This window comes from Camellia sinensis, chromosome 7, assembly GCF_055761805.1.
Source record: "Camellia sinensis isolate YWXY chromosome 7, ASM5576180v1, whole genome shotgun sequence".
Taxonomy (NCBI): domain Eukaryota; kingdom Viridiplantae; phylum Streptophyta; class Magnoliopsida; order Ericales; family Theaceae; genus Camellia; species Camellia sinensis.
This window is the reverse complement of record NC_138967.1, coordinates 121,120,858-121,192,946: the sequence shown is the minus strand read 5'-3', so window position 1 is coordinate 121,192,946 and position 72,089 is coordinate 121,120,858. Positions and strand designations below refer to the sequence as shown.

General features: G+C 34.8%; 2 protein-coding genes and 1 non-coding gene across 4 annotated transcripts; 2 read left to right on the top strand and 1 right to left on the bottom strand.

Annotated features, from left to right (window-relative positions):
- Positions 1-23,410: 23,410 nt before the first annotated feature.
- On the bottom strand, positions 23,411-28,045 carry LOC114311802 (uncharacterized). Of its 2 annotated transcripts, XR_014335930.1 has the most exons (8): positions 27,575-28,045; positions 27,343-27,415; positions 27,178-27,245; positions 25,845-25,974; positions 25,184-25,358; positions 24,843-24,900; positions 24,208-24,274; positions 23,411-23,662 (listed from the first exon to the last, which is right to left on the bottom strand). It is a non-coding gene; the product is annotated as an uncharacterized LOC114311802 (transcript). The 2 variants fall into 2 exon arrangements; XR_014335931.1 differs by lacking the exon at positions 24,208-24,274 and having other exon boundaries at positions 27,575-28,044.
- Positions 28,046-37,290: 9,245 nt separating this feature from the next.
- Positions 37,291-54,720, top strand: BAM5 (beta-amylase 5). Its single transcript, XM_082879200.1, has 8 exons — positions 37,291-37,694; positions 40,581-40,649; positions 40,746-41,144; positions 53,016-53,180; positions 53,293-53,556; positions 53,634-53,843; positions 53,945-54,184; positions 54,294-54,720. The coding sequence occupies exons 1-8, from the start codon at positions 37,467-37,469 to the stop codon at positions 54,498-54,500; spliced, it is 1,782 nt and encodes a 593-aa protein (XP_082735326.1). The 5' UTR covers positions 37,291-37,466; the 3' UTR covers positions 54,501-54,720.
- Positions 54,721-56,436: 1,716 nt separating this feature from the next.
- On the top strand, positions 56,437-65,154 carry LOC114295331 (formin-like protein 3). The gene is made up of 7 exons (XM_082879199.1): positions 56,437-56,899; positions 59,093-59,810; positions 59,894-60,350; positions 60,450-60,649; positions 61,874-62,109; positions 62,516-63,395; positions 64,693-65,154. The coding sequence occupies exons 1-6, from the start codon at positions 56,762-56,764 to the stop codon at positions 63,368-63,370; spliced, it is 2,604 nt and encodes an 867-aa protein (XP_082735325.1). The 5' UTR covers positions 56,437-56,761; the 3' UTR covers positions 63,371-63,395; positions 64,693-65,154.
- Positions 65,155-72,089: the final 6,935 nt, after the last annotated feature.

Below are 72,089 nucleotides of genomic sequence, written 5' to 3'. Positions count from 1 at the left end.
CTTTGATTCTCATTGTGCTCACACATACACATTTCATCAGCTCATTTTGAGCACACCACCGACTAGAGAGAGGGAGGTAGGGAGTTAGAGTGAATTCACCTTGAATTCCTTGGAAACTTGAAGAATTGCTTGGTAATTGAAGTGTATTTGCATATTTGAGCTCCTCACTCCTAATTCTACAAGACTAAGGTAGGACATCCATCTTCTTGTTGTTGTTCTTGAGTTCATTCTTGCATGACTCATGTTAATTTGTAGAGCTAAGTTATGATTTGGTTCACTAATGATGGATTGAAGATCATTTCTTGCATGCATGTTGGTATTGTTGCATTTTGAGGTTGATTACATGGACATTAGTGCATGCATGCTCATATTGTTGTTATAGACCATGTTTCCAACTGATTTGAAAAGAAATGAGCTCATTTGAACAAGCTGTGAAGCTTTGATTTGGTCTAAATCCATGCATGTTTGCATGTTCTTCATATTTTTGAAAATGGGTTTGAATGAGGCTTTAATTGACTCACCTTTGGGGCTTGAATTCATAAATTGAGCTTTGAAACTTGTTATACATTGAATTTAATGATGTTTTCCAGAATTTGGGCCCAAGAGGTCGAGTTTGGAGTGGTTGAATGCTTGGTTTGAGCTTGGGAGGCAGATCTGGAAATTCCAGATTTGGCTTCCTCGCTCGAGCGAAGGATTCCCCGCTCGAGCGAGCGCCTTTGTCCAGGGCTCCGCTCGAGCGACCATCGAGCGACGATCGCGCGTAAAATTTCAGCATCCAGTACTTTTACTGTTTTGCAGACCGCTCGAGCGAAGGATTCCTCACTCGAGCGAAGCCTTTGATTTTGGACTTACGCTCGAGCGTAGAAAGTCTCGCTCGAGCGAGGCTCCTATTTTCAGCAAACTTTGCGAAATATTTTCCAAGTGTATTTTTGCATCCTCATCCCATCCTAGGCATTCTTAGGCCTAGTTTAAGGCATCTTGATGAGGATATCATTGTAGAACACACCAAGGCAAATTAGGGATTAAGTTATGAGATTTCCCAACTGTGTAGCTTAGTGTGTTCAATCTATGAACTGTGTAGGGTTGGCAACTGGGGAGATACGCTCTAGCATACTGTAGCCCAGAACTCTGTGAGTAACAATTGTGTAAAGATATGTTCAACTGATATCTTTTGAATACTGAACTGAACTGTTTACTGAACTGGTATTATTTACTGAATGAATGTATGTCCTTTATTTCTGAACTGTACTGTGGCATCCTTAGTACTTACTGTTTACTGTTACTGTTACTGCGACAGAATTCTCTGTCGGTTCCCTCGTGGAACCACTACTGTTTACTGACTGATGGCCATCATTACTGTTCGGTCTTTCAAGACCTACTGTTACTGTTATGCTAATGGATGTACCACATATGACTGTTTACTGTACTGAACAACTGAAATACTGATTGAATTGAACTGTTTTCATTACTGTAAGGACATTCATTCTAAACCCCTTTACGCTTTATGTTATTCACTGGGCTTTAGCTCACTGCTCATATATATATGTAGGTGTACAGGCACCAGACCGCAGCTAGAGGCGTCAGGGTTACTCCAGTTTTGTCAAGCCAGCCTTTGTGCCTCACTGCGAGGTTCCGAGTTGCCATGCTATGGCTTGGGGGTGTTTTGTCCGTTTTTCCCCCTTCTGTACTGTTTTACTGTTTTGTATAGACCGTGCTGTTTTGTACAGACGGAATGTTTTCTGTACTGTTCTGTAGGGTTGAGTCCCTAGTTGAATGATTGTAAATATTGTGTATACTGTTCTGCACTGTTTATGTATAAATGTGTGAAAAGTCCTTTTGCATACAGAATGTCACAGCTCAATGGACACTATTTATTTACTGTATTGGCTTCCGCCAGGCCCTGTACTCTGTTTTACTGTATTTCTGTTAAGCAGGCCTTCGGTAATCTCGGATTACTGGCCGGTTACGGTGCTAAACCCATAGGGCCGGGTTTGGGTCGTGACAAAATAGCATTTACACATTTTGTTAGAATAGCCATTTCAATGTATAGAATGACTATTTTTACTTAAATAAGACATACCAAATAAGGAAAATGAAATGCAAAGTTGGAATAGACATTTCATTACAGTCCATTCTATTGTACCAAACATGCTCTTAGAAACTGAACTCTCTCTACTATGTGGATTGAACTGGAGGGTCGAGTCTAGTCCATTGGCTTGTCATGTTTCACTTTGATGATTTGTTATCCATTAAACAAAAACTATTTAACAACCGTAACACACGATTTTATTATTCTTAGTGTTCAAAAAAATGAATAGTTTATTTTTAAAGTCATACATGTTGTTCTATTTTTTAAAATTAAAGATAATAAAATGGTGTGACTAAATTTATCGAATCAATTAAATTTTTTTTATTAATGATATACTCACCATGACACAAAAACTTGAATGGAATAAATAATCAAAGCGAGATTCCTAGCAAGCTCGATGGGTTAAGCTTGGATGCTTGAATGATTATTTTCAAAAATAGAACAAATCTTTCAAATAACAATATTTCTCAATTTTTCTTGAGATCATTTTTAAAGTGAGTTAGTTTCTTAGGTCTGTTTCAGATCTTAAAGATATTTATAAGTCTTTCAAAATTAAAAATATTTACAAATTTATAAATATATATTATTCCAATGACTTCACAAAAAAAGAAAATTGCATTTAATTACAATTTTAATTGTAAAACTATAAGATTGATAGTCTTAAGCATCCCCAATTTTAAAAGTGTAACATTTTTTAGTTTTGCCAAGTATTGATGAAAACATGATATGGGATGATTTTATATCAATTTATCTAGTCACATATCTTATTGATTATATTTTTTAATTAATTATATACATTGAATAAATATATCTAATGATATATTTTTGTGATATTTTTACATTGTGTTGATAAAAATTGATATTATATTTTACATATTCATTACAATTTTTTTCCTTATATATACATTCGTCCCTTTCGGATTAAAATCATATCTTCGATCTTAATGTGGGGCAGTGAAAGAAAGGAATAAAATAATGTTATATGTACTAATTAGTGTATTAACTAGTGTAGCAATTAATAATGTGACATAATTTAAGAGGTTTTTGATATTTGTAATTTGTATAATAAGTGAGATCAATAATAATGTCATAACTAGTATTGGTACACTAGTTAGTATATTAATTTGTGCATGTAGTACCATCGAAATAAATAACAAGTGGATATAATGAGCTGCTAAGCATTAATAATAGTGTTATTGATTATGATTTGTTTTGCGATGAGCTGTGAAAAAAGTTGCAAAATTATTTTGAGATAAGATTTGCCTAAAGCAGGTAGATAATAATAGAAAACTATTTTCTCTCTAATTATCTAAAAGTTATTACATTAAAATTTGACACTCAAATATTTATATATATGTATATATTTTTTGGGTTCAATGGTAAACACTCAAATCTCAGCCTTTGTACAATGAAAAATGCTTGGGAGCACTAATTAGTGCTCCCACTAATTAGGTGGCAGTGGGTCTCGTCATTAATGATGTGGTGTTTTGATTTTGGAGTTGTATTTTTTTTATTTTTTTTTACTTTTTTAATGCATTAGTGCTATTAGTGGTCATAGTTTTAGTGGGATGAATCATTGTTGTTGTACAATTATAGCCAAATAGAACCTTGATAAGGAAAATTATTTTAGGAAAGATACCAAATTGGTGTTTTGTAAAATTAATTATAAATTAATGATAAACATTATAAATATTAATATTAAAATTATAAATTATAAATTTTTACATTATATATGTAATTGCCTCATTTTTTTATTATTATGAATACTAGACAAGATGACAACTTATCTAAAAATAAATGAAAATAGAAACCCATTATCATCATCCATCCTCATTATATGTTGCATACTTAGGCCTCGTTTGGCAAATGTCTATTTTAGTCAAAAAGTTAAAAAGTTATTAAAAAAATTAAAAAGCCAACAATTCATACCAAAAAGTCAAAGATTCTCTTTTCCTTCTACTTTTTGCACATATTTTCGTAAAAAGTTAAAAAGTTGTCACAAACATACTAGTTTTTTTTACACCACATTTTAGCAAAAAAGCCAAAAAGTTACTAAAAAATCTTGTTCCCAAACGAGGCCTAAGGCCCGTTCGTTTTCAGAAGTAGAATGGAGGGGATTCATAGTGAGGAGATTAATAGTGAGCAGATTGTTAGTGAGGGGATTAAGTAAAATTGTGTTTATTTTAATAATAGTTGTTAGTGTAGGAATTATTAAATTATTTTTATATAAAATAATAAAACAAATAAAAAAATATAAAAAATTAAACATTAATGTTTTAAAAAAAAAATTCCAAATATGTAAAAAATAAAAAATAAATTCTAATCCCCTCACTATTTTTCTAATACCACCTCCACCTCCACCTCCACCTCCACCTCCTCCATCCCAATCCCCTTTCCAACCTCCATCTTAATCCCCTCATCCATCCTAATCACTTCCCCAACTTTATAAACAAGCACAATACAAAATAACCCCACCTCTATCCTAATCCCCTCCCATCTATTACACCCCAAAACAAACGAGGCTTAAGAAATAATATTGGTCCATATTTAGGGGGGGGGGAATTTTATACACCTTCCGTCTCAAAGTATTAGTTCCTTTTAGAACCTAACTTTTTTTTGATAATACAATTATTATACTTAAAAAATATTAACTTTTCAAAACTACCCTTTGATAGTTCAATTTTATATTTCAAATCAATGTTTTGAAGACCGGACCGGTAAGCAAACCGAAAAAGTAACTGAGTGGATGGATCACTGATTCAATCGCAAGTGAACCAAAATTGAACCGTGATGTCATAATTATGTCATAAATATATTAAAATTTATAAGTATAAAAAATATAGATATTAAAATTACAAAAATTAATAAATAATAAACATTTACAAAAAAAATATTTATTAAAATTTATTTTACCCTTTTTATACATTGATTTTTAGTAAAAATAATTAAGATAATATTGAATATAGTATATATGCTTATTTCATTGTCAACAATTGTGTTGATGGCTTCATAGCTTGAGTGCTTACTTTTTATGCACTTGGTTCCATGTTCAAGCCCTCTCCGCAACATATTTTTGGAAGAAATTTTAATTCTTCATACTCAACCAGTTCTATGTTGACTCGTGACCGGTTGAATTGGCAGTTGTTCTGATTTTCAAATTCTAAATCGATTTTGAGCATAGTCTGGATTTGGAAGGTCATCCGGATTGAAATTAGGTCTGGCCACCGGTCTAACCAGCCGGTCCGGTTCGAATTTGAAAACATTGCTTCAAATATTGTTAATGAATTCAAATGAAGGGCAAAATAGAAAATTCATATAATTTTAGTCTTTAATTTTTGAAAAAAAAAATTAATATTTTGAAATAATAAAAAATTAATATTTGAAACAGAGAGAAGTATCAAAATTTAATTTGCAAATTAAATTTATTTTAAGTGTATCACCCACCACTCCCATCAAATTGAATATATAATATATATTTTATTTTTAGATGTTTTCAGCATCATTTTACAAATTATATAATGAACAATATTACATTCACATAATTTTTTTTAAAAAAAATTCCTTTCAAATGTGTCATTGAGAGGCAAGAATGTCATTTTTTTTCCTGTCAAAAACATATTCGGAAATCAGGTGAGAAAATTTGTGTGAATTTATATATTTGATTACACATTGACCGGAAATTACTCACTTCTTTCGAGTAGACAATGTGGTCAGTGGGTCAGATGAATTAAGTGGTTAAAGCAATTATGGGTCGGACATGGAAAAGTAGCAAGGGAAAGAAAATCCGCCTTAGATTGGATAAACCATGAATAACAAACAAACAACATCTGGATCTGATCTCCCTCTCCCTATACAATGTACAAGCCCATCAAAGAATTCATTCAAACATTCCAAAACAGACACAACAAAACCAATATGAATCAACAACAAAAAATTGAAACAACTTTTTTTGATCTAGCTAAGCAACTAAGACTGCACTGGACTTGGAGAAACAAATGGACTTGGAGACACAAATGGGCTCGGAGGACTGAATGTCGGAGTTGGAGCTGCTGTCTCCACCACCGCCGGCGGAGGTGGAGGAAGGGGAGGTTGGTTGAACATGGAACTCGGATTCGGATTCGGATTCGGATTTGGGTTGGGACTGGGAAAAGACATCTGAGACTGGTGGCAGGAGGAGGAGGGGTCGCCGGAGCATTTGTGGGAGTAGCCAATGCCGTGACGAAGCAGCCCGAAACCCAAGAGAAGTCCAGTCACCACAAGCACTGTCACTATGAAGATGAAGATCTTCGTTGCTTTCCCCACATAACACATTTTTTCTTTCGTTTTCTTTTCTTTTCTTTTCTTTTCTTTTCTCTCTGTTGGTTATGTTAATTAGTGGAGTGGCCTAATCAGAGATAAAAGAGATGGTGTGAGATGGGTTTGTTTTGTTTCGTTTGGTGGTTGGGTGAGTGGGTGCCATTTTTTCTGTTGGAAGAGATGTGTCTACTAATGTGGGTTGTTTGGTTGGTTGGTTAGTTGTCTTGTTCTTCTTCTTTTCATGGTTTTGAGGTTTTGTTTGTTTTTTGAGGCTTTTGGTTGAATTAGCTAGAGAGTAAAGTGCAGTATGTTAGAAATAGTAGTATAAAAGTGCTTCAATTAATCAATACAAATGAATATATAATAAATCCAAACGAATAAAAAACAATGAATATAAATAATAGAGGAAAATATCTTATCAAATTTCAATCCAGGTGCGGAACTAAATCCACTATCCTTGAAAGTGATTTCGCCCCCACTTAATTGTTTCTTTGAAGCAAATAGGCTCTTGGCAGTCACTCTCCAGGATTCAACAGCAGAACAATTTGTGTGCACTCACAAGCAATCATTTGAACTTGTGACAATGGATGTCCAATAATATAAAAGAAACGAGAAAGAGAAGAATTTTTTTTTTTCTTTCTATATACCTATTATGCAAATCTGACCCATAATATATAAAAGGTAGGGAGGATAAAAAAGGAAGTAAATATTTATTTTATAGAATATGGGGTTGGTGCCTATTAAGAGAGTGAAAAAAAAGTTTTCAAATTTGAAAGATTTTGAATTAAGAAGTCCAATCATGTGATTAAAATCAAAATTTTGGAAATAAAAATACATATACCTATGTTACTCACACATATTTGAAGCATTCCAACAATCCCCCCATGATCAAAATTTTAAAACAGAGAAAGAGAGAGAATATATATCGCTAGGCACGAAGTTAGATATATAATGTTAATATCTTGTGGACTTAAATCACCGCTTAGTGTTCTCAATTTGGAATTTACCGAAGTTAGGTGAATTGTGTCTTGAACCTGTCGACTTTTATATAAATTCTCATACTTGGACACATACCTCGACTCCAATCCATACAAGTTCTCGTTTTAGCGCTTTTTGGCCGTGCACTTCACTTAGTATAGACATCCCATTTTGACCGCCCTTAAGACTTGGGCGTTTCACTCTGAACACTCAATGATGAAATGTTACGCAATGCAATCTTTCGAATCTTCAGTAAAAGAATTCAGTTTTGAGCTTCGAACCTAAACCTTGCACCCCATTTGGACCGAAACCTGTTTTTCTAGCCTAACCACTCAAAGAACAACAAGACCAAAAGTTAACCAACAGGCCACTTTTTTGGGTCGGTTGTACAATTGATTGGCCGACTGGCCATGTTCAATGCAGCAGATATTTTGCAACAAGAAGTTGCTCCCATGCACGGGATTTGGCCAGCTGCTCTCTTTTGAAGATATTTCCGTTGGAAGGCGATGGAAAATCTATAAATACAACACCTCCTTTTAGAATTTAGGATTAGAAAAATTGCTAAAGGCTTAAAAGCTTGTCCAACACACTTCTCCACCCCCTTGAATATAGATACTATAGATATACCATTGAAGCTTAAACTTGAAGCTTTTTGCTAAAGTTTCAAGCTATTTTTTAGATACTCAAGGGTGTTTAGTTTGGAGTTTGTTAATTAAGATCTTCCTCTCTTTCAAGAGGTGAGCTTTGAACATTTTTCATTTTTTTTGCTCTCTCTTTTTCTTGTCTTTACATACTGTTTTTCAGGATATTTTGGGGCAGAAATATGTGATTTAAGGTTACAAAAAAGTGGAGGGGTTAGCCACCCTTCCTTAGGCTTGCTTGCTAGATGTAACCTCTTGGTTTTCTTCAATTTTTGCTCATATTTTTCACCTCTTAAAACTAATTTTCAACACTGTTTTGTGTTGTTTGTGGGCTGTTTAATGTGTTAATTTATACTTTGAATGCTAGAGTTGTGTTATTGTAAGTCCTCACGGATTTGGTGCGTTTAGGATATAGCAACCAATCCGTTGAGTTGATTGTTTTACTTTGATTTTCATAGCTTTTCATAGTATATTTGGACCCTTGTGATCATGGGGGGGTTTAAAGCTTAGCCACCCTAACACAAGTTTGATTAACTAGTTGTCTATCTTGCTTATTATTGTGTGTTATCTTCTTCAAAAGTTGTTGTGATCTCTCTTCTAGTTCCATTTTTGAAGCATGGAAATGGATGTCTCATCCATATTCCATGAGTAGTAAGAAGAGTTTACAATAATTTTTGAGTTGTTATTTCTTTATCTTAGACGCTTCTATGATCATCACATACTAACTTGTGATGTTTGATGATTTATGAAGTGTGTCCATCTCTTCCTTGAAGTAACTTCATGATAGGAAAGAAGTAGGTAGAATAGTCTTGTTTTTCTGTTTAGTAAAGCCTTTTTCTATTGCTTCTAAGATCATCATGCAATAACTTTGCGATAGTTGATGATTTGAGAAACAAATCTACCTCTCCCTTGAATATCTTCATGATAGGGAAGGACATAAGGGATAAGCATCCTTTGGAAATCCTTTGTCTTGCTCTGTTCCAGTTTTGTTGCAGCAGGTTTCCTCTAGAAATAGGGGCTGGCGAGCCACCATCTTGTATGGCTGACCATCTCATAAGGCTAGCCGACCACTTTGTTTATATGGCAGTGGTGGTTTTATAGCAAAACAAAGTAGATCCTGAGGTTCAAAACAGAACTATTTTATGACTGTAAATAGGGCAGTTTCTGGCAATAAGCAGAGAAGGTTTCCGGAGGATGTTCTTGTTTATGCGCACATGATCCCCCACCTCTCATTCAATTCCTTAAATTAATCGCTTTGAAATTTGTGTTTTGTAATAATTAGTTAATTTATTTGTGTTTTGTAATAATTAGTTGATTAGGCCATTCGAACCCTCTGAGGGCAAGTTTGTAACACTTGATGTATGTCTTCCAACCCCTATTTGTTTCTCCTTTTTATTTAAATGGTTACCATAGTTGTATAGTATCATATTTTCTTTTAATCACTACCATGATTTGTATTCATTTTTACATGCATTAAGGTTCGGATCATCATACTTGATATCATTGATCATTTCTTACTTGATTATGTGCACGATCACATGCTTTGAGTTGATTCATATGTCATGTTAATAATTGAATCCAGTAATAGCGTTTTGTGTGTGTTGCATTAGTCATGTGCATATTAGGATCATACATTTTTTTCTAACTAGCTTATTTTCTTTGACTTGCCTCGGTTGAGTACTAGATGAGCATTTTTTGCTTTAGCATACTGCATGTGTGTCTTTGTTACCATGTCAAGCATACTACCGTAAGGCTACTCACTTACTTGAAATATCTCTATAAATGCCACTAGATAGAGGCTTAGATTAGAATGACTTTGATTATTGTACATATGAACTCGCTTTTCTTTTGAGTTGTACATATTCGAAAACTCTTTAAAAATCGCATAAAATCAAAGTATTTCAAAGTAAGTGACGTGCTCTAAACTTGTTTTCTTCACATAGTAATGTTAGGCCTCGTTTGGTAACCTTCTATTTTAGCCAAAAAGCCAAAAAGTCACTATAAATTATCACAATACTCTCTCTATTTTTCTGCACATCTTTTTGTAAAAAGCCAAGAAGTTATCAAAATAGCATGTTCCCAAACGAGGCCTTAATATATTAATAATCAAAACATGAGCATATAATGTCTATAAAATTCACATAATGATTTAGTAGAGGCCGATCTTTGATCGGGTGAGTAAGGTGCTCAATTCATGACCTTCCCTTCTCATACCTAAGTTCTCGAGCCGAGGTTATGACAGACAAGTGACCTTTGGCATAAGTCGCTGGTTTATTAAATTTTCTAAAAATATTTAGATGACGACTTTGAAATCTAGCAATGTAGTATATTTTTTGCATCTTTGGTAATTAATGGATTTTCTAAGATTTGCTGAATCTGGACTCTCATTCGTTTTTATGTTTCACATTGCACTTGTGAAACCAGATTAAGAACCACGGGAGTCCAAACTGTAGGAAATCACATCCGAGGAGGCTAAATCCCTCTGAAGAGCGCGAAAAACCAGCTACACCTGGATATTCATGAGTTCTGTAGAGAGTTTGCCATACTCTCATAGGGAAGCGACCCCACTTCCGCACCCATATAGGTGAACTCATCAAGTGTGTACTATTGCACACCACCAATAATGGTTATGAGTTCATTAAGAGTTCATGACTCACCATTTTCCTTATTTGATAGTAGCACTATCTACACCATAGGGAGGGACAATTAATGATAGTGCAAATAGAATCTCTCCATGACTTGTTCTTACCCATTGAACCTACTTTACGGGATCTCCAATCACATAGGTTAGGTTCCCATCATTGGAGATTCACATGATTGGCTTCAGTCCCATCTCCCTCAATGTATCATATACTAGCTTTTTGTTTAGTCCTTTTGGCAAAGGATCAGCTAAGTTTTTTTTTTTTTTACTTTACAAACTCCATGGTTATCACACCATTGCTCATGAGTTGTTTGACAATGTTGTGTCTTAATCTTATGTCTCGACTCTTTCTATTGTATATATTGTTCTTTGCTCAAGCTATTATTACTTGTGAATCACAATGTGTAGAAATCAAAGCTACTGGTTTCCCCTACAATGAAATATCAGACAAGATACTTCTCATCCTGTCACGACCCCATTCTGCCCCTAGTAGAATGGTGCCGTGATGGCCAGTAATCCGAGATTACCAAAGGTCAACTTACAAGGATTCACACACAATCAGAGTATACATATGGGGCTTACATGTACGGAAGCAATAAATTTCAATCTAATTAGTCCATAAGAGCTGTGCATAGATTAAATGAAATGACATACATCTTAACATGGTCTTACAACTTGGATACAAATAAAATAAAGTACATATTACATCTTGATCAAAAGGCTTCTCAAGCCGACATATACAAGATACATGAAATACAAAGCTAAGAAGCATAATCTTCAAGATACTAGCAAAATGAATCCGAATACAATTTGCAAAACACGTCTAGGCGTCACCGCCCTCTTGCTCGACACCTACATAAATATAAGGAGAGGGTGAGCTTGGATACTCAGTGAATGGTATAAGTAATAAAGGTTTGAATGAATGATATCCGAAATCTTTTCCAAAACAATACATATCATAACTTTACAAATCAAAGGGATGAACCAAGTTCATCTATCAAATCTTTCAAAGCTTCTTGGATGTTAATAACATCTGCATAATACCAAACGATGACATTCCGGACAAACAAACCCACGCGAAAAACTGTCAGTGGCAAAACAAAAGAAGATATCTCAAACAAGGGTGCAGTTGCATTATAGTCCCCTGGCACTAAGGACTTTCAAAACAATGGTGCAGTTGTATTATAGTCCCCTGGCACTAAGGGCTTACCCAGAATGTTATCAAAACAAATATAATACGTGATACAAAACTAAGGACAATCATTCATGCTTGATCAAATACTTTTCCAAAACGAAGCAAAGCTTTATCAAAACTTTATAACATAGCTTTATTAAAAATACCACTCACATAGCTCTTCAGACGTCGGGGTTAAAGCAAGGGTCCAAGTCCTACAAACACATAATAGAGTCTACTGAATGCACTTCAAGAAGACAAGAGGGGATGCTCAAAGATGGGTATGAAATGCATTCTTAAAACAAGCTTTACATGAGTGCAAATGATCCCGACATTTCTTTCCAAAACCAAGTCAAGACAAAGTAAAACATGCTGGGAGTTAAATCACTGTTTTTCATCTAGGGAAAACATGCTGGGTACCAACCAGGTCTTGGAATGGATGTACAGAAATGATTTAGGCAAAAATGACCTAGCTGGGTGAACTCAAGAGGTCTTAGCCGAGGTCCCACACCTCTTGGCTAAAGTGTGGTTACCTAGGCTTCGGCGTGCAGCTGTCTACCGAGGTGTTCATGCAAGATAGACTAATGGTGCAAGTGATTATGCAAGGTAGGCCAAGGTGAGATACGATGCTTGGCCTAAGTGTGAGATCTAGGCAAGAGTGGTCTCGGTGACCACAACTAGGGAAAGGTGAAGTCTGAAAATCTGGATTTCCTTCCTTGAAGCACGTGAAGAACATAAAGAACATGAATGCTAAAATCATAACTTCTTTATTCAAAAAATGAGATTTCATGAGATGAGTTCAAAAACATGGACCTGGGTACCCATACTTGAAGATCTTATGAAAACAAATACAAAAACATGGATCTTGATACAAACTTTCGGATCAAAACATTGTTTTCTTTCAAGAACACAAGAACATAATTTTCTCTTTCTAAAACAACTTTAAACCAATGCATAGCTCATGAATCATGCTAGATCATGCAATACGATCGAATAAACATAAAGATTAACAAGAGTAAATCGAGAATCTAACCCCCAACAATCGGATCAAACAGTTTAGACTCTAAGGATCAAGCTTGGAAATCTACTTCTCTCTTAAGAACTCATCTTCCTCCCTTCCTAGAGCTTCTCTCTCTATCATGCAAAAGATATGACAAAATGATATGTTTTCTCTACTGCCAGCAGACTTAACCCTCTGCTAGGACACGTGGCACCACCGGATTGGGTTTTCTCAAAAAGGTGGCTGAATGACAAGACAAGAGCATGACAAAGTGTATATAACAAGTAAGGTGACATGGGCACTCCAGCAGGTAATGACCTCGGATCAAGACATAGGCTCCGGTAAGTAAGGTCTCAATGATCTCGGCTAGGAAGGATAACACTTGGCCTAGCTATGCCACACATCGACCTAGATGTGCCACACCTCAATCTAGGTCATTCCAGTCTAGAAACAAGATCACTTAGGTGCAAGGATAACATCTCGGCCTAGATAATATACATCTCGGCCTTGGTGATGAACACCTCGGCCTAGATAATGACATCTCGGCCAATATGTCAGGGTGAAGGTGGAGGTCAACCAAAGTGGTTCCAAGATGGTTCTAGGTATAAGAGGTTCAAAGGTGTAACCTAAGCTTAAGATGACATCGGCTACACACACCAAGCAAGAAACAAAACATACAAGCAACACTTAGACAAAACGAATCAAGGTCTGAAGATGCAAACTTAACAAGACAAATTCATGTGAATGCATGAGAGCATGACTAAGATAAAGTGAGGGTTGTTACACATCCATTCTGCCTCTGTACTCGCCAATTCTAGAGTAATGAATTCAGATTCCATAGTTGATTTGGTAGTACAGGTTTGTTTACATGGTTTTCAATATACTGCTCCACCACCTAGGGTGCATCATTTTCCAAAATCCAATTTGCATTACAATACCCTTATAAGACCTTAGGATACCCGGCATACTGTAGCCCTAAATCTATTGTGCCTTTCAAGTATCTTAATAGTCTAGTCAAGGTAGTCTAATGTTCCCTACCGGGGTTGTGTGTGTATCTACTCAACCTACTCACATTGTAAGCAATATCTAGTCGTGTACAATTCATTAGAAACATAACACTACCAATAACCTTAGCATATTCAAATTGGGCTACACTAGGTCCTTTATTTTTCTTCAAGTGTAAGCTAGGGTCATATGGTGTTCTTACAGGTTCTGAGTCAAAATAATTAAACATTTTAGGCATTTGTTCAATGTAATGTGATTGAGATAAAATAATACCTTCTTTATCACATCTCAATTTGAGTCCCAAAATGACATCAACTCTCCCTAGATCTTTTCTATCAAAGTTTGTGGACAAAAACTTTTTGGTGTTCTTAACAAATTCTTCATCAGTACCCAAAATTAACATGTCATCAACATATAAGCAAATAATGACACCATAAAAACTAAAAAATTTACTATAAACACATCTGTTAGATTCATTTACTATAAATCCACTAGAGATAAGTATTTGGTCAAATTTTTCATGTCACTGTTTAGGTACTTGCTTCAAACCATATAGTGATTTAACAAGTGTACATACTTTATTTTCTTATCCATGCATTATAAATCCTTCCATATAAATTTCTTCATCTAATTCTCAATTAAGGAAAGTAGTTTTAACATCCATTTGATGTATTACAAGTTTGTGCATAGAAGCTGTGGCAATCAAGACTCTAATAGTAGCTATATGTGTCACGGGTAAATATGTGTTAAAGTAATCTATTCTCTCCTTTTGTGTATATTCTTTAGCTACTAATCTGGCTTTAAATTTATCTATAGACCCAGCTTCTTTAAGCTTCTTTCTAAATACCCATTTACATCCTATAGGTTTGCATCCTCCAGTTAGATCCACTAGTTCCCAAGTGTGATTAGTCATGATTGATTCTAGTTCACTATTTATTGCATCTTTCGAGAAGTTACCATCTATTGATTTTATAGCTTCTTGATATGTTTTAGGGTCTTCTTCCGTGATAAAAGTTGTGACAAAATCTGGTCCAAAACTAGACTCTATTCTAGGTCTTTTACTTCTTCTAGGATCTTGGACAGGTAAATCTGTAGTTGTTTCAAAAGTGGATTTGGAAGAGGTTGATGGTAAGGAACTCTTCTTTTTCATTGGGTAAATGTGCTCTAAAAATTATGCATCTTTAGTTTCAAGAATAGTGTTTGTCTGAAGGTTCAAAAATATGTATGTTGCACTATTATGTATGTTGCACTATTTTGGGCATATCCAATGAACACTCAATCAAAATTTTTAGGTTCGATTTTACTCCTTTTAAAGTTTGGAACACCTACCTTTGCCAAACACCTCCACATTTTGACATAACTAAGGTTTGGGACATAACATTTCCATAACTCTATGGTGTTTTGTTTTTTTTCTCATGTGGAACCCTATTCAACACATGATAAGCAGATAAAATAGCTTTCCTTCCACATATTCATTGATAATCCTGAACTAATTAGCATTGCATTCATCATATCTTTAAGTGTTTTATTTTTCCTTTCTACTATTCCATTTTGTTCGAGAGTGTAAGGAGCTGTTCATTCATGTATAATCCCATTATTTTCATAGAACGCTTTAAGTGGATTTGAACCATATTCGCCGCTCTAACCTAACTCGTTTAATTTTCTTTTCAAGTTGATTTTCTACTTCAACTTTGAATTTTATAAACATTTGTTATGTTTCATCTTTGTGACTAAGCAAATACACCTTGGTATATCTAGAGTAATCATCTATGAATGCTATGTAATAGTGTTTGCCTCATCTGCTCATGGTGTTTTTGAAATCGCCTAGATCGGTATGTACAAGTTCCAAAATTTATGTCTTTCTTTCTATTGATTTAAAAGGTTTCTTAAAATGTTTGGCTTCAACACATATATCACATTTACCAGATTCTATACTTGCTGGATTAGAAATTAAATTCAATTGTTTCATCCTTTTAATAGAGGCAACATTCACATGTCCTAGTCTAGCATGCCATAAATTAATCGAGTCCACAATATAAGCAGCAGAGGTAAAAACTTTATTCATAGCAACACATTTAGCATCAAGTACAATGAGCCTCCCATAACAACAACCCTTTCCCTACAAATTCCCCATTGTGAGTTAAAACAAGTTTATCATAATCAAACACAAGCTTAATACCAACTTGTTTAACAAAGAACCTGAAACGAGATTCCTACGCATATTGGGAACATGCAACACATTTTCAAGTGAAAGTGTCTTTCTAGAAGTGAGTTTAAGCAACACCTTTCCTTTCCCAACCACTTGGGTAACACGCCAAGGAAGATATTTTCTCCTTCACCCATTTCCTCATATTCAAGGAATATATTTCTGTTGGTACTAATGTGTCTATTGGTCTCTGTGTCCTCTACCCACTTAGTGAGATTGTTAACCAAGTTTACCTCAGAGACCATAGTTGTTATCACCTCAATTTCAATTAGATTTGCTTGTGGTTTGGCTCTGTGATGGTCATGCCCTTTGTGTAAGTTGTAGTCAAAAGCCCTGTGTCCGGACTTGCCACATACAAAACAAGCCCCTTTGATTTTCATTTGCACTTTGTCAAGCCTTTTGAACTTCCCATTCTTGTTGTCATGTTTTTTGTGATTGTTAGGTTGGTAATTGTGGTGCTGGTAATTATATTGCTGATGATTATGGTAATTAAGGTAATTTATGTAGCCTCATTTTCCTTTGTTGAAATTTTGGAATTTCTCAAGTGCACTTGGTCATTGTTCCACCAGATTGGCTTTGGAGGTGAATTCTTGGACAGAGTTTGCTGCATCCTTCATCCAATTATGCTTCTCAATCTGTATATGCACCATCAAGTCTTCCATAGAAAGATCAGTTTTCTTATGTTTAAGAGTATTTTTATATTCTTTCCAGGAGGGTGGCAACTTTTCTATTAGAGCAGCCGCTTGGAAAGTGTCATCAATAGACATGCCCTCACATAGTATTTCTAGGACTAGATTTTCATACTCATGAACTTGGTCCATTATGGGTTTGTCATCAACTATTTTGTAATCTAAAAAGTTGCCAATAATGTACTTCTTTTTGCCAACATCTTCAGAACCATATTTCTTTTCAAGTGCTACCTAGATTTGTCTTGTTGATTTTATAGGCACATAAATATCAAACCAAGAGTTTGCAAGGTTGTTAAGAATATGTCCCCTATAGGTTTTGTTATTTGTGTCAAAATTCCTAACAATCTCTGAACGTGATTTTTCTAACACATCATCTGGCACAAGTTCATTAAAAAGTACATAGTCTGGTGTAAAAATAGCTCGTAGCTTGGGGTGGGTCTGGCCTAAGCCCAGCCCAGGACCCTAGCCCTAGGACTTGGCTATCATTTTGAAGTCAAGCCTGGCCCGCCCGTGGCTTGGTCCGAGGCTCGCTCAAAGCTTGGCTTAAGGCCTAATTCGCCCGGCCTACCCAAGGCCTAATGTCATTTTTAGTGGAAAAGAATAAAATTTTGGTAGAAAAAATAGAAATTTTTTTTAAAAAAAATGTTCAAGCCCGCCTAGACTCAACCTAAGCCTAGGCCCACCTAAGACTGTAAATGAACCGAGCTGTTTATGAACAAGCTCGGCTCGGTTCGGTTCGGTTCATTTAGTAAACGAGCCGAGCTCGAGCTCGAGCTCAAAACGAGCCAAGCTCGAGCTCGCGTTAGCTCGACTCGTCAAGCTCGGCTCATTTATCTTTATTTAACTTATATAATAAATATATTATTTAGATATCAAATAATATATAAATAATAATATAAATACATTATTTATATATTAAATAATATAAATAATAATTTTTATTTAAATATTTTTATATAAATAATATAAATAATATTAAAAAAAAATTATCGAGTCGAGCCGAGCTCGAGCTTCATTAATGTTAACGAGCCGAGCCGAGCCGAGCCGAGCTCGAGTCTAGTTTCTTATCGAGTCGAGCTCGAGCTCAATAAACGAGCTCGATAAGCAAACGAGCCGAGCTTGAGCTTAGCAAAACTCGGCTCGGCTCGGTTCGTTTGCAGCTTTAGGGCCACCGTCCTAAATACCCCTTAGGCTTAGGCCTAGGCCTAATTTTTTGGCCTATGGGCCGACCTGGCCTGGATTTTGGAAGGAGTCCGTGCGGCCCGACATGGGCTAGCCCTAGCCTAGGCCCAGGTAGGTCTGGCTGAGCTAAATTTACACGCCTAGTAGTCAACATGGATGCTCTCTAGATAAAACAGAACATTTTCAGCACATCTCCTATAATTTTTTTTTTCTATCAAATAGTTGTAGTTTTGACATATCTGGAATAGCCTTTTCATAAGCCATTTCTATTTATCAATTGATTTGAAAGCACGAAATAACTTTCAAGAATGTTAGAAATAGTTGTATATAAGTGTTTCAATTAATCAATACAAATGAATATATAGTAAACCCAAATGAATCAAGAACAATGAATATAAAACAATAGAGGAAAATGTCAGTATCAAATTTCAGTCGAGGTGCAGAGCTAAATCTGCTATCCTTGAAAGTGATTTCGCTCCCACTCGATTGTTTCTTTGGTGCAAATAGGCTCTTGGCGATCACCCTTCAGGATTCAACGACAGTACTATTTGTGTGAGAAGTAATCCTTCGAACTTGTAACAATGGACGCCCAATAATTTAAAAGAAAAAAGAAAGAGCAGAATGTGTGTGTGTGTGTTTTTTTTTTTTTTTGGTACCTATTCTGCAAATCTAACCCATAATATGTAGAAGATAAAGAGGATTTTAAAAAGAAATGTAAATATTTTTATTTCATAAATTATAGGGTTGGAGTCTATTAAGAGAGTGTAAAATGATTTCCAAATTTGAAAGATTTTGAATTAAGAAGACGGAAATTTATTTTAATTATGTGATCAGAATCAGAATTTTAGAAATAAAAACACAAACACCTATGTTGCTCACACACAATTTGAAGCATTCCGACACAACACGTGAAGCCATTTGCAGAGAATAAATAGTTGGAAGTCCTAAATAGTTAATTGGTTTTTGCCCAAAATGAGCTGTAATTACAATTTTAAAGGTTATTTTTTCATGAGTTATATTAAGGATTCTAAATAATTTATTAAATTTTCTATCAAACTAGTCATACACACGTAGATTTGTGTGGGTCTTACACCCATGTGAGAGGTTTGATAAAAAATTTAATAAATTATTTAGACTCCATCACGGTAGACGGTATTTATACCCTTCTCAAAAGATGTACACCATATGTACTATTGGTACGTATTATATATATAACCTACTTTTATAATTAATGTTACGTATATTTTTTGATAAAGTTATGACAATTTATGATTCAAAAATAAAATTATGTATTTTGTGGTATTTTCTTATTAGAAGTCTTTGAATAAAAAAATATGTAATATTATCACAAAATATATAACTTTATTTTTAAACTATAAATTGTCATAACTCTATAAAAAAATTACATAACATTTATCACAAAAATACATAATATACACCATAAAAATATATAGTAGATGCATATAATTCAGGCTGCAAATGAACCGAGTTGAGCCGAACTTTGCGGAGTTCGAGCTCAGCTCGTTTATTTATCAAGCTCGTTTATTGAGCTCCAGCTCGGCTCAATAAGAAATTAGGCTCAAGTTCGGCTTGACTCGTTAATATTGATGAAACTTGAGTTCAGTTTGGCTCGGCTCAGCTTGATAATTTTTTTAATATTATTTATATTATTTAAATAAAAAATAGTATTTATATTATTTAATATATAAATAATGTATTTATACTATTATTTATATATTATTTAATATATAATTTGAATAAAGATAAACGACACGAACTTATGTTAACTCGAGCTCGGTTTGTTTACTAAACAAGCTTAATATTCGAGCTAGAGCTCGGCTTGTTTGCAGCTTTACATATAATATATACTCTTTCAAAAATACATCATACACACTACAAAAATATACACTAATTTGCCTATTATAAATAAATGGGATTAACTTCTTTATGTATCCCGGCAACCAATTATCTTATGCCATATCAACATTTTTTGGTTTATTATTCATATGACCTGAGAATTAGACAACTTCCATCGTTTTTCTTTCGCTGCGGATGTCCATCATCGGAAGTTAAAGTCCGGCAAGCAAATGATTTAAGGCAAATCATTATTAGATTATGTCACAAGAATGAATGGGATTTGTAACAAATTTACCCCTATGATGGGCACAATCAATCCAGTAGAGCCACCGGCAGTACCCTCTATCTTCACATCACAATCCAACCAAGAATAAAGAGAAAATTGGAAACAATAGAACAAGAGAAATGGGATGGTCTGTGCTGGTTGATGATGGGGACTTAGAGGTGACAAATCCATCTCAAACCCATAAACTCACTCAATTAAACTCATTTAAAATTCTTATTAACCCGTTCAAATGAATAATTGGACTTAATTGGATTGTTCATTGTCAACCTAATTATAATTGAATTTATATGGTTAGACATGATTACCCATTTAAGTCCGTTGAAATGGCAACAATTCTAATGAAAAAATATTTTTTAGAAAAAAATAAAAAATTCTAAAAATAAAAATATTATATTTTTAAAAATAAGTTTTTTCAAAAAAATTAAAAATACATTTTTAAAGATAAAAAAATAAAAAATAATAAAATAATAAAAAGAGAAAGTAAAGGGATTTGTTGGGATTATTTGTACAACAGCTACAACATATAAGAGTTTTAGAAAGCAAATTTTTTGATCGCTAAAAGTAAAAATTTTATTACAAAAGATATTTAGGGACCAATTTCTATCGTTGTGAGGATAATTGCTAAAAGATCGTCTCGAAAAGTTAAAAATAAGGTTTTTAGCAACAAAATTTTGAACATGTTACTAATAAATATATTTTTAAGGATAAAATAATTTGATCTCAAAATGGTTTATTTTTTTAGACAAAAAATTTGGTCCCCAAAAGATAATAATTCATCACTAATGTTCAATTTTCATTACTAAAAATATAATAACAACACTTTTCTTAACAAAAATATTTGGTTCCTAAAAAATAATTTTATCCTTAAATTTTAGTCTCTAAAACCTTAATTTTTTGTAGTAAACTCGTATCCAATTCAACTCCAACCTATTTAAGCTCATTTATTAAATAGACGGCTTTGGATTAAATTAATTTAAAAGTATAACTCGTTTTTACCTGTCCAAACCCACCCATTATCTAGTGGGGACTATGGGTGTGGAAAGGGAAAAGGGAGAAAGCGGTGGTTAGAGTAGATTTTCTTTTCTTTTTTTTTCTTTTTTTTTAAGAGGGAGAGAGAGGGGGGTGTTATTTGTCGATGGTAGGGATAGGTTGTAGGCGTAGGTAGTGATAGCTGACGGTGTGGGTTGTGGGTAGAACGGTCGAGGATAGGCATTGTTGCCAACCTATGAAACACATGTACTTCAAAAATAGTGTCATACAAGTACTGGGTACTTACCGGATATGGGTACGCGTATGCATACTGGTACAACTGCATGCGTACCGGGTACGCCGAATACATATTGGGTACGATAGATACATTTAGGTATGTCGTGGGCACCGGCTAAGTACGTTTTGGGTACGGCATAGTATTTTTTTTTTTTTTGGGTAGCTGCTAGAATTTGTTGCAGCCTTTATTCTTCTTCTTTCAACTTCAAAAATCATCAGGTAATTACTTTGCAACACCCTTCACCCATGAGTCATGACTTTACTCTCTTTTGCATTTTGTTTTAGACAATCAAAAAAGAAAAAGAAAAAATTATGTAACTTTTTAGACAAATTGTTCTCTTTTTAGTTTTAAAATTGAAACTTTGATTTGTATGTTAAATGTTTACTCATAAATAAATAAAAAATATTAAAAAAAAAATTGACGTATCCCAACTATACACACCTTACTTTTTAAAGAATTTGTCTTATCGACGTATCCGTATTATATCCGTACTCGCACCTGTGCTTCCTAGTTGCCAACGGAGGCAGCAATGGAAGAGGGGTGTAATCACATGTGGTATGGTGTATGTAGAACCGCATGTAGCCCAGTGAGTAATTAAGATGTAACTAAAATTAGTTGATGTTTTTTATTCATTGGCAGTCCGTAAATCTGGCTTTCACGGAGCAGCCGTGAATTAGTTAATCCCTTATAATATATCTACCCCAAATTTCTTATTCTCTAGTTGTAAAATACTCTTAATTATTAAATCATATTTCAAGATTTTTATAATTTAAAATTTTTAGTAATTGTGAGATTTTGAGGTTGGACACTGATGATAATCAGTAAACGGTGGGTTTATAGGCCCAACTGGATCCATAGCAGAGTTGGGGTAGCTGAGCTAGTCTCAAGTCTTCATCGAAGTGAACTTGCACACAAATCTTTGAGAACTCAATAGTGAATGTCCTTCTCAAGGCTCCTCCGATGATAAAGTTAGTTCACTAGAAGTAGAACTGAAATGGAGAAATGAAAGGAGATGAGACTAATGTACCTTTGAGTGTGTGCTCTAATTTATATGTGAATATGGAACACTGAATGTAAAGTAGGAGTGTCTCCGGAGTCCTTTTTTTCTCTCACAGGTTGTCGTGTATGTAACAGTACTTGTATTGCAGGCTCACATCCCTTCTGCCCTGGCGGCAGATGCAGGTTGCAAGGGGCAAGTAAGGGACATGCATGTTCTCTACAGGTCTATGTCGTATTCTGCATGGAATGCGCCAGTAGCCATTAGCCACGCACGCGCCTTGTCCTCTAGTTCGTCCCCGACTGACTTGGGCTAAGGTCGTTCTTGACCGACCTAGTTGGTCAGTCGGATGTAAATTGAGATTCTTTTTTACGATATAGCTAGATGAGTCTATTGTTGACATGTTGGTGGGTCGATCGTCCTCCCTTAGGCCTTGGGTTTGGACCAAGTTGGGTTAGCACGCTTGGGCTGACCCATTATATACTCATCAAACACAAAAAAATTCTTGGCAATTTATATATCTTTTGTCGATATTTAATATATCAATTAATCACTGAAGTTGGCCTAATGGTTATAATGTGTGTATCTTACTAGAGGTTACTTACCTTGACCAATCCAAATCACATGTTTTTCAATACCAGTATATAGATTCACACTACAACAAATAAGCCTTTTGGCGACCAAATATTTTGGTCTCTAAAACTACTATTTTGGTCTCTAAATAATTTTTCTGACAAAATTAATTTTGTCACTAAAAAAGTCACTAAAAGTGCGTCTAGAAAAGTCTTTAGTGACGAATTTTTGAAAATGTCACTAAAAATGACAATTGGCGACTAATTTTATATTGTCACAAAATATTTAATTTTACAAGACTAAACATTTGGTCGCTAATACTTCGTCATAAAATGTCCCAATTTGGTCGCAAAAAACAAAATAATGGTATTTTTAACGACAATAATATTTGGTCGCTAAAAGATAGAACTTTCTCTACAACACATTTTCGTCGCTAAAAATCAAAGTTAAGAATTTTGTAATCATTTAATTTTATAGCTAAAAATGCACAAAATTAAATGTCATCCAATCATATTAAAAAAAAATGACATCCACACATCAAAAACATTTTATTCCCAAACCACAATGAGTATATAAAAAGTAAAATTTTACAAAAAATTAAGACCGAAAGTTTCCAAATTCAAATCAAAGTAGTAACCGTTCAAATGAAAAATAGCAACAGTTTCTTCAAAGAGAATATCTAAAAAAGCATTTTCTCAACATCAATGTCATGTTTTATATCAAACAGCATTGGCACAAGAGCCTTCAAGTTGTACTTAGGTGTGACACCCTTTAGACATCCCTGCAACCCAAAATTCAAAAAGAAGAATCAAATAATAAGAATCAACACAACATAAACTCATTAAATAATCAATAGTCATTCATAATCAAATAAATTACATATAATGAAAAAACAAATTATCTCAGTGTACTTGTAGTAGTAGTGAGCTATAATAAGAATCAACACAACAAGAAAATGAGTCACCTAGAATCAATACAATAAGGTTATCATAATCCAAGTATATTATCATAATCAACCCTTTCAAAGTTGATATTTTATAAACTTATCTCTCTATATAGCAGGTCTACTATAGCAAAAAAGTATATAAAAGAGAACCAAGAAGTACTAAATCTAGTCGATTCATCTGGCTAATTCTATAGGTAATATCCCTCATACACTTCAAAGCAGCAAAAACTACAAATAATTAACACGAACAAACCAAGATTTTCAAATCCCACAAGATCTACTAACAAGTGATGATGATTCACAGAAGCAACACTATCTACCAAGAGAGCTAATTGAAATGTTTAAGTGTGAAACAATACTAACATGATAAATTCTTTTACCTCATCAATGTATTGATGTAACCTTCTATTATGAAGTTGCATCCAACTCCTATCCATCCCGAAATCCCTATTATGTAGTACACAAAGACATTATCCTTAAATTCCAATATCTAGTTACTTTCTATATGTGGTCTTAGGGGAGAAACACAACTAAATTCTTGAAGAAGTTTCACTAATATGTATATCTACTTTTTGACTATGTGATTCAAATCTATCTTTTGACAAACAAAAATTCAGGGATGTATTGCCAAGGCACACCACATAAAACAAAAGCAAAACATCAGGACACATAATATCTCATTGGTATTTCGGATTCTAATGGTAGTTAAATAAAAAAATAAGTTGGAAAATAATGAAAATGTTGAATTTATTTTGTCGTTTTTGTGTTTCATCTTTTTTTTATATATAAAACATAAATAAATAAACAGCAACAAAAAAAATAATGAAAAGTTTGAGTCATTTTTTAGAAGTCAAATATTTCTTTAAAACAGTCTACACATCCAAACTGATGACAAAGCAGCAAAATAAAGGTAAGGAGGAAACCAGTTCAGAATCCACCAACATGGCCAAAAATAATAATAATTACTAACAAAAATAAAAATAAAGAAGAGAAAAGAGCTCATTGAAAAACATACCAAAGATGAAGCAATTATACAACCAAAAGCCAGTGCAAGAGAATGAAGAAGCCTCTTCCTGCAGTCAATACCCACTTAATGAGAATATATCTTCAATTCTAAGAGGAAATGAGAACACTGCAATGTTAATAAGATTTGATGCCCTTGGAGCCATACGGGTATGAAGCAAACATAATTTAATATAAAGTCAAACACTACTTAGATCTTTTGTCATACATATATGAAGCAAACATCTGAAAATTTGTTTAATATGCTCCAAACACTACTTAGATCTTTTGTCATCGCAAATGTGTTTAACTAACCAAATAAGAAAATAGAAAAACAAGCACTAAGTAGCACACCTGAGGCATCAGTGCTCAGTTGATGCTTTTTCAGCTCTTGTATTGTTTCATTAACAGATTTATTTCCTGCGAAGGATGAAGCTATTTGAGGTATAAGCTGCTTCAACTGGGGCTCAGACTCTGGGTTACTGCTGTATCTTGCCAAAATGTGATGTCCTGATGTGGATCCTCAGAACTGCATAAATAAGAGCAATATGCCTTGAATACATGAAAACAATCTCTCTAAAATTTGCAGAACACAGCAGATTAGTTGAGCATTATTTCCATATGATGTCAACAAATATGAATGTGAAAAATGAATCACAGATTCACAGAATGAAAATTCATCAATTTGTCAAAGAAATGGCATCTTCACAGCTCCATGTCTAGGAAGAGATTGACCAACAACAATACTAATTTACTATCACTAAAGACATGGATGCCTACTTATTTCAAATCGACAGTGTTTCACACCAGTTAGACATAAAACAGAGCATTACTGAAGGGTTTAGTAAAATATATTGGGTGGTGAAAATGAAGGTGAGTAACATATATTGGGCAAATGAAACATAAGGTCATGCAATGGAATCAATATGACACAATTCTGATATATCAAATAGACAATTCAGTTCCACAAAAACAAATATACTCATTATGAACTGAATGAAGATCTGAGACATACAAGGTGGCTGTCAAGAGATTCTCCTTCAATGAACCCAAGTTTGTAGATGGTATGTAGTGCATTCCAAGACCTACATAGAGTGCATCAGCAGGTGTAGAAATCCTTTTTCCAGTCATTCCAAGATAAGCACCTGCAAAAACTCTCTTTGTTAAATAACATGGAAAAACATAGAAAATATACTCAGAAAATGAAACAAAAGTACCCAGTTAGGTGTACTATATGTGTCTTTCTTCAATCTTAAATATCATAATCCATTTTCAGTGTTCAATTTCTTTTAGTTTTCCTGAATTTCCTGAGTCACCAAACAAAGCAATCCAGAATAAATAACACAGAATTTGAATCATGCAGATAGCATGAGGCGCAAGGTGCCCGGTTGGAGAAGGGATAGAGATGCCTGAAGAGTTTTAGCATGGAGACAAGGTGTAGGGAAAGAAGAATACTCTAAATGAAACACAAAGAATCCACTCCAGTTACTGAGTTATATTAAGTGAGAATATTAATAGTCATTTTTACAATCTTATATGTAAATTATCATAGTTTTAAAATTGTCCCTAAAAAATTATTTTTAGCGACCAAATTTAATAAGAGAAAAAAGAAGAACTGTTCATGTATGTTCAACTGCTACAGTAGCCCAAGACTTATGTGATCGTTGCTTTATCAACTCAAGTAATCACCAAGTAGAATTGGCATGTGGCTAGTAGGTGTAACTATGTGTGTTGTTTTCTTTCTTGGGGGAGAGACAAAGGTAGCAAAAGGCAAAACAAGAAAAAAAAGGAAACGAAGAGGAAGAAATAAAAGAAAATCATATTATAGAATTGACAAAGGATCCCTTGAAGGGCCTTGGCAATGATCCTTCTGGTGATAGAAACTGATTTATACAACCTTACCTACTAAAAACAAAAAAATAGAGAACTACTAATAATTGCAAAAGTTGTCCTAAAAAAGTTGCAGTTCGGTTGATAGTGTTACCAAAGATGGGCAAATGGATGTAAAAAGGGATCCCATAGCATAAATAATGCAGTCAACAGACCTCAATTGGTCCAGGACAGTTGGATTTACATTGGAAAAAACCTATTCGATAGAAAGCAGACATTATTCACACAGCAGACAAAAGAAATCACAGATATACTAACATGAAATTTTATAATCATGCAATATCAGAATATTAGATATACTGAAACAAAAATCCACATATACATCCAAACATCTAATATTCGCACACAATTCATGCAAAGTACACATCATCCAAGTAGCAAGTTGAGGCAAGAGTGTATTGCATCTACATGGACAATTTACTTCAATTGAATATAAAGGAAGACAAAAAATTTATGACCTGTTTAGAGATAGGATATAGAGATTCCAAAAAATGCCAGTACCTTTGCTTCCTCTAGGACTTCTTCTCTACAATTGCATCAGTACATATATTGTGAGATACCATCAAATTAACAGAGAGAGAGAGAGAGAGAGAGAGAGAGAGAGAGAGAGATTGAAAACACACCAAATCGTTATTGAATCTAAATTACTACGATCTCTGTTAGAAACCAAATCGATTTACTCAAACTTATATATATCTGCAAAAAAAATTGAAGAAGATGAAGAATAAATTATATAAGATCTCAGAATATGTGTGTATATATATGTATGTGTGAAGCTAAAAAAAATGATAGAAAATCTCAGAAAATTGTGCATCAAGATGAAGATCTCAGCAACCATGAAAATCATTGATTTACCTTCCGATTGAAGCCGGATCTTCAACGATCGATTCGGATTGAAGCTGAGATCAGTAGCTGAGATCTTAATCGACTCGGATTAAAGTTACAATAGGTAAGATTGATTGAAGCTGAGATCAATACAAAGATTGATTTGGATTGAAGTGAAGATCGATTCTGATATGAGGCGGCACAAAGATTGATTCGGATTGAAGCTAAAGATCAATCGAAGTTGAAGATCGATTGAGTCCTAGACAGAAGAAATAGCTGAGATCGAGAGTCCTAGTGAAGATCGATTCTGATATCGCGTATTTGACAACCTTTAGCAACAGAGGAAATAGCTAAGATTGATTGAGTCCTAGTGAAGATCAATTCTATATCGCGTATTTGACAACCTTTAGCAACCAAATTAATTGGTCTCCAGCTTTTACCCACCTCACAGACGCGCGGGTGTGAGGGAAGTGTCGAAATGAACGTACGTGTTAATTTTTTGGTCCCTAAAAGTCTCTAAATAATTTTTTTTTTGGCCGATTCTAAAAGAATATGGTGTGTTTGTATAATTTTTCCTTAAAGTTTATTTTTGTCCCTAAATGATAGTTTTTAGAGACTAAATGTAATTAGTCCCTAAATATTAGTCTCTAAATCACTGTTTTCTTGTAGTGTCATTTGGGACCAAGCATTGAGACAGAAAATTTCAAACGGAGTTGACAAATTCTCGAAAAATTGTGTTTTTGAGTGTGCAAAGGCAATCCTGTTTGAGTATCTCATTCATCTTCTTTAAACCAGGACTATGTGTTGCTTTTTCTTCTTGTTCTTCTTCTTGTGTTGATGAGTGATTTGATGCAGCAGCCATACCAATTCCACTGGCAGCAGTGGCTGTTGAAATGGTTGGAAAAATTCTGGATAAAACTAGAATTTTTTCCTAAGTTTGGTCTAATAATTAGGTGGGATCCGTGCGTCGATTTTCGCGGGTCAAAGTGGTAACGCGTTCTATGCCGTGGTTTGATTCACGTGGTATATTTGGTTGATTAAAACCATTATCGAGTGAATAGAAAATTGCAGCCAAAGTGTGCTCTATGGAAATGGAGCTTTGGTGGAAATTCCTTAAAGTTTGTATAAATGGCTTGTCTCACTTTGATTTAGTGGGAAGTTTTAAATGAGTTTATAAGGCATGAGATAAGAACTTGGGGTGTGCCCCAAGGGTTACCCAAGTTTTGTAGAGAGGGAGGTTATGGGCAAAATGGACTAGACCCATTGGACCCAAAAATCACCACACGCGCGCGCCGCCATCTGTCCGATCCGGCGCGGGTGTGTGGTTGGGTTGGGCCAAAAACATTTGAATTTAATTTTATTTTTGGTAAATAAAATTTGTTTGAATTCAAATTAATTTGCACCTCTTCAAATTTTGTACAGATTAATTCAAAACTGTCCAGTTCTCTTCTTGTACAGAATTAATCTGTCCGAGACAGTTCAAATCTGTGCAACAGATTCGGTTATATGTTCAAAATTCAAAACCAAACAGCCCTTAAACAAATTTGTATCTGTTTAAATTCAAATTGAACAGGTACTATACCTGTTTAATTCATAATGAAAAGTCACCAATCCATCTATAAATAGACTAGCCCTTATTTCATATTTTGATTCATTAAATTCGTCCAAAATAATTCTGTATCTATTCTCTTCATATTGCTGCATTATTTTCTTGTGAGAGAGAGTATAAACACTTAGTGTGTTCGTCGTACGGAAAATTTGTAGTGCTGCTATTTTCCGTTGATTGATCATTTTATCTTGGGAGGTAGACGTCCATATTCTGAAAGCACCATGGAGAGGACGAATTTGTCTTAAGGACACAGTGTCGAACACTGGACTTGATCAGATTATTATTCGAAGAAATTAATCAAGTGAGTTAATTCTTTTTCCTGCTTTATTATTTATTTAAATTAGATTTTAATTTTGTTGATTTTAATTTTGTTTTTGTAACAAAATAAAATCTGTTTTTATTTATTTTATTTTATTTTATTTTACTGGTTTGATTTTTGTAATCAAACAAATTCTCTCATTTCCTATTTTTCTTTATATTATGTTTGTCGTTTAGTACCCAAACAGAATTTATTATTTTAAATACAGTGAAGATTGTCCAACAATCTTAAAACAAAATTATATTTGGTGTCTTCATTGTATTTAATTTTTTGTGTTTTCAAAGTAATGTTCTGATTGAAAAATACAAATAGTATATATAAACTATTTGACAGATAGTAGTAATATACTGTCTATTTTCTTTGACAACTAGTAGTAATATATTGGTGTCATTAACAATTGCAGAATATTATTTGGTGTTATAGAAAATTATTGTGGTATTTTATTTTTTTAGTTTTAGTAACAAGGAGAATAAAATTATTTCGTGTTCTAATTTATTTTCTGATTTTAGTAACTAGAAAATTAATTTGTCGTTTGTTTTTCTGATTTTTGTAATCAAATATTATGGCTATTGCAACTGAAACTGCAACTGGAAGTGGTACTCTAACTGTTACACCAACACCGATCCCTATCTAGAACCATGTTCAAGTTCCAATAAATCATGGAGAAAAATCAAAAAAATTTAATGGTACTGAGGCCTCGTTTGAGAACAGGCTAATTTAGTAACTTTTTGCCTATTTGGCTAAAAAGGTAGGTAAAAAAAACTTAGATGTTTGGGATGACTTTTTGGCTAATTACGAAAAGATGTGCAAAAAGTAGAGAGAAGAGAATCTTTGACTTTTTGGTATGAGTTGTTGGCTTTTTGGCTAAAATTGTAACTTTTTGGCTTTTTGGCTAAAAATGTAAGTCCCCAAACGGAGCCTGAGTTTAAGAGATGGCAGCAGAAGATGCTATTCTATCTTACAACTCTAAATTTGGCCCAGTTTCTCCATGAAAAGGCTCCAGCACTTAAAGAGGGTGAAAGTGATCGGCAAATTGTTGCCGCTGTAGATGCTTGGAAACATTCAGATTTCCTGTATAGAAACTACATCCTCAATGGCCTTAACAACATGCTGTATAATGTTTACAGCCCTCTGAAATCAGCAAAAGAATTGTGGGATTCTTTGGAGAAGAAATACAAGATAGAGGATGCCGGCACGAAGAAATTTGTTGTCAGTAAATTTTTGGACTTCGTTATGGTAGACTCCCAAACGGTAATTTCTCAAGTTCAAAGTTTTCAATTAATTTTACATGATATTCATTCTGAGGATATGTCTCTGAGCGAGTCTTTCCAAGTCATTGCTTTAGTGGAAAAGTTACCACCGGCTTGGAAAGATTTTAAAAATTATTTAAAACATAAACGCAAAGAGATGACCATGGATGAACATATTGTAAGATTGAGAATTGAGAAAGATAACCGTAAGGCTGAAAAGAGGAATGGAAAAAATCCCATTGAGTCCAAAGCTAATTGGTTGAACAAGTTCATAAATCACATAACAAAAAGACGAAGTTTACTGGAGATGGTCTAAACAAGGCGACAACAATGGCAACAAGAAGTTCAAAGAAAAATGCTATAACTGTGGCAAGACTAGACATCGAGCTTCTGACTGCCGCCGCCCTAAGAAGGATCGTGGAAGTACAAGTAAGAAGACCACCAATCAAGCCAATGTGACAGAATTATATTACATCTCTGACGGGGTAAACGACATCAACCTCACTGCTGTGGTGTCTGAGGCTAACTTGGTTGGAAATCCTAAAGAGTGGTGGGTTGACACTGGAGCAACTCGTTACATATGTGCGGACAAGAAGATGTTCACTACCTACAATGAGACTGCAAATGGTGAACAACTTTTCATGAGAAATTCTTCTACTTCTACTGTGGCTGGACAAGAAAAGGTGATCTTAAAGATGACATCAGGAAAAGAACTGACCCTCAATAACGTACTGCATGTACCTGACATCCGGAAGAATTTGGTTCGGGCTCTTTGTTAAGTAAAAATGGTTTTAGGCTTGTATTTGAGTCTGATAAATTTGTATTATCAAAGAGTGGTATGTATGTTGGTAAGGGATATATGAGTGATGGTTTCTTCAAATTAAATGTAATGACAGTTGTACCGAAAGTTGCTATGAATAAGAATAACACATCTTTTGCTTATATTCTTGAGTCGAATTTATGGCATGGTAGATTAGGACATGTGAATTTTGATGCTTTGCATAGATTAATTGGTTTAGATTATATACCAAAGTTTGAAATTAATCCTAATCATAAATGTGAAATTTGTGTAGAAGCAAAACTAACTAAGGCTCCATTTAAATCGGTTGAAAGAAAAACAGAACCTTTAGAATTAATTCATACAGATGTATGTGATCTTAAGTTTGTTCAAACTAGAGGAGGCAAAAAGTATTTCATAATATTTATCGATGATTGCACAAGATATTGTTATGTATACTTACTTAGAAGCAAAGATGAAACCTTAGAAATGTTTAAACTCTACAAAACCGAAGTTGAAAATCAACTTGGAAAAACCATTAAAATGGTTAGAAGTGATAGGGGTGGTGAATATGATGCACCATTAAATGAATTTTGTGCACAACATGGCATTATTCACCAAACTACAACACCTTATTCTCCACAGCAAAATGGAATTGCTGAAAGGAAGAATAGAACCCTAAAAAAAATGATGAATGCCATGTTACTAAGTTCAGGCTTACCACAGAACTTGTGGGGGGAAGCAATATTGTTGCAAATTATGTTCTTAACAGAATACCCCACAAGAAAATCAACAACACTCCTTATGAATTGTGGAAAGGTCGACCGCCTTCCTACAAATACTTAAAAGTGTGGGGGTGTTTGGCAAAAGTTGAAGTTCCTGTTCCTAAAAAGACTAAGATTGAACCAAAAACAGTAGATTGTGTGTTTATTGGTTATGCTCAGAATAGTAGTGCATATCGGTTTCTGACTTATAAATCAGAAATACCTGATATAAATGTGAATACTATTATAGAGTCAAGGAATGCTGTGTTTTTTGAACACGTCTTTCCTTACAAGAAAGGACAAAAATTAAGTTCCCAGAAAAGAACTTATGATTGTACACAAAATCAAGAGACTAATGACAATCAAACACAAGAGACTAGTAATGGTCTCGACCAACAAGATCTAACTGATGATGAACCAAGACGAAGTAAGAGAGCGAAAACATCAAAATCCTTTGGTCTAGATTTTCTGACATACCTGTTAGAAAATAAACCTCAAAACTTTAAGAAAGCAATGACAGGTCCTGAAGCACCTTTATGGAAAGAGGTTGTTAATAATGAAATTAAATCCATTATGTAAAATCATACTTGGGAATTGATGGATCTTCCACCTGGTTCTAAACCTCTTGGATATAAGTGGATATTCAAAAGAAAAATGAAGGCAGGTGGTTCAATAGACAAGTATAAAGCAAGACTTGTAGTAAAAGGTTACAGACAAAAGGAAGGTCTGGACTATTTTGACACATATTCCCCTATGACAAGAATAACATCTATTCGTATGCTTATTGTTATAGCAGTGTTGTTTAAATTAGAAATACATCAAATGGATGTTAAGACAACTTTCTTAAACGATGATCTAAATGAAGAGATCTAAATGGAGTAACCCGAAGGGTTTGTAATGCCAGGGCAAGAAAATAAAGTTTGTCGGCTTGTAAAATCTCTTTATGGATTAAAACAAGCACCTAAGCAATGGCATGAAAAATTTGATCATGCAATGCTTACTAATGGGTTTAAGATAAACGAATGTGAAAAGTGTATCTATGTTAAAAACACTGACCAAGGATATGTCATAGTTTGTCTTTATGTGAATGACATGCTTATCATTGGAAGCAGTCATAACATGATCAAATCAACTAACCAAATGTTTAACAAAAGATTTGATATAAAAGATATGAGGGTCGCAGATGTTATATTAGGAATGAAAATTACTAAAACATCTGACGGATATGCATTATCTCAATCACATTATATTGCGAAAATTTTTGGTAAATTTATCAAGGATGATTTGAATGTAACTAGAACACCTGTAGACATCAGTCTTTATTTATCGAAAAATAAAGGTGATGCAGTGTCTCAGTTAAAATACTCCCAAATCATTGGAAGCCTAATGTACCTAATGAATTGTACTCGTCCTGATATAGCTTATGCTATCAGTAAATTGAGGAGGTACACTAGTAACCCTGGAGAAGACCATTGGAAAGCGGTCATTCGGGTTCTTAGATATCTAAGATTTACTCATGATCATGGTTTGAACTTTACTCGATATCCAGCAGTACTCGAAGGTTATTGTGATGCCAATTGGATATCGGATACTAAAGATTCAAAATCCACAAGTGGATATGTCTTTACTCTGGGAGGCGCTACTGTTTCTTGGAAATCCACAAAACAAACATGCATCGCACGATCCACAATGGAATCTGAGTTCATTGCTTTAGACAAAGCAGGAGAAGAAGCAAAATAGCTTTGTCACTTTTTAGAAGACATTCCAATATGGCCAAAACCTGTGCTAGCTATTTACATTCATTGTGATAGTCAATCAGCAATAAGCAGGGCACAGAATCATATGTATAATGGTAAGTCACGACATATTCGTCGTCGACATAATACCGTAAGACAATTGTTGTCAAATGGAATAATCTCAATAGATTATATAAAATCTAAAGAGAATATTGTAGATCCGTTAACAAAAGGTTTGACAAAAGAGCTAGTGTATAGTTCATCGAAGGGGATGAGATTAAAGCCTATTACATAAGAGTTATCATAATGGTAACCCTACTTATATGACTGGAGATCCCAAGAATTAAGTTCAAAGGGACAACTAAGTTATGTGTGGCTCGCCAGAAATCACCAAGGGATTAAAATTTCCTACTCATTCCTATGGTGAGAGTGATATCTGCAACATGTGTTGTCTGCAGGGGTATAAGGATAAGCTTTGCTTTTAATGATTACTTATATCTTGATTTAGGCATAAAAATCAAGACGAGTATAGGGAGATACTCACAATAAGAATCACCTATATGAGTGTTGAACTAGGGCCGGTTCTATGAGAATGAAGAGACTAAATTCTTTAGAAGCACTCATGAAAACCAGGAGCGTTCAAGGCCAAAATGAACACAACAGTGAGAACCATGATGTGTTAGAAGATATTTTGTGTGAAATCTATTGTCTTGGCTTACACAAACGACTGAACAATTCAAGGCATCGCGTCCATTGGTTAGCTAGTAAGTCCGATAGGTTATCACTAGGGAAGGTTTAAGGCTGAAAGCTACTTATCCTGATACAAGATATTTTCGATTTATACTCTTTCGACAAAGTCTGCATATTGTTGCATTTCTGTTGTCATCAAATTCCATTCATGTAGGGGATTGGTGAAATGGTTGGAAAAATTCTAGGTAAAATCAGAATTTTTTTCTAAGTTTGGTCTAATATTTAGGTGGGATCTGTGCGTCGATTTTCTCGGGTCAAAGTGGTAACGCATTCTATGCCGCGTTGTGATTTACGTGGTATATTTGGTTGCTCAAAACCATTATCGAATGAATGGGAAATTGAAGCCAAAGTATGCTCCATGGAAATAGAGTTTTGGTGGAAATTCCTTAAGGTTTGTGTAAATGGCTTGTCCCACATTGATTTGGTAGGAAGTTTTGAACGGGTTTATAAGGCATGGGATAGGAACTTGGGGTGTGTCCCAAGGGGTACCTAAGTTTTGTAGAGAGGGAGGTTATGGGCGAAATGGGCTAGACCCATTGGACCCAAAAATCACCACACGCGCGCGCCGCCATCTGTCTAGTCCGGCGCGAGTGTGTGGTTGGATTGGGCCAAAAACATTTGAATTTAATTTTATTTTTGGTAAATAAAATTTGTTTGAATTCAAATTAATTTGCACCTCTTCAAATTTTGTACAAATTAATTCAAAACTGTCCAGTTCTCTTCTTGTACAGAATTAATCTGTCCGAGACAGTTCAAATCTGTGCAACAGATTCGGTTATATGTTCAAAATTCAAAACCAAACAGTGCCTTAAACAGCTGTTTAAATTCAAATTGAACAGGTACTGTACCTGTTTAATTCAAAATGAAAAGCCACCAATCCATCTATAAATAGACTAGCCATCATTTTATATTTTGATTCATTAAATTCGTCCAAAATAATTATGTATCTATTCTCTTCATATTGCTGCATTATTTTCTTGTGAGAGAGAGTATAAACACTTAGTGTGTTCGTCGTACGAAAAATTTGTAGTGCTGCTATTTTCCGTTGATTGATTATTTTATCCTGAGAGATAGACGTCTATATTCTGAAAGTACCGTGGAGAGGACAAATTTGTCTTAAGGACACAATGTCAAACACTGGACTTGATCAGATTATTATTCGAAGAAATTAATCAAGTAAGTTAATTCTTTTTCCTGTTTTATTATTTATTTAAATCAGATTTTAATTTTGTTTTTGTAACAAAATAAAATCTGTTTTTATTTTTTTATTTTATTTTATTTTACTGGTTTGATTTTTGTAATCAAACAAATTCTCTCATTTCCTATTTTTCTTTGTATTCTATTTTGTCGTTTAATACCCAAACAAAATTTATTATTTTAAATATATTGAAAATTGTCCAACAGTGACATCACAAAAAACACATTTGAAAGATGAGTAGAAGAAGAAGATGATGATGATTTAATAGCATATTAGCAACCAGTGTCATGTCTTTTTGCTTGTCAAATCTAGGCCAATATCTGCTATGTATAGATTTCAGATTACAGAACTGCTCTGTTTTCTCTATCTTCAAAACCAAAACCTGCAATAGATTTAGTTGTTTAGCATAAGACATCTGTCCAGTGGAACTTGGCACTTAGCAACTTGGGAACAGTCGCACGATATCTTCTATTCCCAATTTTTTTTTTTAAATTTTTTTATCCCTAACCCAATGCACTCCACTCATGCAATTATGTCGCGAGATTATCACACAAAACTACGGCTAAGAATGCATTCGAACAAAAGGAAGAAAAATTTGGAAAGGCCGGGAACAATTAGGGCTGGTTTGGCATGTTTGAAAAAAGTCAGAAAATCACTATTCTATTTAAGTCACATCATCTTATTTAATTCATATCATCTCTCTAACACATCATTTCAAACTTAATCCAAATCCAATCCATATTTCATAAAAAATCAAAAAATACACTTATTTAGATCATTCCAAACAGCCTCTTAGTTGGAATATTTTTCACATGTACCACATTCGATATGATTGGCCAGTAGTTATTCTCACAAGGCCCCACATGTCTGTTTAGTGATTTCAACTGGTTGAAATATCTATAAAATTGTTTAATTAGATGTTTTAAAAAGAGAAAAAACGAAAGAAAGAAAGATCAGTTTGGTTGGCATATGGAATATCTCTTCTTTTGATGTCTCCATGTGAATTCTCTCTTTTCTTCCTTCCTATTGCTTTTCCAACAATCTTATTTTAATACCTTTTGGAAAAAAAATATCAATGCAATTCATTTTCTGTGTCACAATCCTAGGCGATGGATTTAAATGTCTAGACAAAAGAAGAAAAAGAAAACAAATCACTTGAAAAGGAAGATAAAGAACAAAACAAAATTAAAAAAAAAAAAAAAAAAACGCAAATGAAAAATGAAAAAAAATTCAAGATTGATACATTCAAACCACCACGAAATTGCAGAACTCTACGAAAAAACTTGCCAACCACACATAATTTTTACAGACTCATATAGCCCACAAGAAATGCTTAAAAATCAATAAAAAACAAATCAGATTATTTTGCTTCTTTTCCACATTCAGCATATGCTTAGACTAGATATTTGTTCTGTCCTCTCTTCCACTTTTGGTTCACATACAGAGCATTTTCTTAGTTCAAAGACATGATAACAAATCTCCAAACAATTGAGAAGGGAAGAAGCCTCATCTGTCACCATGACAAGCACAATCGGTTCAAAACTAGGCGGTTCGGGAAAGAGAATTAGAGTTTGTGAGCAAGAAATGGCTCCGGAAATGGCACCAGTTTATGAAATTCAAAGTGTACAAAGAGGAAGAAGGCAAGTGAAAGAGCCAGGAAGAAATTATGTGAAGAGATTGAACATTGGCAGTGTGGTGAGAAGTCCTCAAGCTGTAGCATCTGAGGTTTCCACCACAGGGAAAGAGGTAAACAAGCCATCTTTAAATCTTATGGTGGGCCTTGTTTATTTATTTGTTTCATAAACTCTTACCAATATTGCTTGGTGAGAATATAGCCTTGCATTGCATGTGTTGAGATTTTCTTACCCTTTTTCATGGCCTCGTGGTCATTATTGTCATTTAGAAGAAAAAATATATTTACAAACATAATTTTTACTGATAGTGACATTTTTGTAATTTTGAGTAACAACGATAGATGTTTTACCTTAAAAAATAAAAAACCATACAAAAACATTATTTTGTATAAATTTTTTGTACAAAAATTCTATTTGTGTGCCATTACCCTTTTAAAATGATTAATAATAACCGTAGAGAAAATTTACACACAAATTATCACAAGAGTGATGTGATAATGTCATTTTTGTAAATAAAAATCATCTTTATTGATAAGTAAAAGGTTTACATTGAACCTCATCATTTTAGACAAATATTTTGTATGAATATGCTATTTGTATATCATTACTTTAGAACTTACGCTCCTAGTCAAGGTCAAGGAGCTAATGACATTTCTTAATAGGATTGGACTTCTCTTTAGTTGATTGGATTATCCCATCCAAAAATTAGGAAATGAGTGTATGTCTAGTGAACCCCTCTCATAGTTTTTGAGGATATTTGAGTCTAACATAGAGAAGTCAAATTCTTTTTAATACACTCCCTCAAACTTCTCTTCACAGCTTCCCTATGAGAAAGGAGGTATTTAATGTAACCATAATTTGGTCTTGTGATGTAAATCCTTTATTTCATTGTAAAAGGATAGAAAGTTGGAAACAGGGCACAATTTTCATATATGTGAGGTAGATTAGTGGGAAAATATTTTGAATGTAGGTAGGTAGAATCACCCTCGAGTCAATGGGGCCAAAATGATCACATTGACTGAAAAATGATCACATCGACCGAAATTCGCGGCATCCAGCTCTCTTTTGTTTCAGTGGGTATAAGTGAGAAAAAACAATCAGAAAATCATTCAAAAAATTTAATCCAAAATGATCACATTGACCGAAATTCCGGGCATCCAACTCTCTTTTGTTTTAGTGGGTCTACTAAGGTCTTGTTTGGGAATAGATTTTTTTAGTAACTTTTTAATTTTTTGGTTAAAATGTGATGTAAAAAAAATTAATATATTTGGGATAGCTTTTTGATTTTTTACGAAAAGATGTGCGAAAAATAGAGAGAAAAGAGAATCTTTAACTTTTTGGTATGAATTTTTGATTTTTTGATTTTTTTAGTAACTTTTTAATTTTTTGACTAAAAAAAGTCACTTGCCAAACAAGGCCTAAGTGAGAAAAACAATCAGAAAATAATTCAAAAATTTTCATCAAAGGTCAAGATTTATTCATATATGAGTCTACAACTTTAAATAAACACCATTAATTTGATATTTTGGACACCTTTGGACTTTTCTTTCTATCTTTTTTTTCTTTTTTCTTTTTTTGGGGGGGGGGGGGGGGACCAATAGTCTTTCTGCTTTTGTTTTTGTTTTTGTTTTTTACGATCATCTCCCAGTAAATGACACATCACTTCATGCAAAACATGAGCATTTGGTTCATAAGAAACAAAAAAAAAAAAAAAAAAAAAATGCCATACAAATAAAAATTCATATATAAACCTTTCACTTCAAAAGAAAATATCATTGAAATTGTATGAATTTTAAAAGTGACGCATAATTTAACATTTACAATTGAAGCCTTTAATCAAGAAGATTTATTTTATGGGCTTTCGACAAAGAGATTTATTGTAAGTCTTTAGATAGAAATGTGTTTTAGGATTTACATGAACTCCTTTGACAATGAAATTTGAATCTCTGTACATTTTTTTTGGGACTTTGGACAAAAAAATTAAAGTTTGGGGACCTTTCAAAATCTGAAAACAATATACAGCACTAAAATTTTTATACATAATTTATTTTGAGAATTATGTGGAAGTGACAAACTAATAAATTTTGTTCATAATGATGAGTTTAACATTTTTAAATGAAACTATCATAACAAGACACATCATTCTGTATAATGTTGGATTTTTTGCCCGTGAACCACTTGATGACACATCGTCAGCATGGGTAGTGAGACACTGTTTCAGACCAGGGCCGGCCCTGGCCTAAGGCCCCAAAATTTTGACCAAAAAATAGAGTCTCCAAATTTAGTAAAATGTTATAATCCCAATATATATATATTTTTAATATTAATTTAAAGGGCCTCAAAATATTTTATTGGGTCTATTTAGCCCATATTTATTTATATGTGTAGTTTGACCCATATTTATTAAAATGAAAATATATATTAAAAAAAAAAAGTGTTTGGGCCCAAGAAAAACAATACATATAATATATGAGCCCTAATTTTTTTTTTTTTTACCTTCTTTATCTATTATATTTTAGTGGAATAAATAATTTTGTCCCAATTTTTTTACCTAGATCTTTATCAGTTTTAATTGAATAATTTTTTCCTAATTTTTTTGCCGTAATTTTGTTTCATTAAATTGTTTTGTTTATAATTTTAATGATTATATCCGCAAATAAATTTTTTTGTGACTACGAACAAATAAAAAAGTTATAACTTATTATTTTATTCATGAATTTTTTTTTTTTTCAATGCAAGAGGAGTCCCATTTTTAAAATTCGCCTTAAGCCCCTAAATCTCAAACCCGCCCGTTGCAGACACATTATCCATGGATTATCCATACACTTTAACAAATAATAGACTCACTGGGCACACATCATTTTCCTCTATAGATAACGTTGGAACCATTTATAAAAGAATGTAAGACCACAATAGTAAAGTACCAAACCATAGCATATCTCCATTTCTTCATCATCCATTTGTATTCTCTGACAAAGGCAAAGCTAAAAAAATGCAGGCTCCAACTCTCCTCACGCATCATGAAAAGATGCTAGCAAATTATGTGCCACTCTATGTCATGCTCCCTGTAAGTTCCATAAATCAATAATTTCAATCATAGTAACTAACTCTATACACTGATCTCATCTGATACATCTTTTCTCTTCTTTTTTCTTTATGGCAGTTGGAAGTTATTACAGTTGACAATGTTTTGGAAAACAAAGATGGGCTGAAGAAGAAGCTCAAGGAGCTGAGAGCAGCAGGGGTTGATGGGGTCATGGTGGATGTGTGGTGGGGAATTGTGGAATCCAAGGGTCCAAAACAGTATGATTGGACTGCCTATAGAAGCTTGTTCCAACTTGTTCAAGAGTGTGGACATAGACTACAAGCTATAATGTCATTTCACCAATGTGGTGGCAATGTAGGAGATGCTGTGAACATTCCAATTCCTTCGTGGGTACTTGAGATCGGAGAATCTGACCCAGATATTTTTTACACTAATCGAAGTGGTGACAGGAACAAGGAGTACCTCACCATGGGTGTGGACAATTTGCCTTTCTTTGCAGGCCGAACTGCTGTTGAGGTAACATTTCATTTTTCTACTGGTAACGAAAGCTTGTACACTGCATTATTTGAATTTCTATTGTTGCAACTTTGTATTGCCAATTGGATTGCATTTTCTAAAGACAATGGTGCTCTCCTTATCTCATCTCTTTGCAACATTTCATTTGAAATTGTTAGTAATGGGCGCCCATGTGGCATGACCATTTGAACATAATTTGGATCTTATCCAAATAGGTTTTGAATTAAATTCAAACCTATTTAGGATAACCACTCAAGATATAGATATTATCAGTTTTAACTGATATGGATAAATAATAATAATATAATATATATCTGATATATGGTTATGGGTAACCAAGAGAGAAACAACGTAGGTTTTGTTTCAACCCATAAACTTACTCTCTCCCAAGAAACAACGATCAAGTCATTTGCACTGTGGTTTGTGTGGGTGATATTCACCATTGTAATATCACCCCACTGCTGGGATTGATTGATTAGATTCTAGAAGCACGTGATTTATCCATGAGGTTTTAGATCGAATCAGGTATGATCTAAACATTTTATTCCGCTGCAAGTTTTGTGATCTCTGATTTACATTGGTATCAGAGCCTTTGATGGATATTTTCGTGTTTCCTTTAATCATGTGTTTATTTTTACATGTGTATGGTTACAATATATACATGAATGTTTGTAAAAAAAAAAAAAAAAAAATCTACTTTGATTAGATTAAGAGCATAAATATTTTTTTATGTTCATTAATGTCTTTTTTAAGACCATAAACGGTTTTATTTTGAAAAAGGAGTCCGGCAGTATAAAAATCGGACCAGAAAACACCCGGGAAGGCGGCGCGTGTGATACACGCGCTGTATGACGCCTCCCAGCGGTGCCACGCGCCACCATGCGCAGCCACGCGCCGGATGCCCTGCTGACGCGCCTGCACGCGCCATCACGCGCGCGTCGGCGGCGCTGTCCACGCACGCGCGCCGCGTGCTGGAGCCGAGCGCCGAGCTGAGGGCTGGAGCCGAACGCCGAGCCGCGGCTGAGCCGCGCGCCGAGCCGCTCCTTGAGCCGACTCGCGCCGAGTTGCGCTGAGCGGAGCCGAGCCGAGCTTAGCCGTTTTTCCCGCCTGGCTTGGCTCTAAGGCTCTGTTTGTTTGTTTTTTAATTCTGAATTGCGTTAATTGGCCATAATTTATTCGTTATAGCTTTGTTTTAAGCATGGTTGGTACCCTTAGACTCAGAATTAATTTTTCTACATTCTGTAAAATTTTGAAAATTTTACGAAAATATGTAATATTTTTCCTGTGTTAATAATGTTTTTTTTTGCTTTAAAATGCATCTGGTGTTGCATGATTATTTTTCTGGGGTTGAAATTTTTATTGTGGACTTCTGAAATGTTTTACTATCTACTGGTAATATTGTCTCAGTTTATCAGTTTCTGAATTTTTTATTTCTAATTTTATGTGTGTTTATTAGTTATTTAAAATTCCAGAATATTTCAGAAAAATTCCAGAATATTTCAGGATGATGTACTTTAATTATGGCATAATCTGAATATTGAATACATCATTTTTTTTAGGTTTGTAATATGTTGTAATTAGAGGAGCATGATTATTTATTTATTTATTTATTAGAATTCCATTATTAAATGATATAGCATGAGTTATTTGTAAATTTACATTAAGATGCTATTGTATGGAATTTATCATGCTTTGTATATGCCATAGTCAGTGGGAGGTTATTCGGTTGAGAGAAATCTTTGTAGATTAACTCCCGAAAACCAATATTTTGCGCATAAATTAAACTAAATTTTGGATAATTGTCACCTGTGGCGCAAGAGATGATTACGAGCATAGCGGATTTTCGATCTTGCGACTTGTGTAATATTGTCACTATTTAATTTAGATTTTTGCGGCAAAATTATATTATGCTAATCAAATTAATCCCAATGCGAATTTCTCTCTAAATTGATTTAGCTTATGGAAGTTAATTTGGTTGACCTAGACTTAGTAGAGATGTTCAAAAGTGAACAAACTAATCCCATTCTTTAGATGAGCAAAAGTCTTGGAGACTTTAGGTCAAACCTTAATTGAGCCAAAGTAAGGAAACATGACTCAAAGTCGTCGTGGTTTTGTTGCCTTGTTCGGCACAATAAAAACTAATGTGTGCGCTATAGTTAGCGGCACGCTACATAGTTTTGGTTGGCGAGTTTTGGAGTTATGAAATTAGTAAGCCCTCAATAGATCAGTATATGATCTTGACTAATGAGCTGCGCGGATTGACTTTGTAATTTGATTTATAAATAATGTTACATCATTGGATGAAGTAACATTCAAGAGTCACGTCATCCTAAAAATGCGAGCTTAAATAAATTAGTCATTAAGTGTAAGACGAGTAGCCAGTATGAGCAGTGTTTTGCTCTCTACCCAATTATTGGGAGTTGGATGGAGCAAAATTTCATGCACTATAATAGTGTGTGTACGGGGAGGAAAATAATTCTCCTCGTATAATCCTGTTGACCAAGTCTACGCTCCTCCGTACGACGTCGCTTTATCACCTGAAAACACAAACGTGAGCTAGCCGGCGGGTGTGTGCCGGAAACCTCTCCGATGCCTAAGTCAGTAAGCTTGACAAATAGACAAAGTTTATGTTCTCAGAAAGAATTGTGTTCAATTACCTCCTCCAAGGTGATGCTTGTGAGCTTTTATAAGTTTCCCGTGGCACAATCCTGGTAGGACTTGTGTTTCTCCATGCAGAGTCCTCCTAGGATTCATTCTCCTAAGGATAATGCTTATCCTTTTACACCCTCCTCCACTGCTTAAACCAAGTGGGATGGTTTTCTCCATAGCCGAATTACCACACGACCGAAATAACACTGGCTATGCTGAGCCACAGAGAAGGCCGAACTATCCTTAGCTCGGTCTTCTCCTTCAACTCATTACTTCGGCTGCCCTTGTTCAACCTTGGTGTGCTTAGATCAAACTTCCAAGTAACAAGTTCTGATCGCCTTAACCAGAGTGTGTCACGACCGGACTAATTCCGAAACCGGTCTTCCCAGAACATACTGCGACCGGACTAACTCTAAGACCGGCCCTACTCCGAGTTGTCTCTGGACCGGAGTATCCTTACTCTTCCTTGGGCCGAAGCAACTATCTCTTCTTGAGCCGGAATAAACTCACCTCCTTGGGCCGAAGTAACTCTGTCTCCCCAAGGCCGGAGTAACCTTGCCCTCTAGGCCGGAGTATTCAGTACGGTCTTTTTACCTAGTCCTCTGCGTTTTGGGCCTCAAAACCCAACTCGAAGCTCGGCCCAATTTTTCCCAAAAATTACCCTCTCAGTGTGCGTTGAAGTATCACTTGAAGATTAAAAGATTAGCGCTTAGTAGCAGCAAAATCTATTAACACTAAGTGAAAAGATTAGCGCCAAGTGGCTGCAAAATCTATTAGCATTGCTAACTTGTCTAAGTCTGGACACTTTGTTTCCACACTTAAGTGTGAGACATGGATGAGGTGCTTCTTTGTGTGATTCCTTTACTAGGCTAACGTTTTGAATAACATTTACCACTAAGCGCAAACGTTGCAGCATAGTAATGAAAAGGTCAAGGCTGACAAGGTTGTTATGACTCTAAGAATTTGACGCATGGCTCGTGAGAGCAAGAGCATTGTGTTGAATTAGACTATTTAGCCTAATTCGCGCTTAAGTTACTTCAGGAGCTGTCATAGTTGATAGCTTATTCTCTCCTTCTTGTGGATAGTAGAATTAATTGCAAGTAACTATGAAGCGAGAAATAGATATGGCAAGAGGAGTATCGTCATCTTTCAACTAGATGTATTAAAGTGTATGGAGAATAAAATTGACTTGAAGGTGCAGGGGATTAGCACTTACTAGTTAAATTTGCGACTTAGGCGCAGTTGATATCTCCATGACATCTTTTTATGATCTAATGAAAATGAATTAGTCCTGAGTCATTACCTAGTTGGGCCTAAACCTTTTAAACTTATCTTTGAGAACTCACACATTAAGATGATTGGAATTAGTTTATGACATTGGTCATGAACCAGTGGCTTATTATACTTAATCACATTAATGAGATGATGACACGATGGTTTGAGTAGGCCTTCTCGGGCCCACTCGCTTATGACATCCTGCTCTCATGTGAATGTGTAACTTTGTTCGCAATGGGTGCGCACAAGTGAGTAGGAAAGCCGTAGAAGGTCATTTGTTTTGGCGCATTTAGTCCACTATGATATTTGTGACTAGATATGTGTAAGGGTATGATAGCTAAGTCTCAATCTCGACATATTTATAGATCACGATACGCATCTGAGTCAAGACTATTTGATCTCCCATAAGTCAAAAGTTTTGAGACGATTTTTGACATTGCACATATGAGGTCGAGATTAATTAGATAACAGCTTTCATGTTTTTAGTTTTGACCAAGGTGGCGAGTATCTATTTGAGTTATTTTTTTTAGAAAACTCTGTGAAGAGAGATGGATGCTTAGAAAATTGATTATTCCTAGTACTCAACAACACAATTGTGTAGTAGAGATAAGGAATTAAATATTGTTAATGTTAGGTGGATAATGGCGCAAAATATTTCCCAATTGAAAATTGCACTAGTTTGTTGCCTATATCCCTAACTAAGAGCCCTCCATATCAGATTTTACACTCCAATTTTGAGTAATAGGTTAGTGGAGAGCCATCTATGGGCGATCTGTAACCGTTAAGCAGCTTATCTTTATGTTACTTCTCATAAGATTGTGAAGTTAAGACCTGGGGTTCTATAGCGCATTATTGTATGCTGTCTTGTAAACACAAAGGGTCGTATAGCGCATTATTGTATGCGGTCATGCAAATCCTCCGGGTCATGTACATATAGGTAAGCAGCTTTGTGGTAGTGTAACTAAGTCACATAAAGTTTTATTAGTAAAGGTGACGTGAATAGAGTTTTTTGGAACTCTATAAGATGGAGAATTCCAAGCATAGCGCTCTATGTAGCCTAGTTGAGAATGAAAAGAAATTTCTAATATCCTAGGGACAGTGGGAGCGATGTGTCTACTAATGGATTACTCCATTAGAGCAGAATACTCTACATTCTTAGTTGCGTGGTAGCAAATGTGAAAATTTTCCACGTCATCACTGGGTGATTGAGAGGGAAACATTTATGATTGCTCCGCAAGATGATAAAGAGCCTAGGATAATGCCAAAGGCTCTAGTCCCCTGTTTTTAGAAAGTGGATCAATGTTGCGCAGTTTAAGACAAAGTCTTTGAGGATTAACCATTTTTATAATTTGGTTGACTTTCCATTATGACGCAAAACTGTTACAAAGTTATGCGTAATTTGGATAGTCATTGTTGAGGCATAAGGCTCGCTAGATACCGAATGGTCGCACCATTGAGGAAAGTGTAGACCATGAGAAGACTTCCTCCTGGGGAGTGAGGTTATTTTGACTTAGGCTATAATTGACATAAGTTCGGAACATTGATTTGTGGACATTGTGACCTGATTTCTCATTAGAGAATTGGATAAGTAGATCCGTAGGGATTTACCTTCTGCTTTTATAGTGAAAAGTTAGGAGCGCAAAAAGGTTGCTGGTTCCAATAAATCTTTTACAACCTAAAGCAGTTATCCAAACAGTGGTTCTTAGATTTGGTCAAGCCATGATAGGCCAACGATGATCAATGAAGACCACTGAGGCATGATCAATGGTCCAAAAGAAGTTTTTCCTTACTTAGTCATTATGAGCCAGGAATTTATAAGGTTGTCGCCACCTAGGGTGGGCAGTCCTCTATTTTAGATATGATGGACATGGGTGATGTAATTTATATGCTCGGATGTACGATCCTTAGGGATTGTTTTAGGAAAATTCTCGGTCTGTCTTCGATGACTTACATAGAGAATATCTTAGAATGATTCTAGATGCAAAATTGCAAATCCATTGACTTACCTATCGGTAAAAGCCAGAGCCTTAGCTATTGAGTGAATCCTCAGATTGTCTTTGGGAGAAACAGATGACCTATATTCCTTGATCTTTTCTTTGTTGTGGGAGCCTAAAGTACGCTATGTGGGCGTATTCGGCATGATAAGTGTTATCTTTGATAAATGGTTAATTGAGTTGTTTAGACATTGACCTTGCTCATTAGACTGTGGATAAAATGCTTTTTTAGAAGCATATTAATTTGCTCATTGTAAAATTCAATGCGCTGGTTGGGCGCATCTGCGCTAGTTGGGCGCATTTAGAATGAACGCAAATTGGTCACCAAAAATATCTTTAGAGAGGTTATTGCGTAAGAGGTAGTGATCTTAAATCATTTCATGTGAGGCGCACATGGTGGATTCCGTTGTATATACTTATCGCAAGAGGTGCTGATAAGGCTTATGTTTGGAATCTATAATTGCGCAAGTTGTGGTCAATTTTTTTTTAAAATCGATCACTTATTTTGAGATGATGGGATGTTGACACTATTACGGTTTGTGTCATAATGATTAGCAAATGATGATGTCAGCAGGCAAGATTGGCTCACTCACACGAGCAATCGCCCTTGACGCTTGGGAGCGAGCAAGGATGAGACTGGTGGTTTATTTTATTTGGAGCTAAGAGAGGCTTAAATCATCCACTATGTATGTCGCCTTGGTTATAACCAAGATGAGGTCGTGTTAAGGACCAAACATGGATGTTAGTACCCACTTTCCATGTTGTGCCTGTTATGATTAGCCAGATATGAGATCTCATTTGGCGCCTAGAAGGCGAGCAAATAGAGAATTCGGGTTAGGCGCTAGAAAGCGACTAGACTAATATCTGTACGGTGTATCGAGTATGACATCACTCTTTATGGAAGAGTTACTCCACCGTAACATGTATTCATACTATATGTGCTTGGCGACCGAGTAATGAGGTGAGAGAATGGATCCCTGCTTCCTCACCGTGTGAGTCTTACGTGTCATTATTGATATGACTTTCATTTATGTACCCTTTTGTGACTTTTGACTAGTCATAAGGTAAGGGGTTGATGTTCTGCTACTTTGGTATGTTGCCTGCGGTCATGCATGATTCGGCCTTAAGGGACATCACTGGGAAAGCGGTCAATCCTAAACTAAATGGCATGAGTGCAAAGGGAAGATCATCTAGTATTACACCACTGTTGTATATTCACTGCCGGCAACTCACATCGCTCTGTATGAGAGGCGAATTGAGTGTGAATATATTGCAAGAATTGAGAGGGTCAAACATGCTCTTTTTTGAGAGATTAGAGATGTTTTTTGGACCGGTGTAATTAGATGGGTCTGGGGTATATGAGACACTATTTCTGTTCTTTTTGGGTTGATGTCTCTATGCTGGCTCATTTTGAGTTTCTAGTATAGAGCTCCCACATGCAGGTGTTCTCAGCAGTCGCACGGTGCAGTGGCTAGTATGAGATTGTTTATTTTTGGGAGATTGAGACAGAGATGTGGCAGTGTCATGCCAACTCATGTGCGAGTGGGAGATGTTAGTAATGGGCGCCCATGTGGCATGACCATTTGAACATAATTTGGATCTTATCCAAATAGGTTTTGAATTAAATTCAAACCTATTTAGGATAACCACTCAGGATATAGATATTATCAGTTTTAACTGATATGGATAAATAATAATAATATAATATATATCTGATATATGGTTATGGGTAACCAAGAGAGAAACAACGTAAGTTTTGTTTCAACCCATAAACTTACTCTCTCCCAAGAAACAACGATCAAGTCATTTGCACTGTGGTTTGTGTGGGTGATATTCACCATTGTAATATCACCCCACTGCTGGGATTGATTGATTAGATTATGGAAGCACGTGATTTATCCATGAGGTTTTAGATCGAATCAAGTATGATCTAAACATTTTATTCCGCTGCAAGTTTTGTGATCTCTGATTTACAGAAATGGTTAGAGTAGTTTTTTTTTTACAATTGGTTGAGGAGTAATACGGCAAGAGAAAACTGTCGCGTAGTGATATGACTCGAGCAAGGCATAAAAAGACCACATCATCCACCATCCTCTGTTAAAACCTACCACTACACCTACTCCACCCACTTCACCTACTCCACCTACTACTTCACCTACTACATACCTACCTCCTCTAATCTTCTATATATAGGACTCATTGTAAACATAACATACATCAATTAATAATACATCAATTTTAACATGGTATCAGAGCAGGTTTAGAACCTAGTATTTTTCGCTTCACCGGCGGGCGGCAACCTCACCTTAGCCGTCCGCCGGACCTCAACCTAGTCCGCTAGAATTTTCTACACATACCTACACTCGTCTTCATACTTGTCACCAAATTAGGGTTTCGAATCTCTTCCAAATGGCTTCTTCAATCCAAGGCTTAGTCCCGGCCTTTTTCGGACTCCGTTCTCGCGCTTCTTCGCATTCTTCTTCTGCTACTTACGCCAAGGAAATGGAGAGACTCTCTGCTAAGGAGTCTCTACTTCTCGCTTTTAAAGATTCTGGGGGATTCGCAGCAGTAGTTTCTGGAAAGACTACAGATCTGCAGCATGCTCCTCTTTCAAATTGTCTTTATGCACGCCTATCTCACTTCTTCGTTTTCAGAGATATTTCAGATTGAGTGGGTGTTTTATCAGCTGGTCTCGGTGCCACCTTCTTTTCAGTATGCAATGATGCACTATCATTTAAATTCCCACCTTTGGTTTACATGGATATGGGTTCTCCTCAATAAATTATTCTTCTTTCCCACAAATCCCACCAAACTTGTCTCCACCATCAACATCTTTCTTTTTATTTTTATTCAATGGGCTGATAATTGATTATAAATTATTCTTCTTTCCCACAAATCCCACCAAACTTGTCTCCACCATCAACGTCTTTCTTTTTATTTTTATTCAATGGGCTGATAATTGATTATGTTGAAAGCATCCCCACTCTCCCAATCCCCCCACTCATTCTCTCTCTCCTATTTCTACTTTCCAACCCACCATTTTTTTTTTAATATTTCAACCCACTTGGGCATCTCTCTTCCCGTGGTCCCATCTTTTTTAATATTTCCACCCATTTTTTTTTTTAATATTTCAACCAACTCCACTTGCCATAATGATGCTGTCCATGCCTTGGATCCTATTCTTTTTCTTATTATAACAATGCAAAAAAAAAAAAAAAAAAAAAAAACATTCCTTCCAGTTGATTTTTCTGCCTTACCACACCTCCCATTCGAGTTTGCAAAACACACTTGTTTTATTCATATCAGGGGCTCACCCCGATCACCATTTTACACCACACAAAAAAAAAAAAAAAAAACAAAAACAAAAAACCAACACAAATCGAAACAGTGGGATTTTTCTTCTCTACTCTGCCGCCGGTCTCTTCTTCTTGCCTCCGTCCTGAGCGGCCCTGGATGGTGCTGCCTCCGTGTTTCCCGCGCCGCCGAGCACGTTCACTCCCTCCTGCTCCTCCACTGCAGCATATGGCGGCCCTCCAAATCGGAACATCACGGTGGCCTTCCGCTTCAGCTCCTTGTTTTCCGCCTTTAGCACACTTATCTCTGCTCGCGTATCCTTATACATGCACTGGAGCAGAGCCAGCTGGGCGCTTAACTGCTGCACCTCATTTGTCCTACTCTGAAGCCGATGCGACAAGTTTGTGACCGCCGTCATGGTCTCCACACATGACTTCAATGTATACTGATTGGCCTCAATATCCGTTTGCACTGCCATTTTTTGCTCCACCGACCGCATCGGAAAGTTCAACGGCGCAAAACCAGAGGTGTTTGGTTGAGGTTCACGGGCCATCGCACCAGTTATCTCTCTTGTTGACTCGTTGAGGTCTGGAAAGAGAGTGAGCAGACCACGGGAAGACGAGACCATTTTTCTGGGCTACAGGGTGTTACAAAGTTTCTCTCTCCGAAAACGCAGAGTTTTTCAGAGAAGGGTTGGATCCAGAGTATTTACAGAGTGTTTCAGAATGACAATGTTCAGAGGTTTCAGCTTGGTTTGGTTTCCACAGCCTCCGCATTGGTTTATATCGACACTGACGACGCGGCCGACACGCCGCTCTGTCGCTCACGTGCCTCGCCGCGTCTCCGACTCACCTTTTGATGGCTCGACGCTTTCTGTCGGGCACAACTTTTGATGAAGTGGGCGCGCCTTTTGAGGGCGCGACTTTTGAGGGCTCGATATCTATATCCATGTATATATATATTTGGGCAGCCTATATACACCATCATACAATGTATTTTCCAACGGTCCGACATGACCCCATAAACTGTCCCGACATTTGATTCCGGTTAGCTTCTCCATCAGTCCGGTGTGACCTCGTCAACTATCCAGACTTTATCTGCTACAACGGTCTGCCACAACCATCCAGTGTCCTCTACAACGTTATGACACAACCATCCAGTATCCTCTACAACGTTATGACACACCCATCCAGTGTCCTCTACATCGTTATGACACAACCATCCAGTGTCCTCTACAACGTTATGACACAACCATCCAGTGTCTTCACCACCGGTCTGATACGACCATACAGCGTCTCCTATCCTCTTTTATTTATGTATTAGTCTATTTTTGTTTTGTTACTCTCTCCAAACTCAAGTTGGTTAGTTCCTATCCCCCTTGAGTTTGCGGGGGCTGTTAAAACCTACCAAAACCTACCACTACACCTACTCCACCCACTTCACCTACTCCACCTACTGCTCCACCTACTACATACCTACCTCCTCTAATCTTCTATATATAGGACTCATTGTAAACATAACATACATCAATTAATAATACATCAATTGCCATATTTATTTTTTTATTTTTTTCCTGCAATAACGAAAGCAATGTCGTTTTGAGTAGGAATTTTTTTTAAAAAAAATTGCATTACGTTGACATTATTTAATTTTAATTTTAAATTTGAACCATTAGACAATATTTTTGCAGACTATCTTGTTGCAGAGAAATGGTAGTAAAGATCCAAGTTCACCGGGCCAAGCCCTAGTCTGCCCCTTGCTAAAACATAGTGTGGGGCCCACAAGCGCATGTTAGTGTCTATATTCGGTTCTATGCAACATTCCTGTGTTTCTAGCATTAGTGGGTAGTATTCCCCTTCATTCTCCATTCTCTAAACCAATCTTTGGTAGCCAATCTGCTACAACACACCAACCATATGATAAAAGCACTGAACCAAACAATGTTGTGATGTGCCATATTTTATCCTTGTTTCTTCCCATGCTGATTTAATTGAGTCAATCCCTGTTGAGGACAAAGTCCAAATTACTCCATCAAATTTGGTTATCAAAGGGATAAAGGAGTTGGCAGTGTTGGAAATTATATTTCTTTGCCTTTGGCCATTTCTAAAAACCCCTTTGTGCCTTACTAGAAAATATTTGCTCTTATGTTGGCTTTCATAACCCATCCCCTTTCACATTTTAGAATGCATGCAATTTTTCATTGAATTTTTTCTTCAGTCTGTAAGGCTCTTAAGATTCCTTCAATATCTTTTATCACCTTGTAGGGGAGTATGAAAAGATGGCTCAAATACACTTGTATGTTGAACAACAAAGATTGAAACAAACTCAAATGTCATTATGTTTTTAATAGAATCTCAATGAGTTCATTTGGCATGACAGCTTCAACCAAACCTATGTATCATGATTCATGAGCATATTCATCTAAAACAATATCACTTTGTAAGAAGTATTCAATCAATACTGTCCTTTCCATTTCTTATTATCACTTTCTTCTTTTTCCATTTCACAATTACTCTATTCTAAACTACAATCTAAATAAAGGTAATACAAATATATGCTAGGTTAGAGTACTCAAGTAGTTAAAGATGGCAACACACTGACATAAACAAAGATGGTTTATGGCCATGTCAAGTTAAGATTGTTGCTTTGATGTGTTTAGATCTACAGTGACTACATGAAGAGCTTCAGAGAGAACATGTCAGACTTCCTAGAAGCTGGACTCATAATTGACATTGAAGTAGGGCTCGGACCTGCAGGGGAACTCAGATACCCCTCTTACCCACAAAATCAAGGGTGGGTTTTTCCCGGCATTGGAGAATTTCAGGTTAAATTTGATGATCTTATGAACTGCCCATCCACTACTAGCTTAATAAACTAAATTTCTTCCTAGTTAACACCTCGGAAATTTAAAATATTTTACTAAAGCATTATTGCAGTGCTATGACAAATATCTTAAAGCAAAATTCAAGGAGGCTGCAACAAATGCTGGGCATCCTGAATGGAACGTGCCACACAATGCAGGAGAATATAACGACACACCTGAATCAACAGAGTTCTTTAAACCAAACGGGACATACATTACTGAAGAAGGGAAGTTCTTCTTGACTTGGTATTCTGACAAGCTACTGAGCCATGGTGATCAAATCCTTGATGAAGCCAATAAAGCTTTCCTCGGCTGTAAAGTCAAGTTAGCTGCTAAAGTAAATGTCACAACATTTATCAATAATTACCATTTTTTTTTTCCCATCAAACAATAAACATTTCATTGCGAGTACAGGTGTCGGGAATCCATTGGTGGTATAAAGACGACAGTCATGCTGCAGAGCTGACTTCAGGATTCTACAACTTGAACGATAGAGATGGTTATCGACCCATAGCAAGGATGATTTCTAGGCATTATGCGATTTTGAATTTCACGTGCCTTGAGATGAGGGACTCTGAGCAAAGCGCTGATGCTAAAAGTGGACCTCAAGAACTTGTTCAGCAGGTAAATCAAGAAAGGAAAATATATATATATATTGTGAAAATAGGATATGTAAAATTTATGTATATACATATACGACACATATAAAACAATTGAGTGTACAGGTCTTGAGTGGAGGGTGGAGAGAGAACATTGAAGTTGCGGGTGAAAATGCACTTCCAATATATGATCGCACAGCTTATAATCAAATTCTTCTGAACGCTAGGCCAAATGGTGTTAACAGAGATGGCAATCCAAATTTGAGAATGTATGCAGTGACATATCTTCGTTTATCAGATGATCTATTGGACTGGAAGAATTTTAAGATATTCAAGACTTTCGTGAAGAAAATGCACGCTGATCAGGTACATGACTGCCAATAAAAGCTCAAAAAATGTACTAATTGCCTGAACTGTGAAAGTGATAAAAAAAAAACTCATATATTTTCTTCAATTTCATTCTTTTTCTGCTTAGGATTTCTGTGAAGATCCAAGAAAGTACAACAATCATGTAGGTCCATTGGAGCGGTCAAAACCAAGAATTCCAATTGAGGACCTTTTGGAAGCAACTGAGCCAATGGAGCCATACCCATTTGACAAAGAAACAGACATGAGTGTTGGTGGTGCACTTGCTGATTTGTTGGATAATTTGATTGCTAAGATCACCTCTATATTTAAGTAAGATTTGGGATTGAGGCTCAAATGCAAGTTCTTGTCTTGTGTATTTCCTATTTGTAATTCAAGTTTCTTCAAGGTTGTCAGTGATGGTGTATGCTGCGACTTTTATATTGGAATTTCAAATACAGAATGTTGCCAAGTAATCAGACTGCATGAATCAATGTATTTCAATGGAGTATCTGCTCAAAACATGGAAAATAAAAAGATTGATTGTATTGATTGAATGAGTTTAAGAATTTAATTGGCATACAATAAATTAAACAATATTAACAAGACAATATTGAGAAGACGCTATTATTTGTTTTAAAGAAAGGTTAATTTTACTTTCATTTCCTACCAACTAGGGATATCCGCACCCAATCACAAAAATGTGTAATTTTATCATAATATTTGGTAACATTAATCATAAAATGCGTAATCTCGTCACAAATTAGCATAATAAAATGTTCAAAATTTTGTACTTGATGTTGCAAAACTTTGTGGCTTTGTTACCAAATTTTTTGTTACAACAATTTGTGGTAATGTTACGCATTTTGTAATTGATGTTACGAAATTTCATAGTAAAATTACATATTTTATGATAAGGTACTTATGGTATACACTTTAAAAAAGTGCACAGTGCATACCATAGCATACTATTTTTTCATTTTGCAATTATTAATTTTATTTATTTAGTCCTTAGAGTTTTTCGTTTCAATTCATGTAGGTTGTCTAAATCTGTAACTATTGAAACTTTTAATACATAAAAAAAGTCATTTTAAAATTTGGACGAGAGAAGAGATAGAGAATAAAGGAATGAAGAGATAGAGAAGGAAGGAGTGGAGAAGAAGATGGATGTTTGGTAGTAGAGTGTGAGTTGTTTATTAATAATGTGAATAGGATGAAAAGTGTTTGGTTATTATGATGTAACCTTTTCAAATTATAATATTCTTTGTCGGGTGAATTACACACCCCTCCTTTAGATTTGATATAGTTATACTAATATCTTATTTAGGTCAAGTTTGACTACAACAAAATAACATCACATCACTTCACTACTTTTCTACACATTTTTTCATAAAAAGATAAAAAGTGCACTTATTTATGTCATTCCAAACAACCCCTTAGTATAATTAAAATGACAGAAACTAATGTCAATAATGTGTAGACACTAAAATAAACAAATATAAACATATATTTTAATAATAAATAAATGATAAAATAATTTTGTTTTTCATTTATACTACTAATGAATTATTGACAAAAATGATTCCCTAAGGTAATGTTTGGTTCATTAGAATATAATAGAATGAAATGATCATTCTATTAAATTGTCCATTCCCTTGTTTGGATGACTAAAAAAATAATAAAAAATATATTACATATAGAATCATCATTTATTATCTTAAAAAAAATGCTTATTTCATAAGAGAATTTAAGGAATAATCATTTAATTCAATTCTATCTCATTTCAACCAAATCAAATAAAACATAATTATTATGTAAATTACAATCTTTAAAAAAATTAATATAATTATATAAAAAAATATAGAGCTAATTTTTATTTTTTATTTTTGGATAATTTACCTCACTATTTTTTCAGGCTAGACTTTCACACGAAAAAGGCTTCAAATTAAATTATATGGATGAACTGAAACAAATAAAATTAATAATTTAAAAAGAAATAGAAAAAAAAAATGCCATTCATTTAGATAAAAATCAAATTAACCGGTTGAAATTTTTTTAGAATGGAATTTCGTAAAGCTTTATTTAGTTTGGAGATTCAGAGCGAAATTTAAAATATATATATATATATATATATATATAATTAAGTAAAATACAAACATATTTTACACTTCTTTTCATTTTTTCCCTTCAAAACACTCATCAAATCTCCCAAACAGAGCGTAATTGTTAAAAACATTTTAATCTTCAGGGTCTCCTTTTCCCCGTTCATCATCAGGTCCGAAAAACGTGAGACATCCAAACAAACAGTGATCCAAATACACAATCAAAAAACAAATCGAAGGGTTTTGAAAATTTCAATATAATTCCGTACAATTCCTTCCTTTGCAACGAACGAACAAAAACATTCATATCATAGCTCTGTTTGAGCTCATAGCAATTCTGCATTGTGTCATAGAGCCCGCAAAGCTTTCTGTCTCTTATGCCGCATTTGCGTTTGCATTTGGAGAAATCAAAAGCAATCAAATATATATTATGTATAAATGTGGGATGAAATGAGAAGAATTTTATGGGAATGGAATTTGGGAAGCAGCCAATGAAATGAACGCGATAACACTCCGTTCTTTGGTTGTTTTCTTCGTTTTCGTTTTCGACTTTGCGGAAGGCAATCGGAAAATTCTAGGAACCCTTTTCGGCAATGGAGTCCCTTGGGATTCTCAAGAGCTAGACCAAGACACGGTACCAATTTATTTATTTTTATTTTTTTGGATTTTCTTTCATAGATATGTTTGATTATGTGTATATATATATATATATATATGAATTTTGCCTTTTTGTTTGGTTACATCTATGCATTATATATGTGTATGTATATCATTAAATGTTATGTTTGTTGAAGCAAATTTGAATGGTTGTTCATCAATTCCTTTGCTTGGTTTAAGCTGAAATGTCAATTTTTCTAGTCATATTTTTAGCTGAAATTCTTACGGGGGGTTTTAAATGGATATAGGTTGAATTTACGAAATAGTTTGATTGCAAGATGTTCAATTTAGTTTTTTCATAATTGGAAGAGGTTTTTGAAATGATTTGAGGAGAAATATGGAATATAAAAGACAAATAGAATATAATGACAGAATTTTAGCGAATATCACTTTACCCCTCATCAATGAACCTGTACATTTTCACCTCAGTAACCACAAAAATACACCATTTTCACCCCTCTAGACCACCTCCAAAAGGGGGTGTATTTGTAAGATTTTTATAGTTGAGGCGTCAATATCTACGGATTCAAAGATAAATGGGGTAAAATGATATTCGTTGATAGTTAAGGTGGTTTTGGTGTAATTAACCCTTTTAGAAATAAACCATTTTTTTTTTTCCAAGGAATGTTGATTGAAATACCAACTACTCAGTGAGAAAAAGATCCGAGCAACCACACACATGGTAGACAAAGGATTTATAGTGGGAAAAACCCTTCCAAACAAGGTTGAAAATGAAAATAAAAATAAAAATCAGGCAATCCACTAGAAAACAAAATCAAGTACAAACACAAGATCCATACCAATAATCTACTACCTACTCAATTGTGGAGCAGTTTTGCTGTCCAATCTTCTATGTGCTCCTCCCTAGCCATATAGAAGTAATAACACAACTGTTTAGACCTATATGAAAACAGAAAATCTAGTCCAACAAGGAATGTAACTCTGCTCGGAAAAGAAACAAGGAGTTGTGTTTGATTGGTGAGCTCACTAGAATTAAGCTCATGCTCCAGAAAAAAAAAAAAAAAAAAAAAAAAAAAAAAAAAAAAAAATTAAAATTAAAATTAAATAAATAAATAAAAAATTACACCCTGTGTTTGAATGGTAGGGCTGTGTTCAAAAACATACCATACACTAGTTTTTCATGTGTTACAACTTATGACAATAACCTTGTTCTCGTTGAAACAGGAGAGCATGTGTTTGAATGTGATTATCACTGTTCTAATATTAAAAAATATGCACAAAAAATCCAAGTGAAAACCAAACTAAAGAGTACTAAGGTCGAGTTTTATTTATTAATTAGCCTAAAGTCATACTAAATTTAGCATATTTATTATCATCTACCTAGAAGAGCTTGAGTCCAAGTTCCTCGGCTATTATTGAGGAAGAAGTAACCATTTGGCAACATTTTTTGCTTCTGAGTAGTTGTTGGAACTTCAAAGGTGTGTGTGTGTGTGTTTTTTTTTTTGTTTTTTTTATGGTGTGTTTGTGTGTGAGTCGCGTGTTCTTAGCTTCTTGGAACGGTCTGATGTAAGCTAGTAATCTTCCTCCACTAGAGGTTTCAAGGGAACAGAAGCACATGTAACATATCTCATGTGTGAAAGAGGTTCAACTTGTCAAAAAGAAAAAGAAAAAGATATTGTGAAGGAGGTCTAGCATAATTATAATTGATAGTTTGACACACACACGACACATGTAGTTTACATGTTTTTTCTTCCAGTTTGTTTACATAGAAGTGGCCCACTTACCCTATTCTGTTGCCTCTTCTTTTTTGAGAGAAGTTTACTTCATAACAACCAATTGCTCTGTTATGGATGGGGGAGAAGATAATTGGCGACTGTTTTTCATCAAGGAAAAATCTAAAATTTATCTTTGCTTATTTTCTCCTTTTCTGCCCCTGGGCCCTAGTTAACATCGGGATTCGGCTAGAAAATGTTTTTGAAATAGGTAAAGAAATTGTTCGGAAATCAGTAAAGTGTTATGAAATTTGTGAATAGTGTCTCGTATTCTTCCTCTTTTTTTTTTCTTTTTTTTTTTGGCCTTTTTCTTGTGTCCTAGGGGCACTTGTTAGCAATACATTTTTGGATAACTATACTCGTTGCATTGAACACTTTTGAGTTGGTTCTGAATTGAATAACTCTTAACTGAGGATGATGAAATATTTTGCTTGCAGGCAGAGCAGCTGTGGACTCATTGCAGGAAGGGAATGGAGGACAGTACGGAATCTATTCAAGATTTTGACTTCTATTTTTTGCATGCAACAATTGATAGTTACAACAAGATAAATTCCGATGCGGTGTTGTTGACAAAAAGAAAATTACAAAAGGCAATTACTGATTTGCCTCCCGAAGCAAAACAAACTCTTTTGGATTGCTTAGAAACAAAAAAATTTCCATTTCACACATCTGGCAATGAGGCTAACTCTGGGACATGGTTCGACAAATGCTTAGAGTTGCTTTTTGGTTGGTCTGATGTTTCCAGAAGGTCCAATAAGTCGCATGATCATATAGCAGAAAGTCCTGCTCCAACACCATCACTTTCAGAACCTGTCAGCTCTCCGTCTTCAATACCACAGCCCCATGCCAACGATCCGGTGCTTTTTCGCCGACGAAACTTGAAAGTCTCACCTCCACCACCTAAAGTTAAAAAACCTCCACCACGTAAAGTAAAAAAACCTCCACCAAGTAAAGTTAAAAAGCGTACTCCAAAGAAAAAAAATGACAACCAGAAGTATACAATTATTGCTATAGCTGCAACTGCTGCGGCAATACTTGTCCTTGTTTCTTTGCTCCTCTGTTGCTGTCTTAAGGGCAAGAGCAAAAGGGTTGACCCCCGAGATGAACAAAGAGATGATAAACCTCTTCTCAACTGTTGTTTGAGCGATATGTCTGGTATTTATTACATGTGATAAGTTCTGTTCATTGTAAACTTTGGTTTAATGATTTCAATGTTTTGAGTAATTTTTATTTTTCAGGTTCGTCACAGAAGTCTCGTAGTGTAGGAAATTCAAGTAACAAAGATTTCAAGACTTCATCCTTGAACAATTTGTCCAATGATGGTCATGGTTGTTCGATGGTCCAAGCTCAATCATCTGAAGCAACTGGAGGTGCACCTGGAACCAACCATCCAACATTACCACTTCCTCCAGGAAGGACCGCTCCTCCACCACCTGGGCCTCCTCCACCACCTAAACCTCCCGCTCCGAGAGCTCCGCCACCTCCAAGAGTTGTTCGCCCTCCACCAGTTCCACTGGCTAAACCTTCACCTCTCGGACCACATCATCGAGGGCATTCTTCTTCAGGTGGAGGAGATGATCTAACTGGTGAATCTGAGAGTCAGAAAACCAAGTTAAAGCCATTCTTCTGGGACAAAGTTCTTGCCAACCCTGATCAGTCAATGGTTTGGCATGAGCTTAAAACTGGGTCATTCCAGTAAGGCTTTAAAATTTCTTCGTTTACTTTGATTTTGTGAATAGCAAGTTGTCTCAATGCGTCTCAAGAAATACCTGAAATTTGTTTTTCAATTTATAGGGTTAATGAGGAGATGATGGAATCTTTATTTGGTATTACTCCTGCTGAAAAGAGCAAGGACCATAAGAAAAATTCATCTTCCTTCGATCCTCAACCCCAATATATCAAGATTATTGATGCTAAGAAGTCACAAAATTTGGCAATTCTTCTAAAAGCATTAAATGTGACAACAGAAGAAGTCTGTGATGCACTTAGGGAAGGTGATTCTCTCTCTCTCTCTCTCTCTCTCTCTCTCTCACACACACACACACACACACACACACACACACACAAATATTATGTGACAGTAGCAATGAGACATTATGTGATTAACACACAGAAAGTCTTTTTCTTGGACTTCATTTGAACATGGAAGAACATTCTGATTTGATGAGTGGCTTTGTATATAAGAAGCCACCATTCTTTTTTCTTTTTTTTTTTTAATATTTATTTTCACTCCTTTTTTGCAGTGTATCAATATGTAGCTCCCAGTCAAATTTATACAAAGAACCTTCCTTGTAACGAATGATTTTTAAGGTTGCTTGTATTACAATATGTTGTAACACCAGTAAATGAAGTAATATTCATCACCTTGGGCTCTCCCACAATAGTGGCATGTCCAAATAAATATTTTGATAACTAATGAGATCTACATGCACACAAAAACACATTAATTTTACTTATTAATTTACTGTTGGACTTACTCAGAAAGTCAGCATGTGCTTACAAAATTTTTTTACCTTTAGCAACTTAAGTTTCTTTTAATTAAGTAGAGGTTGTTTTAGTTCTCTTTTTACCTTCTTGCTTGCTGATTCATCTTTATTTAGATTAATCTTTTTTGCATGATACCCTTATTTTTCTTTACATTGTTTTTTCCCCAAACATGCATGATGGCTAATTTTGTTTCCAAGTGACAATTCAAATGCATAAATAATGGGCTAGAAACAGTGGAAGTTCTGTTATGTTGAACGTTTCTCTACGCTTTTGTCAACCTCAAGTTCTTGGTATTTTAGAAAAGGGATGTCCTTGGTTTGGGCTAACACTCCCTCTGTATTCTCTTTTCTAGTTGTTGGTTATCTGGCACGAGGTATAAAGACTGGGAAAAAGAAAAAGAAAGAAAGAGTTTCCCAAGGACTGAAGTTTTTTAATATGATTTTGATATTTGCTAGTTGCTAGTCTACAATCATTTTTGTTGGCCAAATGCTTATCTTTCTAGTTGTGATTTTTTTCATGACAATACAATATACTGACATGAACTACAGATTAAGGTGAAATACATTGTTTAAATTGTACTAAAATATAATCAAAGAAATACGTGCATCAAATTACTACGAATTTATGCTGCCGAATGCAACCATTCTCTATTTTATACCCCATCATCATCATAATTGTTCAACTTTTCAAGTTTTCTCTTATTTATCTTTATTTTTGTGTTTATTGATCAGGTAATGAGCTTCCTGCTGAGCTCGTCCAAACTTTGTTAAAGATAGCACCAACATCAGAAGAAGAGCTGAAACTTAGGCTATTCAGTGGTGATCTTTCTCAGCTAGGACCTGCTGAACGGTTTCTAAAAGTCATGGTTAATATTCCATTTGCATTTAAACGACTGGAATCACTATTGTTCATGAGCTCTGTTCAGGAGGAATTCTCTGCCATTAAAGAGTCTTTTCAAACTTTGAAGGTGAAACATTTGCTCTTTGCATGCAACATCTCATTCAATTATGTGTCCGTTCTTCCAATTGCCAATGTCCCCAAGGATTATAGCCTACCCAAAATGCGTTGTCTTTGACGTTTACTGATGTCAACATAGATGTTACGTGAGTTTTGTCAAAAGGAGACACACCGTAACCTTTTATCTGACACCTCTCAATATTTCTTCACGTTGCCATTGTTACTATTGTCACATCACATTTACGAACAATGCGATGTCCTAGATTTTTTAAGGTGACATTCAGGTTAAAAATAAATGAAACATTTTTTTCCCCTGAAGATACATTACTCCTTTGGTAGACCATATATATAGTTCAAAAAATTAAATGGTCAAGATCTTTCTGGTCATTGCAATTATGTCTCATCTTAAATTGCAGGTAGCTTCTACAGAGCTCAAGAACAGCAGACTATTCCTGAAACTCTTAGAAGCAGTTCTCAAAACTGGCAACCGCATGAATGATGGTACCTTCCGTGGAGGTGCACAGGCATTCAAACTCGACACGCTTTTGAAACTGTCTGATGTAAAAGGAACGAATGGCAAGACCACACTTCTACACTTCGTTGTTCAAGAGATCGTTCGATCAGAAGGAATAAGAGCTGCACGTACAGCAAGACAGAGCCAGAGCATGTCCAACATAAAAACAGAGGATCTTGTTGAGGATTCTACTCATGAAACTGAAGAGTACTATCGAATCCTTGGCCTTCAAGTAGTTTCGGGGCTAAGCAATGACTTAGAGAATGTAAAAAAGGCAGCAGTCATAGATGGTGATAGTCTTACGGCAACGGTATCTAAACTTGGAAGCTCACTATCAAAAACTAAACAGTTCCTAAACAATGAGATGAGTTCAGAGGAAGATAGCAGGTTCTATACTACTCTTGCAAATTTTGTACAGCATGCAGAAGATGAGATCACGTGGATGCTAGAGGAAGAGAAGAGGATAATGGCTCTAGTGAAGAGCACAATAGATTATTTTCAAGGGAATGCAGGAAAGGAAGAGGGCTTGCGGTTGTTTGTAATTGTTCGTGATTTCTTGATAATATTGGACAAGGCATGTAAGGAGGTGAGAAACTCCGCAACAATGCCTTTAAGGACTCCCAGGAAAGAGACTTCATCAGCAGCATCAACTTCTTTTGAATCTCGTCAGCCTTCTTTGCCTGATGTTCGCCAACGAATATTTCCAGCCATCAGGGATCCTCGGATGGATAATTCAAGTTCTGATGACGAGAGCTAGTCCCCGTAACTCTTCATCGATCAAGGTACAAAAGATTTTATGGCTATAAACATATTTCTCCCTTTTTGGTTTTTGTCTTTTTTAGGTTCAAGTGATGAGGAATACTATTTTCTTAGTTTCGTGAGCAATTGGGTATGTTTCTAGCATATACAATGAAAGGTTGCTCCTTGTGGTAACTTATTAATTGGGTTGTTCTTGGAAAAGGTCTCCGATGGAGATGAAGAGTTTTTGAGGTGGTGATACTTGCAGAAGGGAAAGACAGTTGCGTAAAGTAAGATTGGAGAGACTTATCCAAAAATAAAAATATAAAAAATAATAATAGTAATAATAATGTAGTAAAGTAGAATTGGAGAGACCAAATCCCTTATTTGGTGAAGTAGAGTAGGCATCAATATGATAAAATGGTATGTGATCTATATTAATAACCGCAAGAAATATTATATATGTTAATAAGAAAAATAATCAAACTTGGGTGGACGGAGACAGGGAGAGGGCAGAGTCCTTTTTTGCTTAACGTATTCATCTTATTTCTTGTGTGGAGGAGGTACGATCTGTCAGAGATTTTAATTAAAATTTGAAATGAGTAAATTTTGGAGGCTAGCAGAGTATGCATTCTTTGAGATGCATTGTATTTTCACCCTCCTTTTGGAGAAAAAGAGGGAGACTCATCAAAAATAAAAATAAAAAAAGAAAAACAAAGAAAGGAACATGTCAAGAGGATAGAGGATACAACTAGGGGCATGCACGGTGCAGTTCGGGCAGTTTAAGAATAAAATTGTAAACCAAATGACGGATTGGTGGATTCATGGATTGGCAAATCGCAGTTTAGGCAATTTGAGACAGATTGGCAGATTGAAAATATTCTTGACCAATTATCAAACATTTGCATAATATGTAACACTAAATTGTATAATATTTTTCATATATATAACACAAACTAATTTTATATAATATTTTTTGTAATAAATTTCACATCTTAAATCTCTCTCTCATTTTTACTTAGATATTTTAGTAGATGTTAAAAAAATAAATATGTATTAACTATAGCGGAGTAAAGAAATTTTGAAAGTGGATTATAAATTGTTTAATCTGCGGTTAGTGAATAGAACGGTGCGGATCGGTGCGGTTTTAGCGGATTAGGCGGTATTTTGCACAGCCTTAGATGCAACATTGGAATCATTGTAACAACTACCTGAGATCATTCATTCCTGCAAACTTGCTTTTTGCATAGTAGTAGTACATTCAGATTAGAACATTTCTGATCCTACACATTTTTCTGTGAAAATTCTCAATTTTCTCTCTTGTATCTGATGCTGGTTCAGGTGGCTTTGAAGTCTTGGTGGCTGTGGATGGTCAGAATTGTGTTATCCCTGCAACAATACGTGAAGCTTCGAGTTCTTATCATGAATTTTCTCTAGATGATAAATGTAAATGAAAATTATTTGTTCCTGGAAGAGAAAAGGGATGTCTTTTACATTCAGTAAAAAGAGCATTGTATATAAAGCATCAAATTGAAACAAGAGTCACTGTAGTTACTGCCACGCTCTTCACCAGCACTCTGTATCCAACTTCTCTCATCAAAGGTAAGGATGACAATTGTATTGATTGTTTTCATGTCTTTCGCCTTCTATGTTGTATAGTTTTTTGAAATTGGAGGTAGGGAAGCCAAAAAAAAAAATTCATTGTTGACATTCTTTCGCTTTCAGTTTCTTGATCTTCTTGATGCTGTCATTGATATTTGATTGTTGAGGAGAATTCATGGTAATGCCTTTTACTGTGCTTAACCACTCTGAAATATCGGTATGCATACATTGTGTCTAGGAATGAGCTCAGTAGGGTACACAGGTTCTCATTTATCAGATTGAAGCCATTACTTCTCACAGCCTAGTCTATTATGCAAATATCAGTCTTCCATAAGCTCCAAATGACTTTTTTTCTATTTCCTCGCATTGAATATGAAGCAATTTTACCACTAAAGAACTCCATAATGCCCCCATCTACCTCTATCACGCTCTGTTCAGTTTCCTTCTTCATATTTCTTTACCTCGTCAGTTTTTGTATCCTCAGCACGCCCTCCCACATTCCAATTTTGGCATAGATATTCGACATAGGACCATAAACTTTGCAATCATCAGTTTTGATCTCCACAAGTCTCTCTAGTACAAATTCTGCACGAGCCACATTTTTATGATTTTGACTTGCAAAAAGAAGAGATGCCCAAAGGGTTGAATTGGGTTTTGATGGACATAAACTACATAACATTGTGAACTTGATTTAATTGTCTTGACCGGCCAAGGGGATCAATCAAGCAACCATAGTGTTCAAACACATGAGCTCTCATTCTATACCAAAGATATCAAGACCTTAGTGTACACATAGATAACACTTGCACTGGACATAGCTGTCAGTTGTACCCAACACAATTGTCTTGTTTTTAATCTCTAAGTTTTCGCTTGAAGACCAAAAATAACATTTTCTACTAAGTAATTTCAGATATTTTTTGGAAAAATCTCATTTTTGCCCATTCAGTGTCATGTATATTCGGTCTCGTTTGGGAACATGCTTTTTTAATAATTTTTTGGTTTTTTAGCTAAAATATGATATAAAAAAATTAGTATGTTTGGGATGACTTTTTTATTTTTTACGAAAAGATGTGCAAAAAATATAAAGAAAATGAAATCTTTAAATTTTTGGTATAGGTTGTTGGCTTTTTAGTTTTTTTTAGTGCCTTTTTGACTTTTAAACTAAAAATTGATGTTGCCAAACAAGATTTTGAAGAGTCCTCATTTTTGCCCCTGTTCTCTCACTTTTGCCCCATTCCAAACTTGAACATGAGCCAAGCATAAAATAAATAAAATAAATAATACTTGAAATTGAGGTGGCAAAAGTGAATATTTGTAAAATTAAAGGGCCAAAATCAAGATTTTTCCATAATTTTATGATACATTCCTACTTCAACCATACATCTCATTTTAATTATGTACTTTTTGCAAAATAATATAATTTTTATTGAAAATTTGTATTAAATATGTTTAATATTAGTCATAAAGCTATCTTCAACCGTAATAATTTTATAAAATTTGACTTTATATATTAAAAATTATACATATTTTGTCAAAATAAAAGAAAAGTAAATAAAGAGAAAAGGAAAAGAGAAGAGATAAAGAATAAAGTGTGAGAAAAATTGAAAAATAATTCATCCATACAATTTCTTCCCCAAATGACGTGGTAAGTAAAATTTGAAAAGCTGTAATGCCCCAAAAATTGAGGACATCAATGAATACATTAACAAATAAATAAAAGATTTTTCTAAGGTTACAAGTCCAAAAATAAATAATAATACATCCGAGTGAAATTTATTACCGTAACGTTTATCTAATTTTACAAATTATAAGTAAAAATAAATTTTCAATAGCGAGATGAAAAATCCGACGTCGGTCCACACTTGCTATAACTTCCCGAGCTATAACTTCTCAAGCCTTTCCACAACATCTTCTCCGGTGAATTCTTCCAAAATCTAGCATTAATGTCACGGCAACGAAAATAGCTATGAGCGTTTGACGCCAAGTAAGAACAAACACACACCTCAACTTTTTACAACCACGGATAATATGAATAAGTATAGACAATATGAACAAGTAGACATACAACGTATAATTTGCATAAATAGAAAAATTTAGAGACTTATAACAATGAGAAATCACAAACAATAGTTATAAATAACAACAATAAATCACAATCGGTTAGTAACACTTAACAGTTAGTAACAACAGTGAGATCAAGGCCACTAAAGTCCCTCGAAGAGACCTATCCTCCCAACCGCTAGAACTAGACACCGAACTATTTGAAACTCCCCATTTTGCTACTTTGTAGACCTTACCACGGATGCTTGTAATGATTATAGACCGCACAGCACCATCGGTGGACCTCAAAAGGAACATTAAAAGAAAAAAAATTTATCATCTTGAACCCAAAACTTTATCCCTCCAAAACCAAAAGGTTTTATCTTCCTAAATGTCCAATCTGGAAGCAACCTTATCTCACCAAATCAACGCACCGCATAGAGTTCAAATATGTCCATTCCATCTTAGGGTTAATGTGACAACCACTTGCACGAGATTTAACGGAAACACGTCCCATCATCATTTCATTACTGAAATCCTTTATTACTGAATCAACAATTACAATCGTCTTTCCAAAATATAACAAGTGAGTGCAAACTCATTACCATCCCATTAGGTTTCCCCTTAATTAATTTCATTATGCTTTTGATTAGAACGTATAGTCACAATGGAGTTAACCAAAGTTAAACATGAGACAATTAAGGCATGATAAAAATAAGTTTACAAAATAAGCATATATGATTGTAGACATTCCATTTTAACCGACTCTAAGATTTGGGCGCTTTCTTTTGATCTACCCTATGATAAATAACAAGAATGTGTTTCTCACAAAATCCTCAACAAGAAAAATGGAATTTGGTTTTCTCTCAAAAGCTTTACGCCCCATTTTGGCCAAACTATTTTAGATCTTAAAACCCTGTTTTCAAAATATTTTTTCAAATGTTTATACGATTTTCTGAGGCTCTTAATTTGATTAAAATATTGCACTTTTCAATAAATTGAGTAACGACAAAGTGGAAATAAATGGAAGGGAGGTGAACTATTTGAAAAATATTTAAAAACATCTTCTTTATAGGTTTGGAGTTGAAGGAAATAAGAGGAGATGGAAGAAAACTAGTTTAGGAAAAGGATGAGTATCAAATCGTTAAGAAAGAAATGAACAGTTTTTACTAAATTAGGCATATCTCTTTGTACACTTGGAATTTAGATGTGAGGCCACTATTATTGGAAAGTAGACTTCTGGGGTTTCAATTTAAACTCAAGAATCACCTAAAACCAAGTCCGGATAAAGGGAGATATGCCCGTTTAAAGTTTGGCTTAAAAGCAGATTTTGTTGACTCAGCATAAGACTACAACAGACCCATTTTTTTTGGGTTTTGGTTCGGTTAAGACACCCTATTGATCCATTTTCTGATCCATTCAAATGCACCTACTCATCCTCCATTATCTCCACTCACTCTCTATTATCAAAAGATGTTTTGGCCTTATCATAAAAGATAAATCAAAAGTAACAAAGTTTTAATCATCATTATCATCCTTGTCATCCCCATCACCTTTGTCTTCCACCTTGTCTCCCATTCCTTGACTTGTTTATTCCTTAATGGCTTGTACATTCAGATTAGATATTGAGGAGGGAAGGAGGAGAAAAAAATCATTCATGAGAGTTAGAGAGAAAAGAGAGCAAAAGAGGAAAAAATGTTTAAATTGCAACCTTGAGCCAAAACACTTTCAAGCTTTCATAGCTACCGAAATTTCTCATTTTCATACACCAAAACCACTCCAAAAATTCTGATATAGCCAAAGATCAATTGCCTTTATCATAAGGAAGTGTGTTTAGTGATTAAAAGTGAGAAAAACTAGAGAGTTAATCACTTTCCATACCATAAACTCCATAATTTCGAATTGAGGATTTGATAACACACTTCCTACACTTGAGGGTGATCAAGAGGGAGTTTGTGAACTAAGGAGTTCATTCTTTCCTTAGAAGGTGAATTTCACAAACTTTCATTTTATTGCATTTCTTACTTATTTTTCTTTTTTGCTTTAATTTCTTATTATATTATATATTGTTATAATCTAATTAAAAGTGGTGAGTTGAGACTTCCATACATATATATATATATATTGTTTTTAATTTTTTTTTTGTTATTGAAGTCTAAGAAAATAGAGTTTGGCCGAACCTACCAGGCTACTCGGCCCGTTAGTTGGTCGGGTAGCCACCTAAAAGTACATCTTCGCACCCACGACCTTCATGACCATGCTCACGACCTCTAAGCAAAACCGAGAAGCCTTCCGACATTGAAAAGATAAACCTCCGATAGTCATTGAGGCACTTGAAACTGCTATTTTCTTATATTTTTTTATTTTATTTTAAATGTTTGTGAGGATTTTTATATTGTGATGTAATAGCTATTCATCTCCCTCAGATTTGTAATATTTAAAGTGTTGTAATAATTCTCGTCCCCACTTCTTATCTATCACATTCTTTAATCTCTTTCCCTAACTATATATATGTATATATCTTGCATGCCATGCATATCCATGCTTTTACATACATGATTCATGCGTAAATCTGGCTAAATTTGCATCTTTGTGCTTTAATTGATTATTACATGATTTTGTACGCTATCGCATGTTTTGCAATGTTTCACATGTCATGTTTTAGAAGCCAGATCTTTAGAAGCTTTCTTGTGTATGTATTGCATTAGGATTTTGTATATAGGATCATGCATGTTTTACTAACTTTGTTTTGTAACTGTTCGTAGGACGTTAGTAAATATGTAAGTTGTTATGCTTTAGCATCCTGCTCATACATAATTTTCTTATTATGTTTAGCATCCTACCATGTGGCTATTTACTTATGTGATATATCTCTATGAATGCCAGTGGATGGAGGTTGTGTCGCTTAATTTGGAATGATATTGATTTTCATGTTTGTAAACTCAATTTCTTTGAGTTGTGCATCTTCAAAACTTTTTCAAAAAATATATAAACTCAAATTGTTCTAAGATGAATGACATAGTCTATACTTGTATGCTTCACATAGTAAATTTTTAGGATTTATTAAATAAATCGGAATATGAACATATAAAGAAAATAAAACTCATATCATGATTTAATAGAGGCCAATCTTTGATAGGATGAGCGAGAGTGCTTATTATTGACATTCCTCTCTCACACCTAAGGTTCCGAGCTAAGCATCTTTGGTTATGACGAACAGTGGCCTTGGCACGAGTCATGGGTATTTTAATGTTTCAAAATATTAGGTGGCGACTCTGAAATCTGATAACGCAGTTTATTTTTGACAAAATTGCAATAAAATAAATTTTCAATAAAAGTTTCCAAATTTGAACTCTCATCTATGTTTCACATTGTATTCGTGAGACTAGATCATAGAAATCTCGGGAGTCCTAACTGTTTAACGCTCACTGGTACCCCCTAGGCGATATTACAATGATATCACCAGAGATATGACATAGAGGTGATAATTCATAATTTCACTAATAATTTCAAATACTTTCTTAAGAATTACTTGGGCTATTAAAACACATATTTTTAGACTTTACCAATAATCACACATCTTATATATACACCAAATAATGCCCTATTTAAATAGATTTTGATTTCATAAAGATATGCTATTTTAATAATTTTTAAAATAGTAGGGATAATTTACTGAACAAATAAGAAATTAAATTAGAGTCACTACTATAATGCATTACATAATTATATTATCTAACCAACGTATAATATCACATATATCATCATTTATAAATAGAGTAAGATAACAAGACAAGGAAGAACAAAAAAAAAAAAGGAAAAATGAACGGTTTAAGGGAGTTCTTACGATAATTAAGTTGTTAACGGTTTATTGTTCAACTTTGGTTTATGATCCTGGCCGTTGGATATGTTCTTCCTAACTCTAGGATTATCTTGCAAAAATTTCATCTCAATCAGACATGATATCACCGTTGATGTTTCATTTGATGCTTCTAAATTTGTCTGTTGTTGATCACTGTCTTGGACTTGAAATTTACAAAATCTGACCCCAAAAATGGATTCTACACATCCAAAAACTTAAGAATGGTCATCTCTGAAGTTATCAGACCACCCGATTAATCTAGATGCACTAGGATACACCGTAACATCATGAGGCGAGAAGAACTAAATAAAATCCAACTTCTTCTGTTAACATAAATTTCAGAACATAAACCTTACACTTTGGATCATTTACCATGTATATTATCAAGAAATCAAGACAAAATGACATACCTGAATCCATTGATGAACGGTTAAACGGAAGCGTGATTATCAATGAACTCTTTGTTATTGATTATGTTATTACCTTCTAATCATTTCCCCTTTGGTGCCTTATGTTTCTCCTTGAGAGGATTTAGGAAAAAAATGGCAGTGTTCTTATTTTCACCTTGGGAAGGAATAGGGACCATAACCTTTTAAAGGTTGTAATTGGTTTTCAAAACTGAAAGGTTGTGGAAGTTCAAAAGGAATGAAAACCAACTTTAACCATTATTGGTTTTAATTTCTATTTATTGGTTTTCAAAACTGAAAGATTGTGGAAGTTCAAAAGGAATGAAAACCAACTTTAACCAATATGTTTTAATTTCTATTTCTGCCCCTCATAGAAATAGAAATTATACAACTAGTATCTACACATTAGGTCCATAACACATATACCCTTAAGCCTATTAACTAAATTGAATCACTTAAATTGTAGGCTTCTTATAAATGATAACACCACATTTAATTATGTGGTCCCATTGAGACATTATCTAACAATCTCCCACTGGACCACATATGTATCCTGAAAAATGTGCTTAACTTTAGTGAGCTCAGAAATTTGTTATCATAACTTGAGGGTATCCAAACAATCTTGTCCATTAACTATATTAATATAGGATCAGGTCTTCGTTACATCAATCGTAACTCGACCCACCAATGGTCACGTATACTAATACAGCTAAATGACATAGATCAATCATGGATGCGTAGCATGGAAATTACATGTGATGTGATCCATACATGCCTATTTCCAACTGGTCCTACTTAACTTTATTGAGATCAATACTTCACAATAC

What these genes read in the sequence shown, in the direction of transcription:
- LOC114295331 (XM_082879199.1), top strand. Translation starts at nt 56,762, where the DNA reads ATGAACGCGATAACACTCCGTTCTTTGGTTGTTTTCTTCGTTTTCGTT. An exon ending in TTGTTTGAGCGATATGTCTG is followed by an intron (nt 59,811 to 59,893) that starts GTATTTATTACA and finishes TTTATTTTTCAG; the next exon opens with GTTCGTCACAGAAGTCTCGT. An exon ending in CTTAAAACTGGGTCATTCCA is followed by an intron (nt 60,351 to 60,449) that starts GTAAGGCTTTAA and finishes TTCAATTTATAG; the next exon opens with GGTTAATGAGGAGATGATGG.
- BAM5 (XM_082879200.1), top strand. Translation starts at nt 37,467, where the DNA reads ATGACAAGCACAATCGGTTCAAAACTAGGCGGTTCGGGAAAGAGAATT. An exon ending in CAGGCCGAACTGCTGTTGAG is followed by an intron (nt 41,145 to 53,015) that starts GTAACATTTCAT and finishes TGATGTGTTTAG; the next exon opens with ATCTACAGTGACTACATGAA. An exon ending in AAGTCAAGTTAGCTGCTAAA is followed by an intron (nt 53,557 to 53,633) that starts GTAAATGTCACA and finishes TTGCGAGTACAG; the next exon opens with GTGTCGGGAATCCATTGGTG.